General features: G+C 40.6%; 1 protein-coding gene across 2 annotated transcripts; it reads right to left on the bottom strand.

The window, feature by feature from the left end:
• Positions 1-12,416: 12,416 nt before the first annotated feature.
• Positions 12,417-64,809, bottom strand: RDX (radixin). 2 transcript variants are annotated; one of them, XM_086621653.1, is made up of 15 exons: positions 64,767-64,809; positions 56,801-56,871; positions 44,309-44,392; positions 38,922-39,017; positions 36,448-36,722; positions 32,441-32,524; positions 31,830-31,976; positions 30,314-30,410; positions 29,502-29,665; positions 28,721-28,851; positions 26,440-26,600; positions 23,972-24,064; positions 22,888-23,130; positions 21,853-22,013; positions 12,417-12,475 (listed from the first exon to the last, which is right to left on the bottom strand). In XM_086621653.1, the coding sequence occupies exons 2-15, from the start codon at positions 56,810-56,812 to the stop codon at positions 12,439-12,441; spliced, it is 1,785 nt and encodes a 594-aa protein (XP_086477779.1). In that variant the 5' UTR covers positions 56,813-56,871; positions 64,767-64,809; the 3' UTR covers positions 12,417-12,438. The 2 variants fall into 2 exon arrangements, with proteins under 2 accessions (XP_086477779.1, XP_086477786.1); XM_086621660.1 differs by lacking the exon at positions 12,417-12,475 and having other exon boundaries at positions 19,653-22,013.
• Positions 64,810-71,795: the final 6,986 nt, after the last annotated feature.

Genomic DNA, 71,795 nt, shown 5'->3' with positions numbered 1-71,795 from the left:
TAAGGCCCTGAAGAACCAGAAAGTACCTTTTACTGTTGATACAAATTGTATCTTTTTAACTGAGAAATATTTTGATTTGTAGATTTAGTAGAAACACAAATGTATAATTATAACTAGTCTTTTGGGCAACATTTTATCCCTTATTTCAAAATTAGAGATTTCGGGCATAGAATAGACTTAGTCAAGTAAAAGTAGATATTTATTTAGGTGTCTGTCTCAATTTCACATATTAAAAAGAAAGAAAGAAACTATTGGCATCTTCTTCCTTCTAAAATCTTTGTAGTGGGAACTTGCTAAAATAAAGGTAAAATGCTGCCTGAAAATTACGTCCAAGCACCTTTGAATACGAAGACGTTTTCACTACTCGCGTGACACCGTGTGTCGCAGCGAGTAGGGTTTGGGTATATGGTAAATGCTTCTGAAGAGCATTGTGCTAATAGACATATCCAATAATCTGAACCGTGTTCAGCAAACCCATTCAGGGCGTAGCGCTCACGCGGCTTCCACTGCTGATGTGCTGCGGGATCTGCCGTCGCCTGTCCCCGCGGCGGTACCGGAGGGGCTCTACGCCGTCTGTCCTGCCTTGTCCATTTAGGGAGAGGACCTCTTCACCTGTGGCAACAGTTTTTTCCCTGGATTGAGTTGGTCGCCATCCGTAGAGCATGTTTTAATGTAGAGATCGATGCAGCGCTGATGCTGAGGTTTGGACTGGGAAATGGGTCTCATCTTAGTTGTACACTAAGATTTTTTAAAACTGAATTACACTGAAGTACTACACCATAGTGTAGATGCAGCTGTTTTAATAATGCAATTATTATATTTGTGTTTTAATGAGTTTCTACATTTATGTTTTATGTAGGAATTTACCTCTGCCAAAAGAATTCCTTTACGCGTGAACAGAAACGTGTGTATGACATATGTAATAGAGGCGCTTTGTCTTTCTCCCTGTCACATGAGCATCAGAATGCTTCCTACTACCTACACGTAGCAGTCTGGCCCAGCGTATTGGATCAGCCGGCTCAGCCACGTCGTTAAAACGGTGTGAGGAGACGCGTGGGACTGTGCCACAGCGCCCAGAGCCAGGTTGTCGGTATCGATGGCCTCCGCGTACGTTTAATGCAGTATTGAATCCCTGAAAGTGCGTTGATTGCTGGAGAATTCTTGTAATAGGTTCTGTGCTTTGTACTCAAGCACTGGAAATGCTTTAAAAGTATAAGAACAGGAGTAGTTTGGTGGTTTTAATGTTGTGCAATGTTGTGCTAGTTCCCCTTAGGCTCTCTTATGTTGGGTAAAGCAAACTTACTGTGGGCAAAACATTGGCCTTGATACTTCCTTTGGTTTTGCTGTGATAATAGAATGAGGAGTTGCATGCGAAGCCCTCTCTGACAAAGAGATCAGTCTAAATATTTAACAGCCTAAAGAGAGGACACCAGTAATAAACATGAAAGCAATGATACTGGCCAAATACTACGTTTGTCACTGTAATTACGTTGATGCAAATAACTGAACTCTAGCACCCCGTGTTTCTTAAACAGTAAAAGGTAGTTCAGTGATACTGTCTTTGCCCAGTTGAGCGCTAGAATTGCAGCGAAGAATAGATACCTTCAAGTATCTCCACTAAGGAGAGGGCAGTGCTTTTCTTTGTCTTCAATAGCTGAGAATTGTTTTAATACTTACCAGAAACTCCATATTTTTAGATACAGTCCTAAGCTATTATAGCTACATCAGTAATAGTATAGAGATACACAGTATTTTGAATGCACATTTACATTAGGCATCTGCCCACAACTGCTTTGTATACAACAATGTGTTGCCAATATTTATAGAGTTTTTAAATATGTTCCATGGATACTTAACTTTGAGCTAAATATTCCCAGGCTATGACAGTATTAATTGCTTTGTTGTCTTTTTTTTTTTTAAACATGTATGTGTGTGCATATACACGCGTATACACACCCCACCCCCTCTCCCATACTTGGCAAGTGAGTTTAAAACTACTGCTAATAGTCTGAGGTAAGATCGTATCTTTTCAGGTGTCCTATTTTCTTTGGTATGATTGAATTGTAGCTCGCTCCTCCACTGCAAAATAGCTCTGCAGAGAGCCAAAAGCCTGATGTGTTCGTGTGACACCCCAAAAAAGGCAGCTTACCAGTGTGGTGAAGCTCTTGAAGGGGACTTTTGCAGCTTTGGAGTACCTGGACTGTTGTTGAGCTGTTGATGATCTTCTGCTGTGAAAGTTGTAGCTAACAGTGAACGCTTTTCAAAAAATGTCAAAGCTATCGGTGTAAACCAGAGTACCTCACGGGGATCGCAGAGCGGGGGGGCATTGGCCCCAGCAAGGTGAGCACCAGAGGACTGAACGCCTTGGGTGAGAGATGCCGCAGTCAGAGACTACCAAAACATTTATCAGTTGATGGTTTGACCGAGGTATTTTTGATGTGTAAAGCTTGAAAAATGAGACACAGCACTCTCATACTGTCTGGAGCATTTAGAAAAATACCCAACTGACTTTGCATTGCTACTGAAAATTGAAAATACTGTGCAATTAAAGAGACCATTTTTTTTAAATAAAAATAATTTAGAAATTATTTATTTTGATTTACAGTGTGACTCTTGCTAATTTATTCCTTGCATTGTAAGGCCATAGTGGAGTGCCATTTATATTTTTTATTTATCGTAGGAACTAAAACTGCTGAGAAGAAAAAACAATAGACTTAAAATAAAACAAAACTCTATGGCCTGGTTTTGTTTTTTTTATAAAAGGGCTAAGGTTTTATAAATGTCAAATCATGCGTTTTATATACTCTGTAAATTTTAGAGAAGCGTGGTTTAAGAATTTTGTTCCAATTAAATATGTACGTGCACATTGTTCAGACTAACCGTGTAACTAATCCTAAAATCATCTGTGTTAAATGATTGTTCCAGCTAACCTTTTGCTGTGTAACATGAGAGGTGTTCAGGCTTCATCTGTAGATGTTCTAGAATACATTTCATGTCTGTTAAGGTTTCATCAGAAACTGGTGATCTGGTCACCTAATCAGACACAAAATGCCTGTTGGCATGTGGTGATATCACCCTACCGTCTGCGGCCTTTTCCTTGCAGTGCGTTACACGTAATACGCTGGTACACCTGGAGCAGACGTTTATCCAGGCACTGTCACATGCAGCGTGTTCGTTCATAGTGACGGATATGCTTTAAAGAATTTTCCAGCTTCCGTTTTCAGGTCTTGAAGGGTTGTCATAACTTGTGCTTGAAGTGTTTATTACTCTGTCTACCCTTTCACCTAAAAGATTGCAATAGTCCTCATCCCATCTTAGACTTAATAGCTGTTTGAGAGCCTGGTCTCCTGAACGCTTACACATACGCCCAACTTGAGCACAAGTACTCGCCTGGGCCAATTTTAGTGCTATTAGAGAAGACCTGAGTAAAACTGGCATAAGTGTGGGAGGACTGGGGCCTTGAGGAGCATAGCTGGAGCACAGCTGGGGAGCTGCCTGCTCCCAGGAAGAGGTGGGATCTCACTGGTGGTGGTGCATCTTCTGGCCAGGTTTGCGCTACAAACCAAATCGACGTGGATGTTTAAGCACATCCATCCTCAGTGTTTCAAAGCTCTAACAATCTGCCCTTCACCTTGCAAAACAAAACCTCTCTGCTTCTTGTAAGCCAACTTTTTATTTTGGTCTCAGATGAAGTCTAATTTACCAAGTGAGGTTGGCTAGTTGGTTACTTTTAATTTATCTGAATGACATTTTTAATGAAACTGATATTTAAAAACTGGTTTACCAGCATATTACAGAACATCCTGCAAGGAAACAAAAATGCAGATACAGCAGCAATAATTGTGTTTTGTAGTTGTTCTTCTCCTCATTATTTCTGTACTTGTGTTGAGTAGGTGAGATTTTAATATTGTCCTGGAGTGCACTGAAGTGAAAACATGAGTTAAAAATAACATTTGGACTACTCGATAAAGGAATTACCTAACTGGCTCTTTGCTCCTTCACTGGTTGTTCTGTATTATTTATGTGATGTGACTATTCACATCTTAAAACCAACTTCCAAACCATAAAAAAACCACCATGTACATGGATTCTGCTTCTAGAGAAAAAAATAAAGATTAATTTTCCTCATTGATGGGCTGTTTTTGTTTCGTAAAAAAAATAATAAATAAAAAATAGAGAGCAGCATAGATGGTAACAGTGAGTTATAGTCTGCTTTCTGTTCCTGCCTGCACAGCAAAACTGTCACTCTTGAGTAAATTTAAACAGTTTCAAACATAAAAAACATTGTAATATTTTTAAAGTAGTAATTCATATTTAATAGGTGCTTTCCCCTCATTTTGCATACTGAAAAGACTGAAGCTCTGGGGTTAAATAGCAATGCCAGTCATTTAGTAGCAGAATTTGCATGGAGACTTTGTGCCAGTGGATCTGGTCTGCTTTTTGGTACTGCTGAACATCTAGTCATCTTTCATTGCATAATTATTAGTGGCTTAGCTCAGAATGGTATGGGGTGAATAGAACAGAATTTAGCACAGAATTGTGATTAATGCAAAGATAAAGCAGAAGCTGCTACAAGCTGTGATAAAAATGACTCTTCGAAGTACATGGAGCTGTCAAATTGGGTTTTTTTGCCAAATTGCATTGCCTGGTAGGGCCCACATTCCAGATGTACTGGGACCCCTTTCCCTTCCCTCTCCAGCCCTACGCGTGGGCACATCAGCACCCAGCCAACCCTGAAACAAGGAGCAAAGCAGGGTGGTACGAATGTGAAGGGTATGAGCAGTTGGCCTTAAAAAAAAAACAAAAAAAAAAAACCAACTCAAAAATCACAATGTTGCCCTTCATCAGTTTTGACCGCTGGTAATTTGCTTAACGCAAATGTTTTGCGCAGCTGTGAACATCTGCTGTTCTGCTGCATCCAGCCTGAGCGTGGGACACGACTGCGCCTCTGTTCAGGGCAAACAGAGGCACCGGAGTGAAACATAAAGGTCCCTCCTCGGCATCTGGGTGGAAATACTGCAGCAACGTACCTCCGGGGATGCTGATCTCCAAACTCATGGTCATGTGCACGAACCGTGACCGATTGCATTGGCAGCAGAACGGAGGGGCGATGGGAAGCTGCGCGTGCGTAACCCAAGGGGTGGGAAGCGCTTCCCTGACTTGCAGGGCCAGGTGGTCCCGTCCCAGGAACCACCCGTGCTGCCCACACCACTGCTGACATGGTTTGGCTTTAGGTGGTGGTTCCTTTGCAAGCTTTGGCCTGGGACTGCTTGGCCTCTGACCAAGAGCAACATTTTGTGCTCGCATTGCCTTTTTCTGATCTCCTGCTGACTCTGGGCACCTCTGTTGCCTCATCAGACGCCAGGCTGGGGTGTACTGGGGCATCGCTGGCCCTGTTCACCCAGCGCCTTCAGCTCAGCTGAGCCTTTGCACTCACCCCACGGAACTACATTGGTTTTTTCGGAAGTGCTGTTTGACTTGTCATCACTACTTTTCAGTAAACCAATGCTTGGAGCTTGAGCGAGGAGCTTGTATGTAAACAGAGAGCGGGTCGGGGTGAAGGATCGGGTCTCCAGCAAGAACAGATGGACCAATGGCCTGAGGTGAAGTGTTCTTGGCTGCTGATCAGTTGTGTTGGTCAGCTGCTTAAAGTTTCTCTCTAAAGCATTTGCGTTGTGTCTCAAAGTGATAGATCCAGAAGTCTTCTATGTGCAGAAGATTTGTGTAGCTCAGCCAGCAGCTAAACTACCACAGGGCCTCCTCCCCCTCAGTGGGGTGGAGAGAACAGAAATGTAACAAAAGGCCTGAGGGTTGAGATAGGAACAGGGAGGGATCACCCACCACCATGGCCACAGGCAAAACAGACTCCACTTGGGGACAAATCATTTGTTACCAGTTACTTCAGAGATGATCTTGAGAAACAAAGCCAGATCTTAAAAACAACTTCCCCCACCCCTCGCTTCTTCCCAGCTCTACGTCCTCCTCTCCAGCAGTGCAGGGGGACAAGGAATGGGGGTTGCAGGTCAGTTCATCACAGTACGTTTCTGCCACTCCATCCTCAGAGGGGAGGACTCCTTACACTCTTCTCCTGCTCCAGTGTGGGATCCCTTCCCACAGGAGACAGCTCTCCACAAACTTCCCCAACGTGAGTCCTTCCCACAGGATGCAATCCGTATCCATCAGATTGCTCCAGCGCGGGCTTTTCCCAGGTAGTCACAGCTTCTTAGGGGCAGCCACCTGCTCTGGTGTGGAGTCCCTTCCCACAGACTGCAGTTGCATCTCTGCTCCACCATCAGTCTCCAGCAGTGTGTAGGGTCCTTTCCCAAGGGAGACAGTCCTCTACAAACTCCTTCAGGAACAAGCATCTCTGCTCCAGCATGGACTTCTCCATGGGCTGCAGGTGGATCTCTGTGCCACCGTTTTCTCTCATGGCTGCAGGGGGGCCGCTGCCATCTCACCACGGGCTGCAGGGGAACCTCAGCTCTGGCACACCTCCTCCTGCTCCGTTTTCACTGACCTGGTGTCTGCGTAGTTGTTTCTCTCAGATCTCAGTCCCCTCTCTGCTGCAGCCGTGCTGGACCTGACGAACCTTGGCAGTCTCAGCAGGATGAACCCTGCTCCGTGGGTGTTTTGGAGCTCTCCAAGTAACCCAGCACAGGCAACAGCCGCCCACATGGGAGGCCAGGGTCCAGCCCCCTGCTTGGGTTCCTTTGTCCCCTTCTTAAATAAGTCATTTGTAGAGGTGCTGACTGGCTCAGCCCTGGCCAGAGACCAGTCTGACCGGTTTTGGAGCTAGGGAAGCTTCTCCCATCTCCTTACAGGGGCTATCCCTGCAGCAGCCCCTCCCCCACTACCAAAACCCCACCACATAAACTCAGCAACAGCAGTAGATGAGGAAATTAGCAGCCTTTGCACACTTTCCCTTATGTTTTTTTAAGTAATCACCTGGCAAGAAAATGCAATTTTGTAGGGCAGAGGCTCCATCCCCAAAGCACAAGTAAAGGACAGACCCACTTTATGGCCTCAGAAGTGCAAATCGCTTCCACCGTATTTATCAGCCAGACCAGAGGTGTCTGAAGACCCCACACATGTCTCAAAAGGTCCTGTCCCACTCTGCTTGACCTGCAGCCTCCACCCAGGTGAGTTAAGGAGAAAATGGGTTGCTTTTCCTGCAAGTCATTGTTCCCTCGGAGATGTTGCTTATGGTGAGGGAAGAGGAAAACCCCCTTCAGATGCAGAAACCAGCTGCAGGTGGGAGATATGTTGAAGCCAAACTACTCCAAAGCTGAGTGCTGTAAGTCCAGAGAGCTGAGGAACAAAAGGTTGGGTTGAGTGGGTGGCCACAGCCCAACCATGACCATTGGCTTCTTGGCCCTGAAAAGAGCAAGAAGTAACAAAGCCTAGAGCATGTCCTGACCTGTCACCAGGCCTGGGTCATAAGCCCAGCACAAGATCTAATGGGCAGGTTATAACTTTTCTGTTACGTAGTTGTTTAAGCACACTGAAGTTATTTATTTTCTATAAAATACTTGCCCCTTCCCTGGCCACACTGCCCACTTCCCTGTTGGTCTCTCACCCTAGGATGCTCCAGCTCTTGCGCTGCGGGATGCTACCTGGTGGGGGATGCTGGGTGAGCGGCACAGTCTTCTCTGAGGGAGTCAAGCACCCCCAGATCACAGCTTCCAGCCACGAGTGCCCTAAAAATTGCTAAATTACTGATCTCATTGCTTATGTTTACAGTTGTGATGCTGCATTCGGCCCACCGCAGCACGCAGAGGATCCACCCACTCTGTTCCATACAGTATGTCCATCAGTGGCCATGTTAAAACACTGAGGGAAGGGCAGCAGAAGTGCTGCAGCCGATCTTGACCAAGGGATTGCTTTCAACATCAGTATTCCCAGCCGTAACTCTTCTCTTCAATGAGACCTGACAGTCACCAACGGAGTCATGCTCATTCCTTGTTCTTTGAGGAATCCGGTACAGTGGATAATTCAGAGTTGCAAAGCTGTGTCATTTGGGATGACATTTGTCCCTGGACACGTTGATTTCTCCATAGATGGTTTGCTGGCATAGGCTGGATTTTGTTTTACGGGATTGCTTCAAGAATGCCAAGTCCAGTCTTTTTTTTTTGCTCAAGACACTGAGCTGCCCGTGCTTGTAACCCAGTTTGGTCTCCTTAGATGGCAGTCACACCACTGCTTGAGGTCTCTCCTCCATAGCTCTGATTCCTCCCTTGGGCTGACCAAAGAAAGGGAGTTTCCCTAATTCAGTCGAGTCTTTAAGAAGTCCCATGAGGCTCTGCTCACCTGCATCACACCAGGCAGGCTTGGAGAGCCTGTTACAAGGTTACAAATTTCCCTTGCAATGGCTTTGGCAAGAGCCCATGTGAGCCTGACAGGCATCCACAGCAGCTCCTGATGCAGGTTGAAGCATTGTTACGTTGGAGATGAAGGACATCTGTCAGTCATCCTGGAGCTGAAACCTGAGCTAGACAACCTGTATGACCTTGTCCAGAGGAGCTACAGGGGAGGCTGTTGTACAACCACTCAGGGATGCTCCTCCCAAGGCCGTTTCCAAGCAGGAGAAAGCGGCACTCGGGCTGCTCCAGGCAGTGTCCTCCAGCCTCGTTGGATCTTTGAGCTCATTCTGTGATGAAGAGACATATGAGAGGTTTTCTGCTCCAGTGAACAGTGTCCCCATTGCTCCAAAGGTTTGCTGCGACTGTAGAGAAAAGCTGGCAAGGAACGGGGCACGCATTAGGAGTGCATGCGTTGAATGCCACCCTCATCCTCCTCTTCAGCACAATGGCAGCTGGCCTGCGTTCAGCAGCCCCAGGGCCCACTCCTGAGACCCCCAGCCTGGCAGCAGCAGCAATGTGTTGAAAATTATTGAAATATCCTCCACCGACCAGGTTTGTTCCGCGCTCTGTTTTGCTGCACCTTCCCACTCGCATGGTGGGCTCCCAGCGTCCTGCAGCCACCAGGAAGGAGCTGCTGCCCTGTTTCTCTGCCCATCCCTGGGGATATATCCAACGTCAGAAGCCCCTCTGTGGAGGGCTTGGGAAAAGCTCCAGGCTGAGGAGGACCTGCCTAAAACCAGCTTATAGGAGACTAGCCCTCACTGGAGCCCCTCAAGGCAGGACCAGGGGGTGGGTTGAGGAACAGGGGTGCCCCTCTCCCACCACAGCCAACAGCCCTGTGCTGGGACACGCAGGTAAGCATCCCATGGCAGTTGTGCAGAAGATGTTCCCAGTGTCTCTCTGATTAATGGCCTCCATTGAAAGGGTTGGACTTTTTTCTTCTCCTCCCTCCCCGTCTTTGCAGCTGAACTTTCCAAGAGCAGCCAGTAGGTACAACGGGAGTTTGTAAATTAATACAAACACTGCTATTAATTTACATTTACAGCATTCAGAGGCTGAGGCTCTGCCGGGGTCTTGTCACGGTCCCCATGGCTGAGGAGAGGCAGATGCTCCAGGAACCGCAGAGAGGGATGATGTTATGTTTGTTTATCGATTTATTTTATATAAGAAGAAACGAGTTTCCCTTGGCTCCTTCTGTGATGAAGGGATTTAATTAATGCTGAAACCCCCCACGCACACCAGATGCAGCAGAGCTGCTCGTAGTTGGCATGGGCTACCTCGATAGAATTATTCCAGAGAAAGGAAAATGTCAGCATGATGAAAACAGAAGGTGTTAGTGTGCCACGTGCTGCCAGGAAACGGGGCCGCTGCCCTACTCTGAACCTGGATCAAACTTGTAATGAAATTTAACTTGTTCACCCCACCCCCTTCTCTTTTGACATTTAGAACTGATTTAGCAGGATAACACCTGCCCCTGCCGAGGGCCAGCGAGCGCGGCTGCAGGAGGCTGCCGGGACTGGGCAGCTGTGCAGGCTTCCATGCAACTATGGAAAGCAAAGTGGCAGCAGAGCTTCAGTCACACCATCGCAGAGAACTGGGGAAAAACCCCAAAATATGTGTAGATTTACGACGTTACATCGTAAAACTGCAACCACAATACGTCAGACAGACCTTTACCTACAGGTAAACACCAATCTGCCATTTCAATGTCATCATCCTTACTGGGGCAAAACCCTGAACCCCTGGGGTGGCTGAGAAACCTCCTGTGGTCTTCTCACAAGCACGACTGTCACCCTGTGTGGAAGACTGTGACAATTTTCAGCCATCAAGGCTTACACAAAGGGGCTGCTGCAACAGAGAAAGCAATGTCCCCAGGCTGAGTCCTCCAGCAGCTGCCGGTGGGAGCTGCCACCCCTTCCCAGATCAGCTCCTTCTCGCCACCAACAGTGGGTGTGAACCTGCAGGTTCCAGCTAACAAGTAGCTGAGCTACATCAGAACAGCTGACTTTTGAACAAAGCTACCATCAGCACTCAGAAAGAGCCCAAAGCTTTCATTACATCAAAACCTCTTTCCTTCAGGTTTCTATTTTGAAAGCTGTCAGCTAAGGTACATCACTCTTCATCTTGCACAACTCCCCCTCTGCAGGACATCCACCAGAGTACTTCAACACTGACCACAGAAGCTAAAAAGCATCGCAGGCAGACATCAGCAAAGACAGCACAACAGTAAATAAAATCCTCGGGAACGTTTTGCAGTTGTCCTGAAGATGTATCTGTGTGAAAGGGTCTTACAACCTTTGTCAGAAACCTGAAGTAAACATCTTGGAGAAGGCTGCTTCAAGTTGCAGTTACTGCAGAAACACTTTAAAATCTGGCTAGAGAAAATTCATGGAGGCCACCATGCCTTGGTTCCTCTGAGCACCAGGAACATCTCTAAGCCCCCATATGGGTCATGCAAGGAGAGAGAAGCTGCAGAAACAATTCTAAAATAATTGAGAGCTGAGCAAGCCAGTCCCAAGGCACGGGTGCTGGTCTAGATGTGCAAAGCAGCCCCTGAAATCCCACAGCTCTGGATTTTATGTTCCTCTCGAGGTCCTGAACCTAAGCCTTGCCCTCCAAGAGCTGAGCCAGGATCTTCCTTCAACTGATGGTGCCCTGGTGTAACCCACCACCAGTTAGTGGTGGGAGGAGGCTTCCTTCTGCGACCCCCAGCTCAGCAGGGGTTTTAGCAGGAGGCTGGCGGTGACCCACAGCCCACCCTGCCCACCCACAGCCCTGAGGGGTGCAGACGTGGTCCCAAACCGTGCCAGGATGGAGAGCCCACTGCACACAGTTCCCTGCTGTTGGCCAAGACAAAGGGCTCCTCCTCGCAGGCAGTGGTAGCTGCCTGCAGGAGGCACAGCCGCCAGCACCCAGGGCAGCACCCCGGTTCAGCGGGAGGCTTGCAGAGCACTGAGGCAGTTCCCAGCCAAAAAATTCGGATGCCTGCTGTGGGGCTTTCACAGCCACCGTTGCTGGTCCCAAGTCCTCCCGTGGTTCTACCTGCACAGTTCCCAATACAAGAGGCTGTTGTGCAGGAAGGCACTGTGGGGAGCACAAATGTTTCCAAGGTTTGGTATATTCCCAGGGGATGCAATCTGAATTTAGGAATAATTCAAGTGTCCATCTACTCAATTATCAGCTGCCTTAGTTACCAGCTCCCACCTTTTCCGTCAAGAGCAATCCTTTCTTCTCAAATCCAGCCTCCCGTGGCTTATCTGATCACAGCACAAGACGTATACCCGGAAACTCCACTTGGGACTGGTGCCACAAAATGAACTAAACTTCTCAGAGAAACGAAGAAAAATGGCACGGTCTAGCAATACGCAACACTGATCACCAAATGAACAGTGATTCTTTGGATTAACATTAAAACCCATTTATTCAGGCTGTTGTGCCGGGTGCACAATTCCACGAGGTTACGTATACACAGTATGCACGTCCTAATAGCGTACAAAAAGGCAAGTAGCAACAGGTGCTTACACTGGAAACATATGTACAGACATAGTAAATCGGAAGTTTTACATTAGAAAATTATCTGACTCTATTCCTGTATCATCGAGGCTATTAGAAATCGTGTAGAAAACCAATAAAACTTGGAAAGTATCTACTCTTATTTCACTTAACCCAGGCTGGATATAGAGTCAGGTTTCCCACACTACATCATCTTGTGGGCAAAGCCTACAAGATCCCCAAGCACTTTGAAGGGTCACATCACCGTTTGCTCTAACACTTCCCATTACATGTTAAAGATTAACATATTAGTCTTATCTCCTGTTTTTCTTGGAAGAACAACAGCTTAAATAATTCAAAAAGCTAATTTTTCTCTCGGGAAAAGACAACAAAGGAGAGATTTAGTGAGACCATGAGAGAACCAAACATTAATGAAACGTCGTAACAGCACTCCCTGGTCCTTCCAGAAAACTCTTCACGGACCAGGCAGCACCTAATTTAAAGCGCTGTGAACTGTCCAGATTTACAGAAGTGCAATGGCAGGCCTTGGCAGACCCCAGGTCTTCTGCTGATCTTTACCTTGTTCCTATCCTAAGGGCTGCAAGAGATCGTACTTTTGTAACCTGCACAAAAAGACACAGAGAGATCAAGTAGATTTAGCAAAAGGATACTAAACAAAAATAATAAATAGAATTACGCAGCAACAGCATAAGAGCCATACTTCACTCTGCAACTATTCTGAAAAATATCAAACTCCTGAATTTAATTTCCAACTGAATTTTGTTCAATATGTCATCAGAATGAGAGAGCATCAGAAAAGATGTAAGAAACCACAAGATGTGGTTCTTGTGGCCAAAGCCCCCAAGGACACCCAGAACCCATCTTCATTGAGTTTCAGCTTCAAGAGCGAGTCCAACTCTTTTTAACTACTTTTCTAAGCCAGAGTCAAATTCTTGCGCATACCAGTACAGTTTTCATGACAAATTACATCATTATAAAGAACCTGACCTAAAATCCACCCAGGGAGTAATTTTAAAGGACTAATTTGCTAACGCAGATGACACGAACCACAGCTGAGCGTGACGTAGGCAAGACAGCGTTAAAACTGCTCCCAAAGGTGGCTGAAATAAGATGCCTTGTACATAAACACTCGAAATATAGGACGTATCTGTAGAACCTTCAATCACAGGCAGTATGATTTCAGACGTCTCTTCCTTTTAGCACAGCACACGTGCCATTCGCTGTACAAGCTCTGGGGTTTGGTTTATTCAGTTCGTTGCCTTACGTGAGCCTTTTGGAGAAAAGGTGTGGACAGCATAAAGAATCTCTCTTGAATTTATTTCTTTCCTAAAATTTAAAGTTCTCTGGTGAAAATCTTTACAATGAGTCAAAATTTACTTGAGTGAAGATACGTTCCAAAAATGTATATTTTCCACGTTGATTTTCATGAAATTTCATTGTTGAAGTGGCTTGAAAAATGTTTTGCTTTTAGTGAATGACTTCCTTAAATATATTATATTATGAATAGGCAAAGAATAGTCAGTATTTTACATTCAGCCTTCCTATACTGCAAACCTCTCATTCTGATTGTTTTAGAGAAATACTTCAGCTGTAAGTATTAATAAATTAGAATTTTCTTCAAAAGGCATCAGGAAAAAAACTTAATTACCAGATTGTCATTCAATAAGCACAGGAAATGAGTTGCTATTTGAAAGTAAGAAGCCTTCAATAGCACTTCTTTACCTTTATGAGCGCTGCTACAGTGTGTAACGCGTAGGAACGTCACCTCAAATTTTATACCACAGCCTGTTTCCCACACAAATTGTTTTCTGGCACAGAAAGTCAGGGGGAAGTTCCAGGGCTTGAGCATAAGCAAGTAAGGCGTGTGGTTAAGTTTTAGAAGTACTAAAACCACTCCAGTGTTTTAAAAGTCGGACAGTAATTCCTGGCCAGGGGTGGGGAAGAGAAACAGGCTTCTGGCAGGGAGTGAAACTGTACACTGGGAAGATACCACTGAAACCAGTGAAATGTTTCCTGGTACTAAGAGATCCCCAGAAACAACTGGCTTTTGCAGAAGAAAAAAAACAAACATGAGGGTAAATAGATCCGACTGATATCAAGGGCGAGACTGAGCCGCACTTACTCTGTATGCTGTAATATTTTAAAAATATTTTTTTAAACACAGTCAGCTTTGAAAAGCTTGATTTCTAAAACTATTCAAGATCAAAGTTTATATAAAAATAAGTAGCAACTTGTGTATTTCACTTTAATACAGCAATTAAAATGGCTCTGTATTAGAAATCTCCAGTTTAATCATATTTTTATACATATCTGTGTGTGTGTATATATATGTATAAGCTACCAAGCTCAATTAAATACTAAGCAAATTATACTGCCCTTTCCCTCAGAAAATAATTTCATCCATTAAGCTCCAGATTGCAAAGCTAGTTGCAGTATCACAGGCAAAACACAATTTTACAAAATCACTGAGGAGGAAAAAGGCATTTTTACTCTTAAATTGATAGAACAAGCCACAACAGAAGTAATTAAGGGAAATATGACTGAAGAGAGAAATATACGGTATTCTCTTCTCCAGTGGTGCCGAAAGAACCCAGCAAATGTCAATTAAAAAATAAATAAAAAGCCTGTTAAATTTTACCAGAGTACTTTGCCACCATAATTTAGTTTGAGAAAATGTCTGCCTTGCTGTACGTAGCTGCCTGCCTCTCGTTTCCACCCTGTAGTCTAAGTAATCAACTAACACAATGTATTTCTTTCAGTATGTCTTAGAGCTTAAACTTCTTTTCCCCACAATGTTTTTAAGCTAATAATGATGCAACATCTTCCTTCCCTGTCTTAATTTACATTCTCATGCTGAAACAAAGTCATTTAATTGCATTAAAGCTCTCAATGATCTAAACTGAAATCTATTCCTCAGATTAAATAAACAGCATAATGCTAGCCAGGACAAAAAAAAAAAAAAAAAAAGTAATACCACAACAGCAAAGCACAGTGAGAAGCAAGAACCAGTGCAAAGATTGGGAGAAACATGTATGAAAAGGGCCACCCAAAGCATATAGAAGCCACTGCTAGAAAGGTTCTCCAGAGTTTATTTTCATGGCCCCATATAAAAATGGGCAGATACAGATAAGAGATCTTTTTCCCCCACATCTGCCACTGCTTCTTAAAGTCAGTGCAGATGGATGAATAACTCCTCAAAGATATCTGTGCTTATGCTATAGAGAACTTCAACTTCTACCAGGGTGACCTGCAGACGAGGTTTGAAGCCAGGCAGGCATATAACCATAACTCTTTTAAATAAGGATCCACAGGAAAAGCTCAACTATTTCATGTTCTTTTCTTTTTAGTATTTTTTACACCCTGGACAACTGTTGTGCAGAAAAGCAAAGTCACGGCACCATGCAGCTGGGCCCGACTGCTCTGCTGTCTGAGCAGGCATAACCATTCCGTTCCAGGGCTTTCCCTTGCATTCAGCCAGACAGATAAGCTACACAAGGAAAGCACTGAATTTCTCCCCCACGTGCTCCCTTGCGTGCATGACTAGGGCTAGGCTCAAAGTTGAACCTCGTGGGTATAAACGCTGTGATTCAGATCTGCCCTGATTTCCTGCCTGCATTCACATACTTGTTTTCCAACAATTTCTGTTCTCCAGAACGCTACTAGCAACTATTAACTAGTCAATACAGTTATTTCTTCTATAATATGCACGCCTGATAAGAGAACGTGTAGCCAAAATTAACCCAGAGATTGTTCCAAGAGTAGTAGTAATGGCGGTAAATTTAAATCTGATGAGTTCGTTGGCTTGGTTGAAAACAACACTATAATGCAAAAGAAGAAGAGGAAGAGCTGTGTTTTCAAATGGTACAGAGAAGAACAGCAACTGGCACTGGGCAGCAAGATGGATGCCTGAAACACTGTTCACAAGAGAAGAGATCCAAGAATTCAAATTGTGAATTAAACTGAAGAAGAATTATCAAGGACAGGCAACATACAGAAGTGTAGATTAATAATACGAAAATTCTTCACATGTGTGAAGAAGCTCGCTGTCCTACCCTAAACCCCGAAACACTGAATCTGCTCACTGAAACAGGAACAAATTTGTTCCCAGGAATAAAGGCAGCAGCAGGATAGACTGGTCCATGTGTTCTGGATGTTACCTACGCGTTCTCAACTTACTTGGTTGTAGATCGAAGCGCACTTGGCAGAAACGTTTTCAGCTTCAGCCCCAATGCAAACGGATCGCTTTCTGGCAATACAACTGCAATTACCATATTCATAGAGATTATTAATTAATCAGAAGTGCTGCTTAAATAAGAGAAAAGCTAGACTAGTTCAACACATCAGTATAACATATTTTAAGAAAACATTTGACACAGTAGTCAACCCCTTTAGAAGCTCAGTTTAGCAGAATATTATTGAAGCTATAGATTAGGAAGTTAAATACTGTATCAAGTTTAATGATGAAATCAAGGGTGAATAAGAAGCATGAAAGCTGAGGCCACAGGGAGTCGTCGGCTTGATATGAGATCCCACAGAGTTCAGCCTACGCGGTCACGGAGCCCGTCATGCGATTACCGTTTCGCATGGGTACGCGTGGGTTTCGCGTTGCTGGAACGAGCAGTGGGGCAGCCAGAACCCAACTCTTATCTGGTCAAGGCAGACATGCTCTAAGGCAAAACTATCAGACAGGATGTCTTCTGCTGAAATTTAGCCAAGCTGTAACACAGAGGCCAGGCTGGGAACAAATGGCCTTAAGAACTCCAAGACCTTTTAGTGCTGGGCAGGAGGCTTTCTAAAAGCCTTCAGCTAAACATTCGGATAATAGCAACTCCTCTCATGTAAATAAAGTAGTTTAAAAGCAAACAAAAAACCAAACCAAACCGAAAAACAAGGAAAAAAAAAAGGCAAAAAAGCAATGCAAGTAGTCCTACCTCTGAGCTTGATCTCTTTTCACCTGATCCACTTATCCAGAGCACAGGGAGCATTAAGGCTTACACACACACATGCATTAGGAATATTTGCACCAGCCAGGCCGCCTCCTTTGATGTGTGTTTCCATCTCCCCTCATTTCTTCCGCAGCCTAAAGCCTACTGCTGCGAACAGAAACACTCTGACACATTATTTACAGAAGCCAATATAAATACCTAATGGAATCCCAGCAATTCAAAAGGCTCCATTTCCCATTGCTGACTTTGTCCTTCCCTGCGCTACGAGCAGTGGGGGCATAACCTATCTCTTCCTGAATATCTAGAATACTGCAGGCATCGCTGCCAATATTGTGGTCTCTTCTTGTGAAGACAGTTGATAGTTCGAGATTGGAGTTTTCAGGGGAGATTTTTTGGGCTTTGGTGAATCCGTTCACATTAAATGGAACATACACATTTGATATGTCAGCAAGCTCTTCGTCACAGGGAAGGGAGAAAAAACAAAACAAGTTGAAGTTTCTCTAACTGCACTCCACAGGAGCAATTTATCAACTCAGAATCTGCAAGCAGTGAAGTCAACACAAGGGACAGACCCCATGAATCAGAACAAAATCAGTAACTGGCCTATGCCTACGGAGCTGGGCTCAGCTCTCTGAAATGAGAACTGGCTCAAACAAATTGGCTGCTGAATTTGCTAAACAAATTATTGGTCACACATAATGAATTTATGGATGCTGCAACAGTACACTGGAAAGGAGTCCTAAACTCCAACGAATAAACGGGTCAGTTAAGGATTCTAGCTCATGTTTGTGTTTGAGGCTGTTTTGTTTTGTTTTTTCCTTAGTCTTCTACCACTACACTTCACCGTTATGCCATCCCTTCCGGCCCTGAGCTGCTCCTTGCTGCTGACTGGGTCCCCAAACTGCGACAAGGACCAGGCATGTAGAACTCACATACTTGCAGACCAATTGGTTGGGGAGGAAAGGTGCTGCATGGCCTGCTCAGGAGCAGAGCAGAGGGACACACCACCAGGCCAGCACCCACAGCAGCCAGCCAGAACCATCTCCTGGCCACTCACCCAGCTGACCAGCCAGCACGGCATTTTGTTTGGGAGGCAGGTACTCCCCATCTCTAAGCACAAACAACAGAATATGCTCTGAGGGGGTCAAAGAAATTACCACAGTCTGTAGGCTGATATTACGTTTTCCGAGAAAATGTTATCACCCAGTCAAGATATATTACGTGTATGAGACAATTTCTATTAATAAGTGAACTTTGCTCTTTTTAAGGCAGCTTTCAATTTTCTTACCCAGAAAGTAGGTTTATGAATGCTAGCATCAACCACCTCATCCCACTGGGACACATCTTTGTTAGAATCCTAAATTCTTGAAACTAATCTGCTGTCTTGGGGAGAACAAGACTTTTTAGATGATCCACACTTGAACAGACATGGAAAATGTTTGCATAAAAATTCCTTTTTGAAAGCAAAAGGTTTTAACTCATCCTTTTAATCTCTATTCTTTCTTTAAAACAATAAAAAAAATATACTTGAGGTACTTTCTCCTCAGAAGTTTGAAATATTTCATTTACAACAAACCTCCTTTTTCCTCAGAAGTGCTTAAGTACATAACTTGAACAGCCCTAGAGAACACATTTTAAGAAAGAGGCAACAGCACAATAACACTTTATAAAACAGGTTTAAAAAAAACAGACGTGAATTTTGTTCAGTTTTGGACAAAATAAACAGAGTATACAAGAAACATGTACTTGAAGAGTACAACCAACAGAAAAATGTAGGTTTTGATGTGTAGAGGGGACTACTTCAAGAAGACAAAATATCTTCTTTCACATCAAGGCATTCTAGGTGACTGTGTTAGTCTGGCCTGTAAATAGTGGCATTATTTTGTATCCATTCCTCTCTACCTCAAGAGCATATTTAAAAAAAAAAAACACACCAACAAACCAAAACAAACACCTTTCAATGCACTTACCTCCCCTTTCAAGCACAATATTCTGAAGTTACATACCTATGCAGAAGCACTCTTAACAAATGAGAGACCTCAAACCTAACTCTTTGGCAGGAGGGGCTCCAAGAAGAGAGAAGTATAAAACTAGAAATATGCACTGTTTGAATCAGGTACACGTGTTTTAATTCATGATAGGAATTCTGCCACATGGAGTAACAAAAGGGTCACGTGCTTGTACTGAGTGCAAGGCCAAATAAATACAAGATAGAATGGAACGTCACCTAAGAGGACGTCTAATTTATGAGAGCTGCTTAGCAGATTCATTTGTGTACCTATTTATACGGGACTGTTCCTGGCTTCTCCAAGTGTATTGGATAGGTGAAAACGCCCATAAACTTGCCATTATCTAAAAACATATGGCCATGCATATATTTGACAGCACTGTCCACTATGATGTGCAGTATCTAAAAAACTACATCAAGGTTTCTCAATGCTTAAGACATTGACCTACTAAACTAAATTTCACTTAACCTGAGGCTAAGCAATATGTAGGCAGTGACTGAAAGTTCTTACATTAGCCACAGAGCTCTTACGTGGCCAAATTATCCTCTGTTCAAGAAAGCCAATTTGCTCTGATGATTCACATCCTGTTTTGAATTGACAATCACCAGTGCTTCCTCCCAACTGTATGCGGTAATTTCTTAAGTGGAGTACTATACTCTAGGGATACAATTTGAAATATTTTTTTTTTTAAATTTCATTTTGACCAGAATGTGAAACAAAAGATGACCGAAATTTGTGCACTGCTCTGGAAAAGGCTATTACAGTGCATTTAGCAAAGCTGTCAGAAAAAAAGTACATTAAATAACAACAATGGACCTCAGAAATTAACTGTATCTCTTTATTGTTAACCAATGAATGTTATCCAAAATAGTAGATGTAATTGTAGCTTAATTGTACAACACAAAACATGATGCTAAAGGAAAAAGCATGTGGAAAATTACTTCACCAAGTAATCATTAAATGTATTCTTAGTATTTCCGCACCTGTAAGTGTTCCCAACTGCTGATGACAGCAGCTATATTACCACTTTGTTCATTGTGAAAATCCATATTACAAATGGTTGTTCCTGGTTGTTTAAGAACAGAAAAAAAAAAAAAATCACACAGCTTTATAAATGGATCTAATCCATTTAGCCCTACTCTCTATACTGTAGATTTATGAACAGCAAACTTTACCAGTATTTTTTCCCAACACTGAAACTGATGTATCAGTGTTAGTGCACACTTTCCAGGGAAAAATGAAACTCACTGGAAGCACAGTATTTCACGTGCTATGGCAAACTGTTGGAATATTTCAGAAATTTGCTTAAGGTGTATGAAGCCTGTGAAACAAAAACTGTTCTTACAATGCACTGCAAGTAGAAATACCAACTTCCACCAAGCAGCATTTTGAAGCATGTGTGCACCATCTGCACATCAGTCTTCAAGGTCAATCAGATATGTTCAGCCCCACAAACCAAAAATATATTAATGTATCTTTATTTTATTTTCATGATGTCACCCCACATAGCCAACCTTTAACTCCGCAAAATAAAAAAAAAACAACTTAGTTGGACTGTTCATAAGAAATTTAAACCTATGGTGCACGAAAATATGTTTAATAAAATGGCAAATTTTAATAGATAAGTGTAAATTTATGAGTGCATAATATCAAACAGAAAAGAGCTGAACCATCCTCAGAGAAAGCAGGGTTCTTCCACTGCAGATATTTACTAGGGTACTATAACAGAAGGAATAACTGCAGTCCGCATTAACTGAAAAGTTACTTCTGAAGCTCAATTTATAAGCAAATTTCTCAAAAAAGCAGGTCTCCTTTTCAAGAGGGAAGGACTCAGTAACAATGAGCTGACATCAGATATGATAAGTACAATACTAACTTCACTGAAAACCGAAGCTATAAACACTTTTACTTCAATTCTGGGAACTTTCATTTTGTATTTGGAAACCCAAACCCCAACTAACTCACACACACATTCTACACCCCTCCCAGGAGATGATAGTATACCAGTGACAGGTTACAGCTTTAAAACACAAGATGCTTTTACAATTAAACTCAACAAAAGGCAGTTAGACAGTATTTAGCACTAAAAATCCTTCGTAAAGTGAAAGGGCTCCTAGTATTCTATAATATCACTGTGTAATGACAGTGAATTTGAACAGTTTTTTTCATGGTGTTTGAAGGACCAGTCATCATGTATATAGTAGTGAGGTAGGATACTGTCCCCTCCCTGGGACTGATGTTTTCATATGCTCCCTTGCCAGAAAGGTCCAGGTCTCCTCTATTGCAAATAAAATAATTACAAGCAAACAGCACATGAAGCTTTGTATTTTTTTTTCCTTTTGCTGCACAAGGACATTTTGCGCACCTAAAACAATCGCCTAGGAAAAGCAATACTTATTCAAGCCTATCAGCAGCCATGTGCTGCCCACAGGTAGTGTTCCATTTAAAAATATTTCTTGGAACTACCACCTGCCATCCAGACCTTTGTGAACAGGTAGGCAAAGAAAACCATCAATGATGACAGGACATGAAACACCAAAGAATTTCACTTGGGAGGAAAAAAAAAAAGGAAACAGAAAGTCAGCAATATCGAACTCTTCAAGGTGTAGCTACACTGGAAAACCTAATTTCCAACTTCATACTGAGATAATACCTTTCCAGTTTAGGTTCAGTTCCATTCTTCTTTCTATCTCTGAATATTTAAGCAATACATACACTTGTCAGTCATTACGCACTTCACATCAGTTTTCAAAGAAAAAAAATATGAAACAATGAAACTGAAAACATGTTGGGGAAAAAACTGCTATGCTTCTCCACACCCTCCCCTCCAAAAAGCTAGAGAATACAGACTGCCCTACTGTTGAATAGCTTCCCCTAAATTTGTCTTCTAGCCACTGTCGTCAAACTGGTATTAAGTGCTTTGGCAAAGTGGGGTGCAATCCATCAAATCTGCAAAGGCCTGCTTTTTTCTCTGTTGGTGGTTCAGCTTTACGAGGAACATATATGCAAAGTAACAGCTCTCACATTGCTTCAAACTCATCAATACGCTGCTTTGTATTGCCTTGTCGGATTTGTCGAAGAGTCTTGTACTTATCACGGCCTGCTTTAACATTCTCAGCATGAAGGACATCATTTTGTGTTTTCTTGGTTTCATCTCTGGCTTGAGCCAACTCAGAACTTAAAGCCTGTTGAATAAAATATTTGCATTTAAGTGCTTTGACTAATCTTTTAATGACTCTGGAATTTCTGATAACAACTATTTTGCAACTTGGATAAGGATTTCTCAAAGTCAACTTATGAAATGTTTGTTGTGCTGTTCAATAACTCAAGTTATCAGGTCTATCAGAAAGACAGCAGAGGGAAGGAGAACAAGAGCATAGGATTCTTTCCTTACATAAGTGTGGGCAAACAAACAAACAAAAAAAAAGACAAAGGCTTCATACTGTAACATCTCAGAAGAAAGAGACCAGCAGGATAAAGCAGGAAAATTACCTTATTTTTTCAATTTCTGCTTGACTAAAGACAGCTTGTTTATCTCCCTGACCCTGCTCAGTGATTGGCCAAGCAGAAAGGATATTACACATACACCATACGAAAATATTGCTGCCAGAAAAAGAAGCAGCAACTTTCCATTTCTTTTATTTCCTTCCCAAATACACTTTTCATAACAAGGCAAAGGGTTACCACTAACACAGATCATTATACTTTCAGGGGTAAGACTAGTCTAGGAGGAAATGCTCCGTTTCAGGGAAATAAGATTAATCCAAAATGGGCATAATTCAGTTTTTATATTTACAACTGAACATTTACTGGAATGTTTACTGGCCAATGCGACAACATACTAATACTTTTAAGCTATAAAACACAATCTTACATCCAATCTTTCTATCTATTCTACTTCTAGAACACTATGAATTATATTGGTTGGTAGATTAGTAATAAACCTAGTAAATGAAAAAAGGCTGTTTCCTTGCCACACCATAATTTCAACGAGAGTTTCAACAGAGAATGAAAACCCAAAGCCTGAATTATTTTAATAAAACTACGAGTCTTCATTACCTGGAGTTGTTTCTTAACACGTTCATTTTTCTGTGTTTCTGTTACCCGTTCTTCCTCACTCCTGTGATTCATGACACCATCAGAAGACAATTCTGCACTGGCTTCAGCATTGTTCTCATCATGTTCATCGTGCTCATTTTCTGTCGGAGGAATAACTGGTGGGGGAGGAGGTGGAGGAGGAGCAGACATCACAGATTTCAGTTCTTCTTTGGTCTTTTCCAAGTCCTCTTGGGCTGCAAAAGCCTAAATATAGTAAGCAGTACTCAGCATCTTTTAAAATGATTTATGAATAGTCAGAAAATTAAAAATAAATATTTGAGATGTTTCCATGTGTCTGGAAACTTCTCCCTTATAAATGATATGACCAGATTACACACTGAAAATTGTCAAATAGGACCACAGGGTAAAAAAAAGATATGACTCAAAATCAGCTGTACTGAGTCCAGCTATTTCCAGCAGTAGACAAGAGAAGAATGAGGGAATAGGGCAGTCATGCTTTCCAGCTTTCCTAGCCTCGTGAAATTTGAGGCTCAGGGACTTCCTAAATCAAAAGTGATGCTTTAAATTTCTTATCTAACCAGAATTTATAAGAACTTGTTCAACCACTTTTTGAACCTGTGCATAAAATTAGTATTCACATCTCATAGCTAATTACAGATCTTGTGAATAAATACTATTGCGCTTTAAACTACTGTCCATTTGCATTTGATGTAGCTTTGTTATTGTTCTGGTTTATCTTTTCACCACTACTCGTGATTTTATACACCTGTCTCCTGAGGTGTTTTCTTTTCCAACACGAAGCTTCAATCTATTTCATCACCATACATAAGGAAGCCATTTCAAATCTTTGACCATACCTTTGTGATGAGAATCTCCCCCCCCTTCATGACTATTTAATATTAAGAAACGAGTTAGAGAAGCATAGGCTGGCTTCAGCAGACTGGAGAAAAAAAATCTTTAAGAAAGGCTTCGCTGAAGCCTAAGGGAAAGAGAGATTCAACCCCATGGACTTCCAGTGGGATTTTCGCACTCATCTCCCTCAGTTTCTTTGAAGTCCTGACTTCACACGGCATGAGCTTATTACTTTATGCTGCCATTCTGAGGCTTCCTCTTCTTTCTTTTTCTTGGCCTCCTCTAGAAGTGCAATCTTGGCAGTGAATTCAGCAAGTTCTGCTGCCTGAAACAAACAAAAGAAATGAAGCAGAAGTTTTAATTTGGTATCATTTTTGCTCTGCAGTGGAAGAATGCAGAGCCTTTGCAGCGATACAGCTGAAAAGAGTTAGTTACCATCCATCACTTCTCTGCTAAGCGTAGGAATTTTAAGCATACATGACAGAGGGAGGAATCAGTACTCTGGCCTGATGGAAATAAGTCCAGAAAAAATTTACTTATCTTCTGCACTTCCAAAGCTTGCTGGGAAAGAGTGAGCTGTAGTTACAAATTAGCATTTGGGGTTGTTTCAGCTTAATACAACTTTAATGGTTCCATCAACACTATTACAATTCTGGATCATAATCTCAGGACTATTAAGCTAAATCTTGCCTTCAGAATTGTGTGCTAAGTTTACAGAAGATCAAAAGCTGGTTTATAGATGAGAAATCATTTATTCTACTATTTTCATGCCTTTCTCAGTTATTATGATGGCATCTACCTGGACTTGTGCAAAGCGTTTGACACTGTCCTGTACAAATCCTTGTCTATAAATTGGAGAGATATGGATTTGATGGACGGACCACTCAGTGGATACGGAATTGGCTGGATGGTCGCACTCAAAGAGTTGCGATCAATGGCTGGATGTTCAAGTGGAGGCCAGTGACGAGTGCTGTTCCTCAGGGATCAGTACTGGGGCCAGTGCTATTTAACATCTTTGTTGGCAACATGGACAGTGAGATCGAGTGCACCCTCAGCAAGTTTCCTGACGACATCAAGCTGTGTGGCGTGGCTGATACGCTGGAGGGAAGGGATACCATCCAGAGGGACCTTGACAGGCTGTAGTGGTAGGCCCATAAGTTCAACAAGGCCAAGTGCAAGGTCCCACACATGGGTCGGAGCAATCCCAAGCACAAGTACAGGCTGGGTGGAGAATGGAATGAGAGCAGCCCTGAGGAAAAGGACTTGGGGGTGTTGGAGGCAATAAGAAGCTCAACATGAGCCAGCAATGTGTGCCGGCAGCCAAGAAAGCCAACCATATCCTCGGCTGCATTCAAAGAAGTGTGGCCAGCAGGTTGAGGGAGGTGATTCTGCGCCTATACTCTGCTCTTGTGAGACCCCATCTGCAGTACTGCGTTCAGTTCTGGAGCCCCCAACAGAAAGACAGGCATCTGTTGGAGTAGGTCCAGAGAAGTGCCACAAAGATGATCCGAGGGCAGGAGCATCTCTCCTATGAAGACAGGCTGAGGGAGTTGGGCTTGTTCAGCCTGGAGAAGAGAAGGCTCTGGAGAGACCTTCCAGCAGCCTTCTAGTACTTAAAGGGGGCCTACAAGAAAGCTGGAGAGGGACTTCAGGAGGGCCAGTTGTGATAGGACAAGGGGTAATGGTTTTAAAATAGAGGGAGGTAGATTCAGGTTGGATATTAGGAAAAAAATTTTTTACCATGAGAGTTGTAGAACACTGGAACAGGTTGCCCAGAGAGGTGGTGGATGCTCCATCCCTGGAGACGTTCAAGGCCAGGTTGGATGAGGCCCTGAGCAACCTGATCTAGTTGGAGATATCCCTGTTCCTTGCAGGGGGGTTGGACTAGATGACCTTTGAAGGTCCCTTCCAGCCCTAACAATTCTATGATTCTATGACTTTGTAGAAAGGCATGTAGGGATAGGACAAAGGCTAAAGGCTTTAAACTGAAAGAGGGTAGATTTCGATTAGATCTAAGGAAGAATTTCTTCACTCTGAGGGTGGTGAGGCACAGGAACAAGTTGCCCGGAGGAGCTGTGGATGTCCCAGCCCTGGAGATGTTCAAGGCCAGGCTAGATGAGGCTTTGAGCAACCTCCTCCCATGGCAGGGAGGTTGGAACTAGATGATCTTTAAAGTCCCTTCCAACCAAAACGATGCTACGATTGTGTGAAAATCTTGAACTAGTAGTAGTCTAGCACAGAATGTGAGAAGATACTGTTAATGCCGGAAACAGAGGAGAAGGAACAAAACAAAAAACAAAGGAAAACCCCAAACCACAGTGCCACCAGCTCCCCACCACCACCACCAAGCTTCAGAGAACAGGGTTCCCATCAGAGTGCAGAAGGAAGCTACTCTTGCTCTCAGCTGGATAAGCCTGACACTATAGAAAGAGAATGCAGTGAGTATTGTCAGTCTGAAATGTCTGCTTCATCATTTAATTTCCTACAGCTCCAGAGTTTAATTTTTTTCTTGCAAGTAGTGGCAAATCTAATGTAGTTTTCTAAAAAAGCTCCCACAACATTCTGTAACAGTATTTCACATACTTTTATCTGTGTTTAAATGTAGTTGACCGTTTAACAAAATAGATATAACCAAGATTAAAGGCTAAATTTTCAACTATTTTTTTCAATTTGCTTCAAAATAGAGTTAAAGCTTCTTACTAGCTGCTCCTGGTTCTTCATTTGATCAGCTGCCTGCTTGGCTAGAGCAGCTTTAGCTTCTTCGGCTGCTCGACGCTCTTTTTCTAGGCGCTCCGCTTCCTCTTTTGCACGCTTTCGTTCCTGATCCAGTTCTAGAGCTCTTCTAGTCTGTTCCTCTAGCTCTGCCAAAAGGAAAGTTTGCAGACAAGACATCACTACTCAGCTCTTCCTCATACATAACACAGATAACAGCTGTAAAACGCTCAAAATAAGTAACCTAGAAAGTTGATAAAGATTTACAAGGCTGCCTCAAGTTAAGAGGAGTTGTTGAACGTGTTACCTGAAGCTATGCTCCATGACTGATTTTTCCCCCCACTCTAAGACATACTTTGCATATACTTCATCTCCCCTGACAACTCTCACAGCCCAGTGTTTCAGAAAACTGTCACTTCACTGATAAAGCTCAACACTCAAACATACGTACACATATATGCAAGGCCTCTTCCAACCTAAACAATTCTATGATTCTATACACTCTCACTACTGGGATTTTATATACATTAAATCATCCTCTCTTATAGTAAAAAAGCAAAAGACTCTTCTACACTATGGAAACGTCTGACAAAGATTCCTCAACTGCACCAGACAATTTAGGTGTGTGCCTCCAGCAAAGTGACCAAAGACCCACTAGAAGGATCAGAAAAATTCTCCATAGAACAGAGCCAAAAAGGTGCAAATAGGAAAATTTTAGATCAAGGGAGGGATAATAGTTGTCTAGCTGCCTGATTAGGAAAATACTGCAATCTAAAGGGTAGAACCCCGAGTGAAATAAGAAGTAATAATCTACCAGTACTGCAAGACAAGATTTGCACAGGCAAAATACACTCCTCCGATGTGCAAAATGAAGTGACTATCAAAAAAGTCTTTCTGCAGCTCCTTGCTGATTCTAATGATAAATTTTCCACTAGGTTTTTGTCTAGGCATAGCTGCCACAGATTCCTTCAACAGGAACAACTGCCCAGTTACTGGAATGTTTCATTTGCCCATCACCACATGTTTTAATACTAAAAAAGTATCTTCCCAGGTATGCTGACACATGTAGTTTTAAGTAGGTCTCATGCAATTAATATTCTTCAGTTGGTTTCCCAGACCCACTACTTCAGTTATAAAATTAAATGAAGAGCATTACAAGTATGTGAAGCTGTACAAATGCACTACTTAAATATTTATGTATTTTATTTAATTTTCTGAAAACACTGCTCAAATAAAATCTTCCCACGAATATGGAGAACAATTAACTACCAACTACAGAACGTAGAAACCATTGATGTAAACACTTTTCCATATGTGAATAGAAGGCTAAAAAGACCAGCAACACATGAACATGGTGTATTGCATCAGAAGTCAGTCTATATTGCTTACAAAAGGTATGAGAAAATGTACATTGTTAAACCTTTAGAATGTGCCTGACTGTTTTGTCCTGGGCTAAACAGCTCTCTCAAACAATTCCTAGGCACAGTTTGTGTGTTACATCCAACCTGTTCTGCATTGAAAGACGGAAAAATACGAGGGTAGAGCCAGAGAATGGTGCCAAGCATATGTGGTTTATTTGGTTTAGTCAGTGATTCTCTCTATCATGTCTGAAGCCAAAAGTTATGAACAGAAGAGAGGAACAGAACTTTCATGAATGTGAACCAAACCTGAAGTGAAAAAAATGAACATGGAGAGGAAAGACCGGGAAATAGCAGAGGCAGGGACTCTACAGGGTGGTTCAACACAAAGAACTGTGATTGGCGAAACTACGTTTGTTCACTAAAATCTGACAAAATTTTAATTTTAAAATTCTCAACTCTTACAAGGGAATAGGAAAATGAAGGAATAAGGAATTTCCAGATGAAAAGCTAAATTCAACAAAATCCTAGAGAAAGTACTTTGAGTCTTCCTCTCTAATTTCCCTGCTCCCTCCAACTCCAGGTTTTCACCACTTTAAGCATTTAATAATTCTGAGTTGAACTGTGAATTTTCTTTAATAAAAAAGAAATTAAACTTTTGTTATTAGGAATTGGTTTTACATTATAAGTATATACACATATGCGCACACACCATTTTTTAACTCTTAACACTGAAAAATAATCTCTCCTCTTCAATTAAATACATCACTAAATTCTTGTTATTAGTAGAAAAATAAATTAAAACAAAACAAAAAATTCCACACATATGAAGAGAACTGTGGAACTGAACTACCCAACTGAACTAAACATTGTCATCAGACATAAGAAATCCAGGACCAGTAAAAGCTCACCTTTCTGAGCCTTCATTGTTTGTTCCTCAATTTGTCTTAAGCGTTCCATTAATTCTTCCTTTTCACGCTCTATTCTTTCCTTTTCCTTTTCTGCTATCTCCCTTTTCTTCTTCTCATTTTCTAATTGTGCCCTGAAAAAAATAATAAGAGGGTTTTTTAACCTCAAACAGATTAAATTCTACTCTAAGGATGCTAGTAGTCTATTTTTCAGTTTACTCAGCTAGTAGAGAAGCACGTACTTTAAAATGTTTCAAATTCAGTTTACAATGCAAGAAGTAGCAAGTTTCTGTTTCAAAATACTGTATAGAAAAACAATTTACGAACAGAACTGATTAGCAACCTCGGTTATGGTTCAACCAGGTAAATCCACAATTATACCTGCATTTTAGACATGGCTGATATTTCATCTGGGCTAGAAACGTCAACAGTATTTTCGAAATATAAAAAAGGTAAGTCATTACATTCTTCACTGACCTTGCTTTAAAGGTTCACCTGTAGAGTATAAAAGTCCCTAAGAATCCAACAGCAGACAGTGAAGACTGTTACACAAAAACATAACGAGAAACAACAGTATAGCCACTATTACTATGCTGAAAGCTCAAAAAAGATACGGCTTTCTAGTAAGACAGGTCAGCCATGCCAATCCACAAACCTGCTTACATATTACAGCAAGAAAAGCAGCTCTCTTTTCTAAAATGCTAAGATGTCTGATATTCTATGACTTAGTTTTCTTAAAAGAGTAGAGGAATTTTCTTCTGTTTCATCAAAGTTTGTTAATTACCTTTCCAATTGTTTCTGATGTTTCTCCTCTCTAGCCTGGGCCTTCATCTGTTGCACTTCAATTGTATCAGGTTTCCTCCTCCTCATGTACAATTCATGATTTCCCATACACAGTGCCAAAATTCGCTTGTTAATTCTCAGACGGGGTGCATAAAAAACAAAATCCTAGCAAAAATAATTGCAGCATATCCATTAATCTAAAAATACAGTTGTGACAAGACTGAAAGTACTATTGCATGCTTGCATTTACTAAATTTAAACTTAGAAATACTTCGACATTCATCCTCTGAGCAATCCAACACCATAATCCATAAATCTAGTTACTGTAAGGAACTTGCAAAATAAATCGAAAATTACACCTTGATTCTTCCATGCAGAGGTTTGCTACTTCACACAAAATTATTTATTTAAACTTCTAAAAGAGTAAGACTATTCACTACTCTATTTCTGACGAGTTTTGACTAGAAAGTCTCACGAAACGTGCTGCTCTAATACCAAAAAAGAAAAACAGAGGTGAGGGGGCCAAGGAATTCAGCATCTTACACTGCAGCTTTTCAACACATCACAAAATACTAGTTGACTAAAACTAAAAAAAAAAAAAAAAAGAAAAAAAAAGAAATCTTAAAAGAGTATCAACCAGAACGAAAACAGAGAAAATAAATATTCCATTCTTCAAAATCAAAGTTTCCTTTTGATTAGTAATTATTCCACCCGTAAGAATAATAAATGTCACAAAATTTTTACTCATGCCATATGCCCTGCAGGCTTAAATCTCTTCAAATACAAAGGCATACTATTCTGCACACTACTTACAGGGGCCTTTTTGTCAATTGGCTTTATGACAAATTTTTTGTCGTTAAAAGAGATGTTTCTTATTTCACTCCAAGGAAAACCAATCTTGGGTGTCAGCCTTCAAAGAGGAAAAAGTTCTCATTAGAAGCAGCAAAGATGTGCATTTTATTTATGCCCGCTAAGTCTTAACTCCATACTATTTTCAATATCACACTTAGTTACATTTACAAAACAACAGTTCAAGCATATTTTGGCAGACTTTTTTTAAAACACACATTACTCCATCAGATGACTAAATTACATGACACTATAACAGAAGGAATTCAGAAATTTCAGTTTGTGACTTATTCTACTATCATTAAATAGATGCTAAACATCACAATCATGTACTTATACTTTATCAGCTAGTATTTTTTCAGTGAAAAGAATAACTATTTAAATTTGAAACAAGTCTGACGTTTCAAATACCAAAATTAAATTAGCCTTTAGCAATGTTGTACTTCAGTTTAACTCAGAAGTAAAACATATGTTGTTACATTTCCAAAGTTCAAGTTAAATTTCCCTTGCATCTTCAGTAAAATAAATTCAGTTCAGAGACTGTTGCGATGTTATGCACCAACTGCATAACTATAAATATTTTTCTCTATGAGCACAGAAAGTTTTTTCAATTTATAATATCTTAATTACAAGCATTAGAAAAGTACTTGATTGCTAACTATTGGGAGTTAAAGCATAGCAAAAACTGCCTGATCATGTAATTTTCTGAATATTTCCTTCTTTCAGGAGTTATATTGCCATCTAATGGCAATTAAGGCTTGCAGAGTTTTGTTACAGCGTACATACACACTGAAGACATTACGTTTCAGCTCGGTTGACAGTAGCTACCTAGTGTTTGACATATGCTTAACTTCAAATCACTGAAAGGACTGCTGACATCAGATACTACTAACAAGTGTTTGGAAAGAAACAAAAGAATAAGTCTGTTCTTCAGATTTTGTACATTTCAGCTTTATCCCTTTTCAAGTAGGGCAGAATCTCTGATCTCTTTATCAGAAGAAAAGATTCTTGTCTTTTCTTTGATGTCTAAAAGGTTTCACTCTCAGATATCAAAGTTTTTCATGCTCTAACAGCTACAATCCTCATCACTGCTCTTACGAAATGTTTCTCATTAAATACGTTGCTCAGCTTCTCAATGTCCTTTTCATCTTGACTGAAGAGGAAGTCTTGAGGGAGTGAAAAAGTAAACAAAGAAACCATATAAAGATGGTCTAGCTATCATATATTCCTATTAAGCAACGTAAACTTAAGTTTCCACAGAACTACTCTTCCTTTCCCTTCTTTTGCAGCCCTATCTAATCTTTACAATTCAAATATTCCAGCAGTTAACATCTATCTCTTTTTTTCTTTTCCATAGATAGACAGTCTTTGAGAGCCTGTTTTGCTAGATGTTATTGAACACGTAATGAAGTGATTTTTTTGCATAATCTCAGATAGGATCTCCCAGGACAGAACTGCAAAATAAGTATTAGCCACTTACTTATCATCATGCTCATAAATATTCAGACCCAAAGCATCAACTCCTAGCCACAATTCAGTTCCTTTTTTATTCTTTATTTCAAAATAATTGACTCCATACATTTCCAAGTCTTGTGCTATCTTAAGGTATTCCATCATAGAATCTTCCCTGATGAAAGAAGAAAAAAAATGGCACAGTATAGACAAATCAAAAGTACATTGTAAGAATAAGGAAACTGTGGAATAACTGCTTAGTGTAAAATTTAGTTAGGAATTAAATCTCTTTTTGAAATTCATGGGTACATTGACTCAGATACCCTAACACCCAAGTACGGTCCAATCATCGCACTTTGTCTTTTCACCCCATGAGCTAAGGAAATACTAAACATATTTTAGAGGCAGGCAACTGTGGACAAAGGCAGTTGACACCTTAACCAGAAATCATGTAGGTAAGACAATAACCTAACTGGAAACTCAACCCTCGCTGAAGCTTTCATGGAAGTTTTTGATAACTATCTATCCCGGTCAGAATAAAAGAAAGCAGTTTCCAAACAAATATGTCACCTCCGAAAACACATCCTAATAATAAGAAAAAAATCTTAAAGACCTTGGAATTTTTTATTACGTGATTACCTTAACATTCCCCTGTGCTCTTCATGCCAGTTCTGTATTCTTTCTTCCCACTGTTCTTTTGTCAGTTTGTGCTGTTCTAACACACTGGAATAGAATTTGTTGCTATTAAATGACACTGACAACCAATTTAACCTCTTAAAGTTATAAAAATGATTTTGGTTACGCAGCATAACTATGCTTCAATTCAACAAACTTCAACATTACTTCCTATACACTGTTCATCTTTTTCACCCAAACAGACACAGAAACTCTGTATTTCAACAAATACACTTTTAAAATAGAGTGAAATCACTTTTTTAAATGGTTCTATACTCTTTGTAATATAAAAGTCACACCATGGCATACCTCGACTTTCAGTAAAGTCATAAGATGTAATGTTTGGAATGCCTGAAAATACAGACCTATAAAATCCTCATATAACAATGCTGGAAATTAATCTCTAGGTATGCACAGATGCACTCAAGCTTTCATTCTGCTGTCGTTTGAAAGAAAAACCAATACATTAAGACAAGTTAGCAGACTAGTTTGTTTGAGAGGTTTGGGCGGGGGGGGAGGGGAGTGCGTTGGTGTTGTTTTTTATTTTTAATAAATAAAATCAATGGTGAAGCACCTTCAGAAAACTATTTGAGGTCTATCTACAGCAGGCTGCAATGATGGAATTATTTTGACCTACTAGAACTTTCAATGCCGGACTGCAGTAAGAAATCAAATGCATATGATAACTTTATGATGCTTTTATTCCATGCATCTAGCATTTCAAGCATTCCTAGAGAAATCATTTTAAAGGACAACTTAAAAAAAAGAGAAACTGCAAGATAATCTTAAAGTACTCAGAATAGTTGTTCACCTTCCTTTCTCTTTACTCAGAAAAGTAAGAATTTACTCTTTTTCCCTAGATTTATAACAACATCTAATAAGGAATAGACTGAGTGATGCAGAAGATACTAATACAGTGTTTCCTCTGTTATAGGTTCTCTGTTGCTCGATTTGCTGCTCTGCCCCATATTTAGCGAAGCACACTTTTCAGTGGCAGCCACACCACATTTTGATTTGCTTACTGTGCATCCCTGTCAACAGGCTTTCCGACTCAAAAACAAGGCAGAGGTTCTACTTTTTGCACCTGCACAAAGCTGATGTGTTCACAGCTAAACAATACAAAACATGTAATGACAAGATATCCTTTTTGTTTTTTTCTTTTCTTATCTTTAGCCTTGAATATAAGCCCTGAATATAATATTTACAGAAGCCTGTTAAAGAACACACAAAGTAGAACAACCTGCTTTGGCTGTAACTATCTAAAACATCCTCGTGATCATTTACAAATTTTTATTACATAAAAAATTAATTTCAAGTCTTCTAGGACAACACTAATTTGTTAAAGAAGTTCTATAATAAAATTAGGCCTGATTTTTACATTGTGATATTTACATTGTGAGCTGCTTCCATCATTATTTCTTCTACTCCTCCAGTAGAAATTCAAAAAACATTCAAAAGCTTTTACAGCAGTGTAACATAAAGCTAACAATCAAAAAAATCAAGGACAAACTAGGATATTTTAAAATACACTATCCCAGGATTATGTCACACAAGTGCTCACCTGAAAATAAAAGCCCTGCTCCCAAGCCCTCCTTCACAGAATTACAAAATGGTTAAGGCTGGAAGTGACCTCTGGAGGTCATCTTGTCCACCCCTCTGCTCAAGCAGGGTCACCTACACCCAGTTGCCCAAGACCATGTCAAGACAGCTTTTGAATATCTCTAATGAGGCAGTCTCCACAATCTCTCTAGGCAACCTGTGCCAGTACTCCATCACCCTAATGGTGACTTGTGCTTTCTTGGGCTTTCCAAATGAAGTTAAACTTGCACTTCTACTTCTACAGAAATTCTTTGCACTTAAGGACATGGTTTAGTGGGCATGGTGGTGTTGGTTGGCTGATGGTTGGACCTGATGATCTTAGAGGTCCTTTCCAAACTTAATGATAACTATGGTTCCTCTTTTTGAATTTAATTTGAGTTGAAAGACACGAGGCAACAGGCACAAGTGAAATACACTTGAATACAATTTTTATTATATTTCTTTACTGGAAAGTTGGTCAAATACTAGAACAGGTTGTCCAGAAAGGTTGCAGAGTGTCCACCCTTGGAAATACTCAAAACCCGACTAGAAATCGCCTTGAACAACCTGCTATAATCAGAGTAGAATATTTCAGTTAGGAAGGACCTACAACGATTATCTAGTCCAAGCACCTGACCATGCCAGGGCTGACCAAAAGTTAAAGCACATTATTAAGGGTAACCTCTCTAGGTGACTCTACTTTGAGTATGGAGACTGGACTAGATCTTCAGAGCTGCCCTTCCAACCTCCAATGATTCTGTGTTTCTATGATATCCTCAAAGCTGGCACTGTCTTTGGCAACAGTCATCTCATCATTTGGTTCACTCCATTCTCTCTTCACATGCTCCTTATGAAACACTGCTAGCAGATGTGCAAGGACTATTGCACCAGAGTAGCTCAGCAAGGACTTGATGCCTTGCTGCTACCCAGCTCATAGTTTCAAGCTAAGAAATATGCAGTAGTTTTGACAGGCAAACATTAAGACTCTATAATTAATGGGAACTGCAAATCTTTTCTCACCTTTTTCAGTAAAATTTTGCAAAACCAGTCTACTTTGGGAAACAAGTAAGTATTTCTGACGTTATATTGTTCTGAAGTGCTTTTATGATGTATTTGTTAGTTTTCTGGCAAATCTCCTGGCGACAGGAGGCAAAACAGGAATAACTGTCAGAATGAATATAAAAGCTATGTGCTCACTCAGTGCCGACTGGCACGACTGGTTGAAAGCATATGCTGGGAAATGATCTGAACATTTGTCTACTGAAAAGGAGCATCTTAAGTATTTGAATTTGTGTCACACACAAGCACTCCTGTGTTCACAGGCTGTTGTCAGAACTGAGCGAAACCCAAGGTTCCTGAACTAACATATTCAGTAATGACAGTTTTACCAGTTCTACATCTCTATGCCTTCCTAGCAGAGGGTACTTTTCTAGAACGAGGTACAGACTTTGTCACAAGAAAGAAGTAAACAGCCAAAACCAAACTCCTAGCTAGGATTTTTAAAAATTTGAAACATTTTCAGAAATACTTCTTTCAGTACTTCACCACAATCCTTTGAAATGCTTTTTTGCTTGCTAGAAAGCTCTCAACCTTAGTTACACGAATAAGTTTTCACTTTTAGTGTTCAAACCAAAGAGACAAAGCATATGACTTTTAAAGAAAGCTCAAATTATTCCATGGCTCATTTCTTTGAAGACACATTAATGTTATATATTCAGTAAGCACACATTTGTCCACAATACATCACTACGGATTCATCTATGCTAAGAAAATTGTCTAAGTTTGTACATCTGTGTTGCAATGATTCTCTTGCTGCCAAACCATGCCAGGAGCATGGTTTCAGTTGTGTAAAGAAACAGAACTATCATCTGGGTGCTTACTTTTCCTAACCACTCAGATGAGTGACTGATACAAAAGAGTTTATATTCAACAGCAATTTAGCTTCTAAATTTTCTGTCCAGGCTATCATTTTTCTGCAGTATGTTTTATTTGTAATACACTTTATAATTATTTTCAGGAAATTGTCACCACCTAAGTGTACAAAAACATCAAGAACTGAGTATCAAATTACTCTTAGTAACCTCTATATTTTGATTTTAATTTAGCAGAAGCAAGCGTCCAGGAACATTAGATCATTTTGGAGTACTTTAGAAATTTAACTAAATTTGTGCAGATGGTTGTGGATGGGACAGGAAACAGGTCTCAAGGAACCCATGGTTGTGACGTTTCTTTGCTATTTGGAGTCTAAATTAGGATCTCTAAATTCTACGAGCAAAACATGCACTCTTAAGAAAGCTACCATTAAATGCACATTATCACTTAATATCTTAATTATAAAAAACATGCTGTAATCAAGTTTATATGCAGCAGATGATGCAAAAAGTCTCACTCACCGCTGCGGGAGAAGTCTGTCATTGGCTAGGTAGCCTAGTTTATGTATCTCCTTACTGTAATCTCCATACTTGGACTGGACAGCATAAGAAGCCAGAAGAACTGCAGTTTCTGGTGGGCAATATATTTCATCATTTAAGATCGCTTCTTTGACTTGCAGGAAGAAAAGTCTCTGAGTTATTTCTTGAATTAATTCTTCAGATACATCCTCTGGAAAAAACTTGGCCCTGAACTTAAACTGCAAAGGATTTTCTTTCCTTACATCTTGCTGTGTTACCTGAGGGAGGGGAATAAACAAAAAAAAAAAATACAAAGAGCACTAAATGGCACATTAAATATCATTAACTCAGCAGTAATGAATTCTTTAGTTCCTCTATACTGAAATCCAGTGCTTCCTACAAGCTCACTGTAGAACTCTCTAAAGGTTCATATGGCACTGAATCAAGTACACCAATTTGGATCAATCAGACAATTTTGAAATACTACTTTAAGGCTGTTTAAGAAGGTTTTTTGTGTGAATTTGTATTTATCACAATAAAGATCTGCAGGAAAAAAAAGTTGTAATACATACTAAACAAAACCATATCCAAGGATGAATGGCAGGAAGTAACAAATTAAGATCTAACAAGGTTTCTTTAGCAAGAACTAGAGTACGTTTTTTTCAATGTAAGTGTAAAGTTGGATTCTTCTAAAAGCCTTTGAACTATTTAAGTAAATACATGTGCTTTCTTCCTGTGCAAAAAATATAATTCCATTAAACACATTATTTTTCTACAATGGATAAGCCTTATCATCATGATTTCTGTGAAGAGATCAGATGTGGTCATCTTAAGTAAGTGTCCACTTCAAATTTCAACAAAAGCTCATTTTTATGTAGAATTTTTTATTTCATATGGTTCAGCCTTCAGCACTGATTATGACTAAAGCAAAAACATTCTTAGTTATAATAATTTTCACATCAAATAATACAGTGACTGTTAAAAGATACATTCATAATAAAATAAATATCGTACATCCCAATTCCCTGAGCACTTTATTACACGTTTAGTTTTACATGCACTAGTAGTCCCTCTAGAACTTCTTCACTACGCATGAAATGATGCGTCTGTTTTCTTGACTTGTAGGAAGTATCAAAAATTGTAAATATAATGCAACTATTTAATCATGTACCTAAGGCAGCATAAGTACTATATTTAATATTTCAGACGTCAATTTTAAAAGTTTTGCTCACTTTTCATTATTATCCACCTGCTTCTGATTTACATACACAGTATTTCACTTTAATCTCACCAGTGAACGATTAGTTGTGCTCTTGCCATAATAAAACCTTATTTGCACATCTATTCTGTCATTTATCAGATTGTACCTGTATTTACTAAAAATATTGAAAAGCTAAAGCCAGTTTACGATGAGGCATTTAAGAATCAAATGTTACAAGCTTTTTTAAAAAAGCTAGATAACTGCCTTAGTCAAAGTTAAAGAAATTAGCACACCCTTGCTGCTCCTGAACTGCACCAGCAACTTAACTTGCTAAAGACTTTCATAGAGCAATGTCTTCTGTATTTTTGCAAATGATACACCAAATCCTGTAGTCTCCAACCGCTGGAGGCAAGGCATTAGGGCTAACAAAATATTTGTAACACTGCAATATTTATCACATATGAAACAAGACACATTAAATTCTAGGAGACAACATTGGTAGCTAGCAGGTTTAACTTGCTGGATTTACCACAGAGGAGAAGAAAAAATTATATAAATGCAGACAGTGGGACTCGCTCCTAAACACATCCCAATTTACCTTCTAATACTGAAGATTAAAAAAAAAAGGTATTCCTGATTAATTTGAAACAACAAAAAAAATCTCTTTATTCCAAACAGTGCCATTAATAACCTGATGGTCAATATTAAAATAAAAACTGGCCATTCAAATTAATAAATAAAATTTAAAGTAAAATCACCTGGTTACCAATAACTGGGAGATAAAAGGTGCTCAGTGCTGTTTGGGAAAAATCAACCCAAAACTTATCCTACAATCTGCCTATTAGATACCTAAACAGAACTTTAGGAGCCAATTATTAGTGCCTTGTTTAAAGATCTGTAGCTGTATACACACAAATTCCTGAAGCTCGAATACTTTGCACACGCACCCCTCAACTGTAAAACATTTATTCAATTATATTTTGCTACATGAAAATAGGACAGTCATATGAATTTAAGTTTTCCGATGCATGCATCACCATGGTACTGGAAATACGGGAAACAGTATCTCCTTCTCAAATCAAATGTTGATGCAGCTTCGCATATTCTTTTATAACTAACCAAGCTTAACACTGTATTTTGTCATTTAAAGCAAACGAAAAACAATTTTTCAACTAAATTTGAAGCCAGCTATATCTCACCTACAACATTAAAGCAGAGAGTCTTATAAAAGTACATTTCAAACTGTATACTTGCCTAAACACTTGGGAATAGTTACCTTTTTATTTAGCTTCAGCCAGGTTGAGTAGCCTTTGCTGTCCACATACTGTAGCCCAAAAAACCAGACTTCACGAAGACCAACAGTTTTTACCACCTAAAGATAAATGATTCATAATCATCAGTAATCACTACAACAGGATTTTTTTAACAGTAAGCAAGCTACAGAAACCGTCTCAAACTGAAATACAATCAAGTTTTAAAATACCACCAGTAAAAAATCAGGTTCAGGGAAGCATTCACCTCAGAGTTCTAAATAAACTCAAACACTGCGTTGCCAAACTACCAACTGGAGTGTGCAGCTTACTGCGTACATCAAACTCGGCACCTGAGCACTACAAGGTAGCAAACAGGACCCTGATATTCGAAAGCATGTCTGGGAAGTGAGCTGCAGACCTACAGACAAGAAAGTTCACTTCAACAGAAGACAACTGGTGAAACTATAAGAAAGAATAATACTTGTGGACAAGTATGAGGTAATGAGGATGAATCATCTCCTTCAAATATTTTTGAGATCTTCTAAGAGTTAATGATACAAGGGATAAGGATGATCTAGCTGATAAACCATACATTGATTTCCTGTAAGATTTCTGATGTCTATCACCAAAGGCTATTAAAGAAACAAAATTGTCCCTGAATAGAAGGAAGGTCTTTTTACGGATATACTAGTTAAAAAGAAAGAAAAAAAAATAAAGAAACTGTTTTCACAACAGACTTGTAGTGTAGCCAGTAAGGAAGTCCCCCAGGACTTCATGCGTGATCTGAAAAAAGGATGAAACTGATGTGACAAAATCTACTGTAGAAAACCTTCCATAAAGATCTATGAATGAATAGTAAAAAGGAAGATGAATCTCAATAAAAGATGATATTTAATAAAAAACAAAATACTGTTCATAAAAGACAACAATTTTAATTATTTGAACAAAGTCCTCATTGAAAAGGGGAAAAACAAACAAAGCTGTTTGTTTATAGCTATTACTATACACATCTATGGTGTGCCCAAATCTCTAATAATACACACAACTGGTCACATCAACTTAAAGGATGCTGCAGCACTGGAAATGTTTCAGAAAGGTTGAAAATAATGATCAGTGACATAGAATATTTTCTGTATAGCTAAGATGAGAACTAAGGCTACTGACAGAGAAATGAGGAAAGGAAAAATATGATATAGGTCTATAAAACTTTCATGGCATGTAGAAGGAAAATAGAGAATGATTATTCACTATTTCTCATAATGTAAGAATTAAGAGAATCAACAGAAATCATTAGATAGCAGGTTCAAAGCAAACAAAAAGAAGCACTTTTACTACACAGAGTATAATGAAACTGTAGAACTACCTTACAAGTCTTTCGCATAGTAAAAGTACACGTGGATTCAATAAGCGATTAATCAGAAAAGTTCAGAAAAGATTATTAATAAACTGTAAACTCTGGCTCCAAAAGATCCAGTATGGCAATACTTACGTATGTTCTCAGGTTGGACCATGCTGGCAAGCTGGTTTACTGAAGGCTGTTTTACGGAAGCATTCAGATGCATGTGAAGTAAATAGAATTTTACACATAGATCCTCCTCCATTTTAAAGTAGTACTATCGGGTTGCAAAATTAAGATTTTGAAAATTAGAAAATGTCACAAGATAGCTGTGCAAACTTACTTCCGATGCCTTGCATATTTGTATTACTACTTAACAATCATTCAAGTGTGCACCTTCTTTCTTCCTCTACCCTTTCACCTTCAAGCTCCAAAGCACAGAATGGACAATGTTCACGGATCCAACCTGATTCCTTTAGTGAGCTCAGTTATCTTCTCTAGAATTCCTACATTATTTACTTCAGAACATAAGAAACCTTAAGAACAAGTTTATGTTACTTGTACGGTCCTGAGTAACATTAAATTTGGTGTCCCAACAGAAGTTTCAGACCTGCTGCTTGTTTTGGCACAGATCTCTCATACAACGCTGATCCAACTACTGATGGCTTTATCAGACAACTGAGAAGGCTCTTTCCTTTGTGGCTGCCCAAGTTGAGCCTTTGTACCTGACCAGCTCTGAGCTGCAAAAGAAGTCAGTAAGAACAGCAGATGCCCAACAGCTCTGCTCATAAGGCATAAGGAAACAAGTGCTTACGCTGCTCACGTCAAAACATTTTGCTCTCACCCGCTAACTAGATGAGCGCCAGCTGAGATGCACATTGCACGTTATTTAAGACACAGACGACTTGTCTACTGCAATGTGGACTTAAACATTAAAAACAGCTCACACATTAGCCTGTTTTACTTCAGACTCCACAAAAGGCATTGTCTATCACTGCCTCTTCAGCTCAAAGGAAAGAGAAGAAAAAATTTCTGAAACTTTGTACCAAGATAATACAAGCACTCATGCACTGCAGTAGCATGGTATGAAAAAGAAGTACAGAATGAGAAACTTAGGAGTTCGATTCTGGCTCAAAAGTGTCACTAAGTGGCTTCAGGCAAGTCACATCTGTAAAACAGATTTATCCACCACCACATCCTATCTTACAACTGATTGGAGAAGAAAAGTAAGCAGCACAATAGACATGTTTTGACAAATCAAAACATACACATAAAGACAACCTAGCAAGAATTTCATCGAGTCAGCAGCCGAAAGACTGTAAGGGAGGCTTCTAAGTTATCTGGAAAGGACAGTGAGGCATAACTTGGAATAAAGGAGACAACCCTCCTACTCTTTCTGAATGGCATCTACAGTAAACCAGAGGAACTGATGCTCAGTGCTAACATCTTATTGACTTGGGCCACAACAACCCCCTGCAGCATTACAGGCTTGGGGAAGTGTGGCTGGAAAGCTGCACAGCAGAGAAGGACCTGGGGGTGCTGGTCGACAGCTGATTGAACATGAGCCAGCAGTGTGCCCAAGCAGCCAAGAAAGCCAATGGAATCCTGGCACGTATCAAAAACAGTGTGGCCAGCAGGAGCAGGGAAGCGATTGTGCCTCTATACTCAGCACTGGTGAGGCCACACCTTGAGTACTGTGTCCAGTTTTGGGCCCCTCACTTCAAGAAGGACTTTGAGGTGCTGGAGCGGGTTCAGAGAAGGGCAACAAAACTAGTGAAGGGTTTAGAGAACTTGTCCTATGACGAGTGGCTGAGGGAGATGGGACTGTCTAGTCTGGAGAAGAGGAGGCTACAATTACCTGAAATGAAGTTGTAGGGAGATGGGGGTCGGTCTCTTCTCCCACGTTATGAATGACAGGACAAGAGGGAATGGCCTCAAGTTGTGACAGGGAAATTTAGGTTAGATATCAGGAAAAATCTCTTTACAGAGAGGGTTGTGAAGTATTGGAACAGGCTGCCCAGGGAGGTGGTGGAGTCCCCATCCCTGGAGGTGTTTAAAAACCGTGTAGATTTGGTGTTGAGCAATATGGTTTAGGGACCCTGACAGTGCAGGGTGAATAGTTGCACTTGATGATCTTGAAGGTCTCTTCCAACCAGACGATTCTATGATTCTATGAAAATAACAAAACAAAATAACCCCCACCATTATCACCCGTGTGTGGAAACATACCCAGCACAGGGTTGTTGTTCTCCTAGGAAAGTTACAGTTTTACTTTTGTTGACTAAAGGAGGACAGATCCCCTCTTGCCCATTCTGACCAGTGAGAGGATAGGCAGGACTAACGATAACTAAGTTAAGACATCTTCTGAAATAAGAGTAATTTTTTAAAATTGGGTTTGTGCAATAAACAAACACTTCCCTGAGTTTCACAATGGAAGAGAAAAGAGACAGCTATAGACATCAAATGCTGAATTCTTGTCTGCTAGCAGATGAAGATGATGAACACACACACGGAACGGGAAACAAATCAACAGCTCAAGAAAACACCAATTAAAAGCTTAAAAGAACCACTGATGGAAAAAAAGGACAAGTTGTGCACCAAAAACACAGAGGAGCACTAGACAACAGCTAAATTCATGGAGAGCTTATTTTCTGCAAGCAATAACTAAAAAGTCTACTGTCATGTCCACCATTTCTGCATAAACCTTGAAGACCAGTCCTCTCAATCACAGTGCTACTTAATTCTCTTTCTATAGAGAAACACCATAACTTTTGTCAAAAAATTTCCTGCTGGTTTTGCAATACAGTTCAGCTCTCAATGTTACTTTGTGGAACTCGCATATGAATTTAAGATCAGGCAGAAAATGCTTCTCTCCTCACACACAACTATGCTGGTTGATTTCACTTGACCTAATAGTTTTTCAATTTAAACCTCCAGGAGTTAGTTAATTTTAAGAGCTGATGAGATGTCAAACATCATCCAGTGAATCAAGGAACAAAGTTGAAGAGAGCATGAAATAATTCAGAGCTGTATCTTTGTTCCCTGTCCATGAATGCCCCAATTTGGATGAACCTGATTACCTGGGCACAAGACGTTACATAGCAGAATGTCACCCCACCCAATACTGCACAGCAGAAGATAGCAAAGGTCAGCAAAAGACTTTAAGCATCTATAGTGGAGTGAAGAGAAACGACAGTTCTACTAGACATAATTACTGATATAGTTGAAGTGCTTTTGAAGAGTAATTTTGAAAATTTCTGCATTTTTAACTAAATGCATGTATCTTGGATTTAGATAATACAACATATTTATTGGTCTCTCGAGGAAAAACAAAATGACACATTGATAAGCTTCTATTCTTCACATTTTCTAGAACACTCCACAACCTAGATCAAAAATTTTCTTCAAGGTTCTGAAGGCTAACATCACATGAAATGAATGTGAGAACAATCTTTTTTAAGAAATCATTCACTTAGTCTATTTGACTGGTCTACATTAGAGACACTATCAAGTGAGAATGTGTAGTTCTGATGGATCTGCAATCCATAAGCACATTAAAGCCATCAGTTCACTTTTCCACTTAGTCTTTTTTTTCTTTTAAACTTAAATTTCAAACTGGATCACAGGACAACATTACTTTTCTAATGTTCAGGAAGTGAAAAACTATCTACAGCTTCCATTCGTGGGGAAAAAAAAAGGTTACCTTTCCTTAATGAATTTTTGTTACATTCATTATAAAACAGTGAAGGATATACACATAATTCTAACAATTATATTGCAGTTGCAACTATAATGCAATTAGATATAAAAATACCATTAATTTCAAAGCAGTTCTATAGGCATGATTCAAATGAAGTCTCACTGTTAACCTATTTACACAGAGTTCTTCGAATCTAACACATTCTATGAGAAGTACTGAGGAAGGTCAAACTAACTGAGAGAATAACTTACATGATGTAAGGAAAAACATAATCTATACATGAGAACGCTTCTGCCTTCTCAAACTATGCTTTAATATCCACAATAGTTTTACATGTTTGTACACATACATACACAGAGACACATATCAGTTACCTGATCAAACAGCTGCTTGCCTGTTGTATTGGGCTGGATGGCAAATTCCAACTCTGCATCCATTGTGGTTACTCTGACATTGATCTACAGAAAATAAAGAAATATTGAAATCGTACTGTAACAGCATAATGCTTCTATATGCTGTGATTAGCCGGTAAGAAACAATATATGGTAAGTAAATTCAATAATTCTAATGGTCTTGTATACACACAGAACACAGCAGATATAAAAATGGAAAACCTGAATCTGCAAAAAAATCTCATCTTTTAATTTAACACTAGGTTTGAAGGTCAAACCAGGGAACAGAGTTCAAATTCAATGTACTGGGATAGCTGACGTGACTAGTGACCACTCAAAGAACACTGGAACATTCAGCTACCAGGTACTATCTTTCAGTGGGCTTCCCAAACGTCCACAAAAGAAAAAGTTCCTAGTCATATACATTATCATTTTAAGGTATTTATACTTGGCAATATAAAAAGACAGGTAGCCTCCTGCCCTGCCATTTCCAAAATTAAGAGATTCAGTGGTCTTAAAGTGTATGGAACTAGAGCTTGTACTCCTCAGGACAGAATAATAGCATATTTTTCATCAATGGAAGGAGGAACTATAGAAGTTAGCTCCCCTTAATACTGATCCCATTCAATTCCCTTACTACAAGACTGAAGAAACACCACTATCTAAGGAACTTACTTCTCCTGAAATAGGAGACCATTTTCCAGATGACTTCTGATAGTCACTGTTTTTATTTGTTCTAAAACAAGCAATCAAATATCCCAGGAGATATATCCCAAATATCCCTGGAAGCCTACATTACTTGGAAGTACAACAGTCTGTTCCAATTTCTCTTCAACTGGTATACACAGAAGTAAGAAATTTCATGAAACAGAACAAAGTACTAAATGCACAGTACTGTCTTCTCACTCTTAGAACAGTCCTCCATTCCAACTGCCAGGGTATCACTTTTTATTTATCTTTAGTGAATATGAACATAAATTATTAAAGGTCAAATCTATTTTGCTATAAATGCAATAATCAAAACCATGAAACTTACTTAAGGCACAAACATATTCTAATTTCTCTCTATATAAATACAGAACTATACTATCCTATAAATATGGAACAAGAATAAATTAGGATTTGTATTACAGGTTCTTACACTACTTGATCTATGCCTGTGTAAACCATTTCCATTAACTATTTCCCTAATTTTGCCACCAGGTGGAATACTTTGAGAAGTGAGAGTCGGGAAAAGTCTCTGCAAGACAAAACAGAAGGGAAATCTAAGGTGCAAAAGAGAAAAGTGGACAGAATTCTGTCCCTGTGCAACAGATTAAGCTTGTTCACTCTTTTCTTAGCATCAACGTAAACAACTTTGGGCATGAGCTGGATACACAAGACACGAGTAGCAGGAGTCTGAGAACCTCTAGGTTATAGACCTGCAAACAAGGAAGATAGCAGGGGGTTAGCAAAGTTTTTGGTGTGCAAACACTGATAAAGAACAAGAGTTGAAGGCTCTGGAGTAAAAGGTAGTAAACTTTTATTGCAAAAATAAAAAAAAAAAAAAAACAAAACAGAGGGTGTGCATCAGGAAGAGGGAAAGAGGTGTTGTCTGTAGATTCTCTCACTGTTCATTTCAAGAGGAAAAAGAGTTGCTTATTCTCTAACAGAACAACCCATTTAAAACGGTAGGTCTAACTCACTCCCAGTTGCACTGGTTTAAGTGTGAGGGGTTGCCCCTTAATTACAAGAAGTTACTTTTTTAAAAGCAGATTTTAAATTTTAAAAACAAAGCCTGCTTTAAGGCAGCTAAAAGCAAGCAAGTTACAAAGGATAAGGCTAAAATGTAAGTTTATTAAATGCCAAAGCACTCTGTTATGTAACACCACCACTGCCAAAACAAGAAGCATCACAGAAGATCTACAAAGCACCGCAAGTTCAATTAATTGCAGCAGACTTTTGAAGAGTTACAGGAGAAACTTCTTACATAAATATCCTTACAGCAAACGTCAACTTCTACAAATGCAAGAATAACTACCTGAAAGTCTATCATCTTTCATAAAAACTAAAATACTCAAATAGTAAAATAATAGATGTAATAGAGAAGCAAACTCATCACAGCCTGCAGATTCATTCTGGCTTCTGAATGTCACTGCCTCAAATAAAAGCTGAGCGCTGTAGGAGCGCACAGCTACCACCTCTGCGGCAGATACAGACACACATTAGCAGAACCTGGTCGCTCACATGCATCACAGTAACTGCTTATGTCTTCAGCAGTTTTCTTTTTCTTTGAACTTCCGAATGACAGATCACCCAAGTGCTAATTAAAATTTACACTTTCAGTTCTACTAAGAAAGTTGGAAATTAAATGATAGCAATATTAAAATGTTACCTTTTATGACAAAAATGATTTAAGAAAATACATACAAAGTTAACACTACACTTGATCATATTCCTTCTGAAGACACCTGGGCCAACTTAGATCTTTGGCCTACAAATACTGAGCTTTTACAACCTTTTAACATTGTTTCAGTTTCAGTTATTTCTAGGCATGGAAAATAAGGAGGTTACTTTTGGTAAAACCCGAGACTGAACCCAAAGGGTTTACTTATCTAACCCAAACCTCAAGCACACAGCACGCTCTCAACAAAATCGAACCTCTGGTGTCAGTTGTGTTGCCTGTAAAATAAAGCTAAGCAACTACATTAAGAAGAGCCATTGGGCAAGTTTCCACATTATAAAAACGGCAGGGAATTGAGAAAACACAGGCAGAGAAAGAAGGCCCAGTAAATTCAGCAATGGACTGCCACTCATGTAATCTGCCCTGGGGTATGCTGCTACTTTGCAGCAATGCTCCTAGTGTTACATCAGTGACAAGGGGAAACTATCTGACCCACAAATTATGAAGACAGTAATCTGAACATGATTACTCTGAACCAACTTGACCACATGAACACGAAACAGGAAGGGGCTCTCACACTGGTGGCAAGAGAAACGCACGAAGGTTTCCTGTAGCAAGTGCTGGAAGGCTGCCTGTACTCATAGCACAAGACCCATCTCATGCCTTCTTTTCAATCTTTCACCCCCCAGGATCACACATCTTCCACCAAACTTCAGAAGCTATGACAAAGCACTAGACAAGACTTCAGCTGCTCGGTCGTGAGGCAAATCCCATTCTGCTGTGCGCAGGCTCAGGGTAAGAGCTGCGACAAGTCTCATTTGGCATATTCATATCTAATTTTGACTGAACTCTGAGTAGAGGCCTTCTAAGGATGCTACTCTGGTAAGCTAATCAAGAAACTCTCTAGGCGGTTCTGCAATTCACAGGAGTATGCCTGAGCAGATAACCCCCCCCCTTTTTTTTTGAGGTTAAAAAGTGGCTATACGCAAACATTATTTTTGGTGCCACAATTTAAATACAATTTAAATACAAATACTACAATATCATTGAGGTCATGTCTGGGAAATACTTAAAAATGCTATTGTAGGCTTAGTAACTGACTAAGACTCCATGAATCCTCTGACAAGGTCCACGCAGTGAGAGTTCCTCCCCTCCTCCTCCACAGATCAGGCAATGTCATACCTGAATGGCAGCTCTGTGATGCCTGACAGAATTCACATCTAGCAATACAGTACTCCCAACCAGCCCTCTTACATCCAGTACCAGAAATCAAAGATCTAGGCCACTGTGACATACACAGTAAAAAAAAGAATTTCCAATGCTTCCAACACCCATCCCATGGAGCTATACACACTTTTAATGCAGAGGGTATAAGACAGCTTCTCAGCTCCCACTTTAGACATACGACTATACCAATGTCCACCAGTAAAGCTAGGACAAGTGCACTCTTGTGCTGGGAAGAAGATGGCATTTAAAAAAGAAAAAAAAAAAACCAAACCAAAAAACCACACACACAAAAACCCACAGCAACTCACAACCCGTAAACAAAATATAAGCACTGTAGGGTTTGCCTCTTTCTGGAAGAACTTCATCCTGAACACATTGCCTTTATGCGATTAACATTAAAAACATACACCAAGCATCTAGCAAGCACAAGGTATATTTAAAAGGCCATAATGGAAAAGATAAAAGGGCAAGTTAATGAGATATTTTATTTTTAAAAAAAAAAATTCTAAGAGGAAGAAAATGCTTAGCACTTTTCTTAGCTGGTTAGTTTTAAGAGGACATTTTATAAAAAAAGCTGATGTAAGAGGGTATAAGGAACACAGTAAAGTTTAGCATAGCACAGAAAAAAGTCTGCTGGACATCTAGGAAAACGCTACTGCAAACCTCTATTTCAGAGCACCAAATCTCTATTTAGAATACCAACACCTACCTTACAGCTTTTGAAGTGGCTATTTAGCTTGGCTCATTTGCCTATACTGAGCAACATACGCAAGTGGCCAGGGATGGAGACCTTGCACCATAAAAGGATCACCAAACATTTCGAAAAAATTGCTGTAAGTAGTACAGTTTTTCCTTGTTTCTGATAAAATGGCTTTGTCCCAATATCTGGGTACACATATAGGTTTTTTTAACCTATTTGTAATAAGCTTTTCCCAAACAATAAGGCTTTAAACTCTTGCATTGTGGCAGTTATCTTCTTCACCTTGGCATCCGAACTAGCAGTCTGAGTTTATCTGTATTTCACCAGACTTTTTTCAGATCGATTAAACAGAGTCAAGGGAAAGGGAAGAACACATACATACATATTCATTATTCTTTGTGAAGGGAGAAACTGATGTTTTCATAACAAATGTTGCTAATGAGTTATGAGGCTCTTTGACACAGCTCACAGAATAGTATTTTGTAAAAAAACATTCTAAAGCAATTTATCTATGACAGAACTTATGCAAAGCAATAAAGAGTACAGTCAGTGAACACACTTGGAACAACAAACATCCATGTGCATATACTAAAAGCACACATTTCATACGGGAATTACATATTTGTTGTATTACAGCTTTAAGGACTTGAAAAAAATATTTCTACAGTTCCTTGTAGTATCTAACTTCAACCCTTCACAGTTTAATGGGATATTACACCGTCACCACATTAACCTTTGGATCTCTTCTCAAACACAGATAGACTCCATAGAATATGCACAAAAATTGATTGTTGGCTTAATAGCCTAATACTTCCTGCCACTGTACTTCAGCCATCATTCGCAGAGATTAGTCACAGCACTTCAGCTTTCATCAGGAAGTCCAAAACTGAGTAGGTACCAATATTTAGTACAAAAGCAATGTAAAATCACATTATAAAGGCTTCCAATGGTTTTGCTCTGTTTTAATAAATGCAGTATGAATCAGTCATATCTAAAAGCCACAGAAAACAGTCCAATTCTTATTTAGAAGAAAATTGCGAAAAAAGTTCTTCCAAGACTTTCTTCACATTAGTTCAGCCGACTACTGTATCAAGATCGCATATTAAAATTATTTGTGTTAAGGAGTAGCAGCACATTGGTCCCACTGCTTTTCTCACTGTACAAATATACACAGCACGCTCTCCTCATCAATCTCAAAGGAGATATAGGAAGAGATGTAAGAGAAAAAATTATGAAGTAGATAAGGTAAAAAGGTAAGGATTAAACAGCATTAGGAACAGAAGACTATAGAATAATGGCAATAGATTTTACTAATAGACAAAGCAAAAGAAAGCAGTCCTCCAAACTGGCATCAGTTGTCTATTTATGCTGCAGAAATAAATCGTATATTCAAGATATAATTCAAGTACTGCATTACATATCTCAAAGATTTCCTGTAAAACAACACTCTAGTAAAAAATAAACTTATACACTATGTCAATTCAACAACTTCACAGAAATTAACTTGATCTTGTAAGTATTAATTCAAATTTTAAACATCCATATTATTTCACAATCCAATATCTACTCCTGCCGAATACATATCATGAAATGTTGAAGTCTAAAAAAATATGTTCTTTTTAAATCTCAGTAACTTTGACATCTACCCATTACTACCCAGCGTAATGCTCTCTTTCACGCCTTGCAGTTTTGTACAAAAATGCTGCAAACTATCAGCAAAAAACAGTTGACAATTTAACTCCTCTTATACCCTACAAATGCAACTAATATTTCAATCAATTAAACCTAATCTTCTTAGCCTATGAAATGATTAACAGTTATGTAACTAATGATGTCTAATTTTAGTTTCTACGCTTCTATTTTTGGTGAAGATCTGTGAGAATAGCATACAGCTGAGAAACATTTTGTATCTGGTCTTTTAGGAAGAAAGCACTGAAAATAAGATTCAACAAATATTCTATTCTTCGGTAAGCAGAGAACTAAGCACTGAAAACAGCCCTATTAACAGCTCCAATTTTGATTACAGCAGCAAAGTCCTAATTAAACAAAGAAGTCCCCAATTTTCATAGAATCATAGAATGGTTAGGGCTGGAAGGGACCTTCAAAGGTCATCTAGTCCAACCCCGCTGCAAGGAACAGGGATATCTCCAACTAGATCAGGTTGCTCAGGGCCTCATCCAACCTGGCCTTGAACGTCTCCAGGGATGGAGCATCCACCACCTCTCTGGGCAACCTGTTCCAGTGTTCTACAACTCTCATGGTAAAAAATTTTTTCCTAATATCCAACCTGAATCTACCTCCCTCTATTTTAAAACCATTACCCCTTGTCCTATCACAACAGGCCCTCCTGAACAGCCTCTCCCCATCTTTCCTGTAGGCCCCCTTGAGGTACTGGAAGACCGCTATAAGGTCACCCCGGAGCCTCCTCTTCTCCAGGCTGAACAGCCCCAACTCTTTCAGCCTGTCCTCATAGGAAAGGCGCTCCAGCCCTCTTATCATCTTCGTGGCCCTCCTCTGGACCCTCTCCAACTGGTCCATGTCCTTCTTATGTTGGGGGCTCCAGAACTGGACGCAGTACTCCAGGTGAGGTCTCACGAGGGCAGAGTAGAGGGGAAGAATCACCTCTCTCGACCTGCTGGCCACACTCCTCTTGATGCAGCCCAGGACGCGGTTGGCCTTCTGGGCCGCAAGAGCACATTGCCGGCTCATATTGAGCTTCTCGTCCACCAGTACTCCCAAGTCCTTCTCCTCAGGGCTGCTCTCGATCCATTCACCACCCAGCCTGTATTTGTGCCTGGGATTGCCACGACCCAGATGTAGGACCTTGCATTTGGCCTGGTTAAACTTCATGAGGTTGACACGGGCCCACCTCTCCAGCCTGTCGAGGTCCCTCTGGATGGCATCCCTCCCTTCCAGCGTGTCGACAGCACCACACAGCTTGGTGTCATCGGCGAACTTGCTGAGGGTGCACTCCATGCCACTGTCCACGTCACCAACAAAGATGTTGAAGAGGGCCGGGCCCAACACGGACCCCTGAGGGACACCACTCGTGACCGGTCTCCACTTGGACATCGAGCCGTTGACCACTACTCTCTGAGTGCGGCCATTGAGCCAATTCCTTATCCACCGAGTGGTCCATCCATTAAACCCATGCCTCTCTAGTTTAGAGAGAAGAATGTCGTGCGGGACAGTATCAAAAGCTTTGCACAAGTCCAGGTAGATGATATCCATTGGTCGACCCTTGTCCACCGATGCTGTCACCCCATCCTAAAAGGCCACCAAGTTGGTCAGGCACGATCTGCCTTTGGTGAAGCCATGTTGGCTGTCACCCACCACCTCCTTGCTCTCCATGTGCCTTAGCATGGTTCCCAGGAGAATCTGCTCCATGACCTTGCCAGGCACAGAGGTGAGGCTGACCGGCCTGTAGTTGCCCGGGTCCTCCTTGTTCCCCTTTTTAAAAATGGGGGTTATGTTCCCTCTCTTCCAGTCATCAGGGACCTCGCCAGACCGCCACAACTTCTAAAATTTTTTTTTAGATAGATCACAACAGAAGCTAAATGAAATTTAATTCTGCACTGCTAGACAGAACGGAGAATATTAAGCCTCAGAACTATTTTGTTTTAAAAGTAGAGGAGATACTGAGTGAACTGCTTGAAAGAACAGAAAGCCACTTTGTCTCAAATACAGCCAAAGTAAACAAACAGTCTTTTGTACTGAAGCAATCAAAGAAGAAAATGTTTCAATAATATATACTTTTCAAACACAGATTACATTAATATCTCAGGACAGTCTATAAACTTGCTTTTACCCTTTCAAAACAGCCTTTTCACTCAAGCTATTAAACCCAGTAGCCTCTAAGACAGAAAACCCCAAACACGTAAGAACAATGATCTTTTACTATCATGTATAAGAAGATCATTCACAGTGGCATGAACCTTATTTCAGACTGAGACTTCAGGAAAAAATGAAAGATCTTTGCTTTAAAACTCAACTATGTCAAGATCCTTCACTAGTCTTCATTTACTTAATTTTGACTGGAATACTACATAACTGTTCAACATGAAAGCAAAAAAGCAAAACTGAAATATTTTCCACTGTTTTATCTGTGATTTAGTGCTTATTGATTCATTTAAATCTATATATAGCTTAACAATTCTTTATCATAGAATATCTCAACTTGGAAGGGACTCATAAGGATCATCAAGTCCAACTCCCAGTATTTCATTATGCATACCAAAAAAAAAATAATTTCATTCCCAAACATGGAGAGAATTTACTAATAGTTGTACTGCACAGGTTTACATATTTACAGGATGAACAGATTTTCTGAAAACTATCAACTGGATCATTATAGCAGAATCTGGAGGAAAAAAAAAGAAAAAAAGAAATATATATACACACCTAAATAGGTCCCAGCAATACAGACAAGAGAGCTATTAAATAACTGTCAAAATTCTCATCAGTTACGATAACTGGGTTTTCTTAGTTCAATACAATCTTATTCACAATTATTTCATTAGTTTTCAGGTTAAAAGACCTGCAGTAATAAAACTACTGAACACTGACAGTCTTATTGCAACAGCTGTCAAAAATAAAGAACAAGGGGTTGAAGCACGGACAGTTTCCGGACTAGAAGTACCTTTGGTTATTGTGGATTGTCTTTAAAGACAACTGGTAAGAGCTACAGTGAATGTCCAGGGCAAGAGACCTTCTACAGTCCAGTACTATCAAACCCTAGCAGAATAGCAAGGCACTTCAAAGAACAATGCTGGATTCATTAAACATATCCAATGACTAGACTCTGTACAGACTCCAAAGAAAAGAAAAAAAAAAAAATAAAAAAGGGGAAAAGCTCCAAAGTGATCCACCATTTAAGAGGCAACCAGAGCAAAATCTGGATTTTATACGTAAAATTACTTAATCTTTGGCATATGTGCTATGATTCACTGATTACCAGTTAGAATTGCAGCAACCTGTAGTTTACAGGAAGAAATCCATATGACATTTTTTGAGAAACATAATCAATTTAACTTCATTTCTTAATGGCTCTTTTCACTTAGCTTCCTTCTAAGATCTCACATGTCCCTACATTGTCAGGGGCACACGAGAACATCTTAACATACGAAAACTCTTTCTACAAAGCCCCTCATAAAAGGAAAAGAAAAAATAATCTCATCTTTGGAATGAGTCCAGCTTCTTTCCTAAGATCCAGTAGCTAATTTCCATTCCTAGGGTGGATTGCGAGCTCTTCCAACACCTCTGCAATCTCAACTCTAAGAGCATTGTTTTTCTTGTTAACAACCCTGAAACTGCATTTCCTGTGATTTTCTCAGGTCCTTAAAATAGAGGGAACCCTGTCTGCCTAAGTTTCATGGTTCCAATCTCAGAATTTAAAAAGAAGTAACCTCACTCAAACTGTCTTTTTTTCTAGTCATCACTTCTGTGACTTCATTGGTCTGTAACTGTACAGAGCTGGGGGCCTCAGGAACCACATGAGCTCACAGTAACTTTCTGCCTTAGCCTTAAAATACAGTCTTCCAGTGAAGAAGCTTTATCAAATGCACTATTCGATTATCATCACCAGGACTCAAAAGGTCAGAAAACAGTACGCTGCTAATTCATTTTCCTGCCCTTAATAGTGCAGCTTTCTGTAAGAAGGAGCCAGGATATGAATAACTACTTTCAACCTCAGAAAGTGCTGATATTGCCCTCAATCCACAGGGGGGAAAAGAAGAAATCATAAAAACAACATGGTATATGACCAGTTGGTCAGTGGACCAACAGCAAAGCTCAGAACAGAACTTCTACCCTGTGGACAGTCCCATGCTCACATTATTCACTGAGCTGTACCAGCTCCAAATAGGCGCATGCAAAACAGACTGCTTACACCGGTAATTTCTGATTAATAGCAAAGACCTTTTATATGCATATGTATAGGGGTGTATATATGTACATACATACACACAAGACATTTATTAATAATTGATCTGCCCTGCTCCTAATCTACTGCCTTAATGAAAGTCATGGAACAGGTTATCTTGAGTGCTATTAATGAGCACGTACAGGTTAACCGGGTGATCAGGCCCAGTCAACATGGGTTTATGAAAGGCAGGTCTTGCCAATCAAACCTGATCACCTTCTATGACAGGGTGACCCGCCTGGTTGACGAGGGAAGGGCTGTGGATGTAGTTTTCCTAGACCTCAGTAAAGCCTTTGATACAGTTTCTCATAGTGTTCTGGTTGAGAAACTGACAACTGCTGACCTGGATAGGCACACCCTCCTTTGGGTTAAAAACTGGCTGGATGGCCGGGCCCAAAGAGTGGTGGTAAATGGGGCTAAATCCGGCTGGAGGCCGGTCACCAGTGGGGTTCCCCAGGGCTCAGTGCTGGGTCCAGTTCTGTTTAACATCTTAATCAATGACCTGGATTCAGGGGATTGAATGTACCCTCAGTAAATTTGCGGACGACACCAAGCTGGGAGGCTGTGTCGATCTGCTCGAGGGAAGGGAGGCCCTTCAGAGGGATTTGAACAGACTGGATCGTTGGGCTGAGGCCAATGGCATGAGCTTTAATAAGGCCAAGTGCAGAGTCCTTCACTTGGGGTATAAAAACCCCAAGCATCGCTATAGGCTCGGGGAAGAGTGGCTGGAGAGCTGCCTGGCGGAGAAGGACCTGGGGGTGTTGGTTGACTACCGGCTTGATATGAGCCAGCAGTGTGCCCAGGTGGCCAAAAAGGCCAATGGGATACTGGCATGTATCAAGAATAGTGTAACCAGCAGGAACAGGGAAGTGATCCTGCCCCTGTACTCGGCACTGGTGAGGCCGCACCTGGAATATTGTGTCCAGTTTTGGGCCCCTCGCTTTAAGAGAGATATTGAGCTCCTGGAGCGAGTCCAAAGAAGGGCGACTAAACTGGTCAAGGGGCTGGAAAATAAAACTTATGAGGAGCGGCTGAGGGAGTTGGGGCTGTTTAGCCTGGAGAAGAGGAGGCTGAGGGGAGACCTGATTATGGCCTATAAATACTTGAGAAAAGATGGTGGGGAGGTAGGGGAAGGGCTCTTTACATTAGTGATGGGTGATAGAACAAGAGGAAATGGGCATAAGCTTAGTCAGGGGAGATTCAGGTTGGATGTTAGGAAGTATTTCTTCTCTGAAAGGGTTGTCAGCCACTGGAATAGGCTGCCCAGGGAGGTGGTTGAGTCCCCATCCCTGGATGTGTTTAAGAATAGGGTGGATGATCTACTTGAGGATATGGTTTAATGGGGATTAGGGATGGTTGGACTCGATGATCTTTAAGGTCTTTTCCAACCTAGAAATCTATGAAATCTATGAAATCTATGAAACACCAGTAAACAAAGCAAGCCTGAAGGCTATTACATAAACAAATGGAGTTGAATAGAAACAATCTCCCCTCACAATTCGGTTCCCTTTCCGAATGCTTTGCTCACTGGATACAATGGGAAGAGACAACCAACAGTCATTTAACGCATGGCAAATGAAATCCTAAGAAACCAGTATCACATCGACAGCAAAAGAATCAAGCTGCTGAATAATTATCTCTATAGAATTCTAATACTATTATTGAAACAAAAGTTGAAGGCTTTTTTTCCCCCTGGATAGGAACTCTTATCTCAGCTGAAGTGAGGTGAATAGGAGACCACAAACACTGCTTATTTCCTCCCTTCTATGCTTACCTTCTGCCATGGCAAAACTACCATCTAACTTAGTGCTGCTGCTGTCACAGACTCTTTACACATGTTCTGTCTTCCCTTGCCAAATCCTACAGCAAATCCTTCCACTGATTCTCACAGACGTTGAGTCAGGCTCAAGTTATGCCTCCATTAACCACTGTATGTCATCTCAAAGTCAACAATTCCTGAAAAGTCATTCCCCCTGCCAGTCAAATGGGCTCTAAGTTCACTATGGTTTATAAGTGGTGCCCCCAACTCCAAGTGTGCTCCATGCAACTTGCAGTACCAAGCTTTCTCGATATTTTTTCACATGTTGGTATGAAACTATCTCAACTCCAATTGTACATTATCAGATCTTATGAAATCTAGAGAGGGCAGAGTTAAAACAACTAGAGCTGTTGCAAGATCATCGTTCTAAAACGTGAAAACCTTGTGTAGAGATCTTCTAAAGTAAGATGGGAACAGCTACTTACTGGTTTCGGCATTTTCTTGTTTTCTTTAGTCTCTTGTCCACTTCAGTCTTCCACAAACTCTTTGCCCCCTTCTGTCAAAAACAAAACAGCAGAGTTCATTTACATCACAGTAAATAGTACAAATTCCAAAGCAGGTAAACAAGTGCTCTACATGTACAAAATACACTTTTCAGTAGATAACATAAATAAAAAGCAACTAAGTTAGCCAGTAGCAGGTCTCTAAGTAGTAACCTCCCTTCTAGTTTTGGTAGAATAATAATCCACTAGTGTTAAAATAAAGAGACAACAGTTTCCCAAGTGCCACAAATTCTTTTTAAAACTTCTGATATCAGACATCTTCTAGTATTAAAAACCTTTAATATTGTTTATTAGAAAGTAAAATTTGTACAAGGAGCTCCAAAGTTGCAATTTAATCTGCCAACTCTAGTCAAACTTGAAACATCATGAAAACAAGGAAACAAGAAAAAACCTAACATAATTTTAAAGCATCAAAAATGTATTTCATGTCTATAAAAGCATTCGTTTCTGTCAGTGAAGGAATGTTATGGTCATTTTTCCCAAATGGAGAGATGCAAGTACACCATCACAGTAAAAAAAAAAAACACAAAAAAACACAGGAAGAAAAATCTGCTCTGCTTAAAATAGAGCTTTTTTATTTCTTTTTTAAGCAGAAAGGCTATATAGGCTATAAGCTATGTCTAAGTGGTAATGAAAGTATTCACTATTGTGTTCTGCTCAAAAAAAGTATTTATGAAATAAACATGCTTGCAATGTTATTGGTAGATAGCATCCTGCCTCCTTTTCAATTCATTCTAACTCAGAGAGAATAAGCAGCTAGTCACCTTCTGCCACACTTTTAAAGTAATGACTTCAACAAATCAGTCCTGCTGCTGGTCTGCAAAGAGTACCAAAGACGGCATTGCCTTCAAAAATAATATTAACTAGAATTACATATATAAGAAGAAAAATTAAATCGACATACTACTCAGAAAAATCCAAGATTTCAGTATTATAACTCCATGACTGCATCAGATGAATAAAATTTTCAGAAGTGCTTAGGAAAAAGATATAAGGAGAAAAATCAAACGTTTAGAGTAATTCATTTATCAAAAGTAAACTTTCGTATAAATGATTTCTCATTCATAAAGAAAAATGAAGACAAAGTATTGCTACACATATGTACAAAAGAAGTTATTTTTTCCTTTCTTCTTGGCAATAAAAAATACAGCAAATATTAGAAACGTTTGCACAGCAACCTAAGGTGCATTAGCATTTCATTTTTATTTCTTTTTCTAACCTGTAGAGATACGTTTGAAAAGGACTGGAAAAAAAGAGATAAAGTATGAAAACAGAATTTAAGAAGCATCAATGTTGTTGGCTGGTAAAGAAAAATGAATGTTAAGACTAAAGATAACAGAAAGAGAGGTCTAATGGTACAATGCAGATACGGAAAAAACTTGGTTTATTTTTTTTTTTTTAATCAGCCTGAAAAATTTAAAACTATACCTTTAAGTTATACTCATTATAATCTAACTAATGTAGCACAACTATAAAGGTACAATACTACTTTTGCCTAGCATAAAGACAATTACATTCCAGTAGATTTTTTTTTTTTAATTATAGAAGATATTCTAAAGTACCTGACAGGATCAGTAATACTACTATTCTAAGACATTGTTCAATATTCTTGAAAAATATGAATACACTTTTCTGCAATTTCTTTCTCCCCTTCCCCTCCTTTTTTTTTTTTCTCTAACCAAAAAGGCTTTTGGGAGCAGGGGAAGGTTTTTTGGGGTCCTTACAACACAGCCTTAAAATTCAACAGCATATTTCCAGTTCACAGAAAATACTGCTGCCTCTTCTCACCTCTTTCCCTAATGCACTCGTCAGAAAAATTCAAGAGAGTAGTAAAAAGCAAAACAAGCTTAGCTCTAATATCTGCTAAGAATAAGCAGGATTCTGAGCTCTAGTAATCCCTGTGTTCACCTTTTTGACAGCAGAGGCTCATTACTTGCAAAACTGCAGGCAGACTGAAGCCCTAGAGTTAAACTCAGTTAATTAACGATGCAAAAGCTAAATTAGATTCTCATCCACCATTTCATAAGCGTGACAACTCAACAGTACTAAAAGGAACAGAAAGTAGCACAACTATTTTTACGTGCCTATAGTTACATGAGCATTGAAAAGCAGGGGTATGGTAAGATGACAGATAAGTCCAGCTTCCAGGAGACAAACGAGAGCATATGGCACAAGGCCGAGATCTGTGTTATCAATCGATTACTTTTCAAGTTGTTTTTTTTTTTAAGAGAGACCACGTCTGTCGCTTTCTAAAATGACTGTCATACCCTCAATACATTTTATCATTGCAAATTCTTCCATAAATATATCCTAACTTTTTGCTTTGGGTTTTTACCCAAACATTTTGTTAAAATATCAACCAACCCTAAATTACTTATTTGGAAACACCTTTAAAACCTTAAGGTAATTTTAAAAATCAGAAACATAACAGTTTTATAGCATAATTCTGTGTTATCAAATCACAACTGGTAGACATGTAATTTAAATAAGTTTATAGAATTAGCATTTATTGTTCACATGCAATGAAAAAAAAGCTATCAGCTAAGAGTAAGAATCCTTTTGTGGAAAAGAATAAAAATGAAGTGTCACTGTCAGTCTCACATTATCATAGTACACAAGCAACAGAAAAAAAAAATCTTTGCAAAACAAATAATAGCCCAGGTATTTTTTGTTGAAGTGTCTGCTGTAATATCCTTTACCGGAGTCAAAAAAACCCAAATCTATCATTTCTTATAAAAAAAACAACCCTAAAAAATTTAGAGCCAATTATGCTGATTCGGTTTCTATTTCAGATCATAAAGACCTTGTGCCATATTAAAAGGAAAAACAAAATAATCAAACTCAATTGATGAGGGTCTACAACTTAAATTCATGGGCTATTGTTTCCATTTTACATATAACGCAAAAAACAGCCTATGACTATATGCTTTCACACTCATTGCAAAACATTATGCAATTTCAAAAGAGTATATTCACACAAAAGCACTGCAACTAATTATATGTATACAAAAATCAAGTTCACAGACCTTAAAATTGTGCAAAAAATTTAAATCAAATAAGCACTGAATAGAAAAATAACACTGTGTCTTTCCCAACTATTGGCATTCGCTAATGTTAAAAACAAAACAAATATAAGGAAAATATTTGGCCAAAAGAAACCAAAAATCACTGCCAGGCAAAACATTGTGCATCTCCACTATTATTACTGGAGTGGGAGTTCACTTCTGCTACTTAGATGCTTCCAACAAATTTATATTTAGTGGATGCAACCACATCATTTTTACTAAGTTTTTGCCTTTGAAACAATTAATTACTTATACTTACTTTTAGCTTAACACTCATGTGAAATGGCATTGCAAACAGAGGGAAAAAAAAAAAAAAAATAAACAGCCAACCAGGATTGGGAACGATATCTCTGTTGCTTCCTGCATTCTGAAACCAGCTTGTGACCTACTAGACATAAAGGCTCACCACTTTGGCATTTCAATTCCCAAGGGTGCCTCTTCCAAGTCAGGATTAGCAGGGTTGTAACTGCAGAGTTCCTACAGCTACAATACCCCAGCCCTCAAGATCTTCACAACATATGCGGTAATCTGGACTCTGGACTAAATACCACAATATCCACATCACAAACAAACAACACATCATCCAGAACTTCAAGAATTCTCTTGAAATGAAGAACTGTGATTTCAATTCCTTCACTCCAAGGCAGTTAGGATTTTAAATCAGTATCATCCATGTTCCAGTTATGCCACAGAAGCCAACAAATAAAGCAATTGTTGAAAGGCAACAAAGAAAGCTTTCTTCAGTAAATGATGGTGCATAAAATGCTTGATGCCAAAATTCTATCAAATAATTTATGCCGCAGCTGTTTTCAAAAGAAACATTCATACACACAGCCATGGGTCTGAGGTCAGGTGAGGATGGAATAGGAGGCAGAAGACTCGATCAGGACGCCTGGCTGGCGGAGAACCAACCCTCAAAAGTGGGATCACTATCTGACAGCTTAGGACCTTCTCTCAGAAGCGGTCACTTCAGCAGTGTGCCTGCTAGGCTTCATCATCTATTGCTCTGCACACAGATGGCAGGGACCACGGAGCTTTAGCCACAGCAACATAACTCACTCATTCATTTACAGGAACTCACTTAAAATTAATATACATCTTTTCAAAGCCTTATACCATTTCATTTTTTGTGTTACCTAAAATTTTTGCATCTCTGGGGAGGCAGCAATAAGCAAGTTCCAGGCCACTGTACCTGACTAACTGGTCTCAGCTTTCTACAAAAACAACTCTCTACTCCAAAGCGGCCTGTGAATGCCTGCAGGGCAATCATCTTTTACACTAACAGCTCCCTAATAACACACTTGCCACAGTCCAATAAAGGAGTTCACTTGCCACAGACTTTGCTTCCACACACATCTTTTTCAGACGGACAGAGAAGTTCTCTACACAATTGTCAGGGATGTAAGCAAACCAAGGGGGGTAACCAAAATAAGCCATCTATCTCAAAAAAAAAGAAAAAAAGGAAAAAAAGAAAAATAAAGAGATGAATTCTATAGCTAACACATAATAATTGAGATTTGACCACTGCTAGATATCACATGCAGAGTTTTACATACCAACGTGGGTTGTGTGGTTTTGTTTTGGTTTGTTGTTTTTTTTTTTTTGGGGGGGGGAGGGTAGTACCGTATCTTACCTTCTTAAAATCGCCATTTCCCCAAATCCTCCCTTCCCTGAAATACTTGAGACAGGCTTGCTATCTCTATGAAAAATAATTGCACTATAATCAGTACATTAAATGTATTTATAGTTAAATATATTTTGAAGGGTGAAGTGTTTCTTCCAAACTGGAGTTCCCGAGAACTTCAGAAGTACAAATGAAAACTTGGCAGTTGCCAACAGAGCAGTTAAACAAAAAGCAACACAGACCAGCCAAAGAATATTTGTGCAACACTTGTAGTTTTACCAGTTAATAAACTGGTATGCTATGGATGTGCTATACAATTTACATACAGCTCATATTTATTAAGTTTAGTAACCTTACTGCAAATTTTAGCTTCAAAGTACCCACAACTGCACTATGTGAACTCTAAGATTTTGAGGAGACCCATAATGACAGGATGGCCAATCTTCCCATGTACATCTGATATACAGGCAAAAATGGAAATTAAGAAGTGTGACTGATGCAGGTGCTCTGCTGTCTCAAGGCGAAATAAACCTTCACCTAAAAATACAGTTAGCAAAGAACTATGACATAACCGAAGTTCTGGATATATCCGATTTCAAAACCAGATATTATATTTTCTGAAGAATGCTGTCAAGTCTCTCAGAACTACTTCCATAATACAAAGGAAACTTATGAACATGAACTGGCCACTTGGATCAGTCTCCATATACACTAGCTAGATTTCTTAAATCAAAATGTTCTAGGGTAAAGATTATTAACTCTCTCTTTGGGCCAATGTAATACTTGTTTTGCCTTATACTATATGACTCGAAGGTTTCACTTCACAGAGTGATTAATAAACACCTGAAGCAGAAAGGAAAAACAAGTTTTTAAATTCGAAGCACAGCTAAGAATTACCCTACTGATAAAAGCTCACAGATGCAGCCCTTCACTGTCAAAAGGAAGGAGTTTACCTGGGCCCCTTCGGCTCTGGAGTAAACTTGCTGAGCATGCAAGATGCACTGAGCACACGTATCAGTATCTTTCGACAATCAGGACTTTCTTCAGAAGTTTGTGTAAAGCTTTGTTTATATCTACAGACTTGAAAATCCTCCCTTTCCTCTACTCCCACAGACTCCTAATGCAATACAAAGTGACAGGACAGCTTTGATGTATTTAACACATCCAACAGAGAGAAGTAATACCTTAAACAACTTCCCCCTTCACCTCTGTCAACAGAAGCACCCCTTCTCAAAAAACTGAGCAAGATTGCTGAAGAAAGGCCGTATACCTATCCTGGCAGTGGCTAAAGCAAGCTTCTTTACCAGGAACTGCCTTCTACATAATAATCTCTACTTCATAATCTCTACACTTCCTACCCTCCCAAATTTTGCATTTTGTAGATGGATCCACATTCTCACTCTCTTTATGGCTTTACCTAATTTTCTGTGAAACAACTTTTTTTGGCAGCTCTATAATCATTAAGCCCTGCAATGCTCTTTACTGCAGTAGCAGAAACAGTCAGACCAGAACTCTCTTTGTCATCTCTACAAACACTTTCACACTGTTTCTTTCAGTCAGCATGCAAGGAAAACTCTCTGGACAGCTCCTGACATGTCACACCATGTCATTTTCTGTGTGTTTTCTAAACCTGTTTGTTGTACTTTTGCTCTCTAGTCTCCCAACCTGATGGAAGAGCTGTGTCACTTCAGCACGAAGCTTGGAAATATGCCACTGCCTTGCAATTGCCATTTGCTGGGAGGCTGCTTATCTGGGAACATTGCACTGACTTGCAGTTTATTTTTCTCACAGCCTCTCTTATGCTAAATCAATAGATCAACACGGGCAAGTCTTATAATTCAATAAGCCGTTAGTACTTGCCTCTTATCTTTATTGGTCACAGAACTACCTCATCACAGTAGCCACAACGTTATTGTACGCCAACTCCATGTCTTCCCTCCCAACACACGCTGCCCAGCAGCACTGTGCCAAGGCACTATATACGAGCTGACAGCAACAATGGTATTTCTACAGTCTTCCGAATATGTGAAGCACTGTGCAGGCAGATGCATCCTCAAAGCATTTCTGCGATATAAACACGATGACAAGCACCTCTAATGACAAAAAAACAGAGTAAGACTCAGGGACACATCTGAGGCCTGACACAAACCAGTCACAAAGACAGAATTAATTAAAACTCAGAATTGCAACTCCCATAACTCAGTTAAAAAAAAAAACAAAAAACAACAAACAAAACAAAACAGAATCTTTTTAAAAGTCTGTACCAGAAAGAGAAACACGAAATACTTGTCTAGGGTGTTACATAGACTGGAAAAGACAGCTTAATAGCACCTTACAACTGATGTGATTAGCTGTGTTGGCATGAAGTCCAAAGAGTTATTTTTTCACGTTGGAATTAAGAAAACTGACAAAAGATAAATGAATTCCACAAAGTTGAAACTAAACCCCTTATCCGCGCTAGACTTTAAGCAGCAAGGTTAATTACAAATGCCCACGACTTGTGCAAAACATTAATCCATTCAAAAAAACACAATGCACAAAGGCTCATTCAGGGCCGCTGTGCCCATTACGTCGGTCAGTATTTAAGGACTCTAAAAATGTTCGTTTGTTGAAAACAATAGACAGCAACAGATGCTTCACAGCACTTGTTTATGAAGTAATTCCTTATTATTCTTCCACACCGCCACAGTCAGCTGCCCGACCCGACTGCCACATGTCTACGGTAACCTCCAGAGCCACCACGCTCGGGGACATGAATAATGCAGAGGGGGCTGCGCGGCACGGGCACGCCAAGGGCGCGCTCCCGGGGCTTCCCCGACAAAGCGCCCGCCCGCCGCCCCCTCGGCGGCGGCGGGATCACCGAGCCGGGTGCCGTCGCCCGCCCCCAACCTCGCCGACGGGAGCTGCGCCCCGGACACGAGCAGCGCGTTGCAACGCCGCGTCCCCGCCGCAACAAGTCGCCCCGCAGCGCGCCGGTGCCCTCCCGCGCCCCCCGGGGGCGACGGGCGGGCTGCGGCCAGCGCGGCGGGGGAGTGGGCCGCCACGGCCACGGCCCGCCGCCGCCGCGCTGCCCTCCGCGGCAGGGGAGACCCCGCCCCCGCGCCCGCTGACAGCCGCCCGCGCCCCCCTCGCCTCAGCGCCCCGCGGGGCCAGCGCGGCCTGGGCGGCTGCGCCGCCGCTCCCCGCGCCCCCACCTCACCTAGGGCTCCGCTCCCCCGCGAGCGGGGCGGGCGCTCCGCGGCGTCAGGCGGAGGAGGGGGGGACGAGACCCCGGGGTAGGGTGCTGGGCGCGGCGCTCTCCGTGCCTTGTGGGGCAGGGCAGGGCAGGGCGGTGTCCGTCCCCCGCCCCGCCGCGCAGCTCCCACCTCGCAGCGGGGCAGGAGGCGCTGCGGGGCCGCCCCGTGCTGCTCGCGGCGCCGCCGGGGACGAGGCGCCAAGCGCAGCCGCCGCTGACAGCTCCGCAATATGGCGGCAGCCGCCGCCGTTCAGATTTTCCCCCCTATCAGATGTTGTTCCTGCGCCAGCACTGGGCATGCGCCCGCGCGTCCACGCATGCGCGTCAGGCGCCCCGAAGCCGCTGCCCGGAGTGCCGGAGGGGCGTGGGGGCTGGCGGCCCGCGGGCGCGGGAGGAGCGCGGTCGAGCGGTGGTGCTACGGCCGTGAGGGGCCGAGGCTCCCCTTGGGGAGCACGGAACGTGAGGGACGGAGCTCCCGTGGGCGGAACGGTGGCGAGCACCCACTGCGAGGCAGAGACCGGGGTACGGCGGCCCCGAGGCCAGCCAGAGCCGGTACCGCGCGGCGGCCCCTCTGCATGGAGCTTCGCAGCGTCCTGCGCGCTCGGGCTGAGCCGGCGCCCCGCGGAAACGGCCAGAGGCCGGCTCTGCCCGCGCGTGTTTGCCCCGATAGCTGCTCGGCGGTAAAGCTGCCCTCGAAGCGCTCTTTGCTCGGCACATGGCGAGGAGGAGAGGAGGAGGGAGAGCCGGGCTCCTCCGTTACACTGCCGGGCAGCGGGGTCTGGGGCGGGCGGGAAAAGGAAGCGTCAGTGAAGCCCGAGCCAGGGAGGGGGCGGTTGGCAGCGCGCGTGTTTTCCATTCAAAGCCCCGCGAGGAAATAGCGTGCCCGCGGTTTTGGCTGGGAGGAAAAGAAGGCAGGCGGGTGTTTCAGGGGGCCCCGTGGGTGTGGGTGCGGTGGGCGCGGCGGGAGCCCGGGTGTTTGGGCAGATAGGGTGGCACGGAGCAGGCCGTGCCACCGGCCGGGGGGACGCGGCGGGCAGGAACGGGGCTCGGGGCATGTTGAGCGAGGGGCTGGGAAGGCCCAAGCTGTGGTGGCTCTTGAGAAGAGGGAAGCCTGCAGAGAAGGGGTGGAGAGCGCTGACCCTGGTCCCCTCTTCCATCTCATCGCAGTGATGGGACCCTCGCTCTTCTTTCATTGCTCAGACGGGGGAAAGAGTCACACTGGGGGATGAGATCACGCATTTTTTATATATATATACACTTTTTCATATACAATCCCAATGGAGATGGAGAAGAAAACAACAGTAAGAAGACTGCTTCTGAAGGACACAGGTTGAGGCAGTCCCAGCCCCCTCTGTGCTTTTGCAGTTTATTTTTGTTTGCAAGAAAGTGAAGGTGCTCCTTGAGCTCGGTGGCAACGTAGCCAGGGAGGCCAAACAGCACAGCTCAGTGCAAAGGGATCCACTTGAGCTACCAACTCTGAGTCATGCAGCTGCTATTAATACACCTCACCCTCCGGCTGCCTGATAAAGAAAAGTTGGGGGAAGAACTAAGAGGAATTTTCAATTAAAGCTGCTTCAGAAAGAATAATAAGAACATTTTGGGATGAATCGGAGGTGGGGAGAAGGGGAAGAAGAGGAGAGCAGCCTGGCAAACAACAAGGAATAACACTCCTAGATAATCTGTGGGAGCCTCACTGACTAAACTTTTTTTAATTTGTTTGGACAAAATTTAAAGAACATTCCGATAAACCAGATGACTACATAATACAAACTATGATGAAATTAAATTTAATGATATAAGCTTGAGTTTAATTGCTTCTTCTAGTGGCATTTAATGAGTTTAATCTGTGATTATTTTATGCATTTTATTGTATATTTCAAACAGGCATTTCTCTCGCAGTCATCACCATAGAACCTGAACATCTCAGTCTATTAAAGGTATATTAGTTCCTCCCATGGGCTAAAACTTGAATTCCAGCTTCGTTTATACCATTTTGCTCCAAGGAAAAAGTGACAGTGGCTAATTCCTCCTTCTCTCTGTTGTTCTTCCTCGTGAAGAACATCCTGGCTTCAATCAGAATATTTTGCAGTACATTAAACTTCTGAAGCGTCTTGCAGCCTCTGCAGATACACAGTTCCACTCACCAGCTGCCATTAGTATGCAACGTACTCTTCTCTGTTCAGACAGTCTTTTCCTGCAGGTCAGAGTAAGATCTAAGGGATATAAAAAAACCCCACTTTTTCATTCCGTCACCTAAAGAAATTGTCAGTGATTCAATGCAGTGCACATATAAAATCTATTTACTTTAGTTGACTGAGTTAGAGGCTCGCTTTTCTTCCAAAATAGTCCGTTGTGAGTTGGCTCAAATACAAGATTATGGCACCGGGGCACGGTTTCTTTACTAGTGTTGATAGCGTGTGGAAGAAAGTTCCTTTCAATTTGTGCATTATCACCGTAGGATATGCGTTATCTCTTATCCTGTTACATGGAGAATATTATTGCTCAAAAATGTCAAGGTAAATAATAGTCTTATCTTCCTTGTCAACAGTACAGTGTGGTTTTCTTCTCACCTTGCTTGCTTAACAAGGTGTAAAATTGCAGTTTGTCTGATAAAACAGGGCAGTAAAAACAAAAGCGCAGTTAGAGATCATATTCTTTGTAGCCGTGAAACTGAAACTACAGAAAGAACTACGGGCAATAAAGAGAGCTTTCAGATACCCATATCAACTTAAATGACACAGTTCTTCAAGGTTATGAAGATGAAGTTAATGATAAGAATGCCAGAACTGTAAGATATAAACGTTTGTCTTCCAGCAGTAATGCCAAAATACAGCTCTTCATTAAAAAACATTTTAAACTTCCATTGCCCTATCTGCGAAATCAACCCTTGAATCGCTTTTGAAAGTAAAGATTTCTGGGCCAACACTTCTCTTCTTTTTCAGTGCACCTGCAAAGGCATAAAGCATTAGTCAGTGAAGACCCCATTGTGTGTTAGAATCTACTTTAATTAAAGCAAAATGTACAATCCAAGGGGCATTTACTGGACAAGACATTTTGGAAAGGAGAACTAAGAGGAAAAAGAATCACCTTGAGGAATGTCTGCATTTTTTGGCATCTTAAATGGTATGCAACACACCTTTACTTTATCCTCCAATTAAATTAAGATTTATGCCATCAGCTGGGATAGAAGTGTAGTTCTGCCCATACCATGCCCTTAACATGAAAAGTTATACGAGGACTTAGTCTACAAGCCTGGAAGCTCGCCACTCTGCCTGGGAATATTTATGCATATGACTCAACACACACATACTCATCTATTAATATGTTTACAGAGGCAGCCCTTACATAGTCTAAAATTATTGCAGGGTAATTTTACGATTACTAATTGTATGGTCAAAACCCGAATTGTTTATTCTTGTGTTAGTATTTGAATAGCAGTAATAGGATATGTTACCTTCATGGACATTAACAGTATTTATTTTTCCAACAAGTATGTTAGATTGCCTTTTAAAGTCTTTGCTAGAAACAAATGGAATTGAAAGAATTTTGTGGTCGTTAGATGAATCCAATTCACAGATATTTAAAATATTTGGTGAAATTACAATAAATGTCTAAAGTAATAGTTTTTATGTCTGTTGTTAAATTTGTCTGTCATTTAAAATTAAAGGTATCTTTTTCCAAAAAGTATTTTTCATGCATTATTAAAATACCAGATGTCAATAAAAATATACGGGTTCCAGTAGCAACACTGAGCATTCCAAATTGCCTTTAGTGCATGCATATATATTGCCTCAGCTTTGATCAAGTTCAGAAGGCAAAATATGGCATGACTCTGGAGGGATTTGTCCTTTTCCTTTCTCAATTACCATAGCTGCATGAAGCTTGCTTAGGTGGCCTTCAAAGCCGTGATCCTGCGGTTGGCAGCACCTCCACAAGCCTCAGCTCTGGGGGAGATGTCAGGGTGTCCAGGACCAGGACTCTTCAGCTGGGTATTCCCCTGAATGAGTGCTGCAATGAGGAAGGACAGACCCGGCGTGCAAAAATCTATATGGAAGGGGGATTCTCCCTCCTCTTCAGGGACACGCAGGAAACAAACAGAATAAACCAGCACCCGAAAGCCCGATGGAAACATCTGAAAAACAGCAGTCAGGATGATCTACTAATGAACTGCTGTGTTGGCAGCTGGCTGAGTGTCAGGCTGTTCTACCCCTTTGACATTGAAACTGGCTGGCCAGCAGTCACCTTCATTAAATGTTGAAAATCTGTAAGGTTTTTCCTTTCCTATTCCTTCCTTTTCCTTTCCTTTCACCACCTTTCCTGCTGGTGAAAGACTTAAGGATAACACCGCTTCTCTTAGTGACTGTGCCCACCAGAAGCGGACATGTTACGCTGGCTTGGGGCTGGGTGAGTGAGAAGCCCAGAGGCTTTGCCACTGACCGTCTCTCACACATGGTGACCTCTTCCGATGGCATGTTCTTGCTTCCCTCTTAGGTATTTAGTCTCTGGTACTACAGCAAAGATACCACAGTGGTGTCAGCCTATCTCGGGGCCAAATTTTAATACCTTTCCTGCTCAAGACTGGAAGTAGTAAAATCACGTGTAGAGGAGTGTGTTTATTTAACAGCATCAAATTTGCATCTTAACAATTCATTCCAAGCGAATCAATATTTTCATCTCTGTGGTAATGATTTGCTAATTTAATTTTTGCACACAAAGTATGTATTACACAGTCCTTATGTTCCATCTATTATTTCAACCACCATTATAATTTTATGATTTGTTTTTGTAACGGTTGGTAATTGCACAAGAGACAAATTAACAAATTAAGCTGCCTTGCAAGTAAGGTTGGGGCAAGCTGTCTGATTTCCTATATCCCAGATGGGACACATCTGCTCATGTCACTGCTCTTGTGCCATGTCACCCAAACATGCCTTCACTGACACATAAGGTTGTCATCTAACAGCTCACACTTAGCTGCAGTTCCTGCTTCTGGCCACTTAATGTTTTTATCTCGTTCATAGTTATAATTATTATGACAAGTGCAAGTTGTTCCACAGTGACAGCGCTGGTTTTTTAGTGACAGTGTTTATTTTAGTTATAATGTGGCTGTAGCTGGGTCATGTCCATAGCACTGGAAATCAACGTCATTGAGAATCATGGAGGTATTCACTTCATTGAAATAGTGTTAAGTAATTACAATGAAATAAAATAGGAGGTAAGGTACTAGGCAGAGTTAAAGGCACCGATCCAGACAACAATTTTTTTGATTAAACTGTTTCTGTCAAAAAAAAACGTTACCAAGGAGTTGGATGTAAGTGTTTGAAAGCTTGAAAATATATACAACTGTTAGAGGCAAAGCAAATGCTTTTGGGTTGTTGGTTTTGTTGTTGTTGTTGTTTCGTTTTTTTTTTATTTATTTTGTTGTTTTGTTCTGGTTGTTTTCCCTGAGGCACATGTACACTGTTCTGAGATACAGCCATACAACTCTGTGAATAAACAAAACTGTATTAAAAAGTAGAGCTTTCTACTAGGAATCAGTCACTGAAGCATTTTTAGGTCCTGACCCCTTCTAATTTTACTGCATTTTCTTGCTTCCTTATCAAGAAGCAGAAATAAGCAAGACTGTGGAAGGAGTGTCACAACTTTTCAAGCAAAATATGTTCTCAAGACTTTGTGTCATCTCCCTGTTCTACCAAATGGACATGTCAAAACCTCAAAATAGAAGTCCACCTTTCTCCTCAACAGTTTCCAAACAGAGTGGCTAAGGCTCCTTTTTTAAGATGGGAATTTCCTGGAATATTTTTATATATTTAGAAGAAAAGGAGTGAAAATTGAAGTAGACTGTTCAGTTTTATGTTTTCCAGACATGGGACATTTCTGATAGCATGCCAATAGCATCACAAAAGATGAGAAAATGCCTGCAGAACCATAGGAAACACCTCATCACCTCTGTAAAGGGGATATTCCACAACAGTCTCCCCAACCCACTTTTATTAAGAAAATGTTTTAGCTATAAGAAAGCAGATGGCATTTTTTGCCAAAGTCCTTTTTGGCTAAAGCCTGTGCAGGCCTTAATCATGAAACCCTGCTGAAAAAAAGCAATATTAAAAAAAAAAAAGTCCCAGTATGAACATTATGCAAAGAAGTAAAGACTGAATACAATTCCTCTCATTTTAAATGTTATGCCTCCACTGAAATCACTGGCTTATTTCAGAGTTAATCTGCTAGTACTGAATACAAGGTTTTAAGTCCACAGAGATTCTGGGCTCCTGAAGGAATTTAGGAACAAAAAGGCTGAGCTGATATTAGCAAAAGCACGTGTAATTAAAACCAGCTACAGCTCTATTGCTGAAGTGGCTACCAACATAGATACTCTTTTTTTTCACCTCACAAGCATAGCAAGTGAGGAACGTATCAGGGCACTTAATTTGCAGAACTAGATTAATCTCGAGGCTGTATCATCAGCATACCTACAAAGATGCAATTTTGAGTCTGGAAGGTAATTTAGATTTAAGAGGGCACCTGCTCCCGCAGCAGCTATTATGTTGCAATATAACCTTATCAGAACAAATCACCCCAGTTAAAGTTGAGCAAAGAGAAATATAAGGCAGGCAAAGGAGAAAGACAAGGCAATTCCAGGTAGCTAAGAACTTCAGTGTGCTATGTCTCCAAGTATATTTTTCAAGGCTGCTCCTTTTTCACTTCACTGTGTATGGAGAAGGTCTGAAAGATTAAAGAGTATTTATTTGCCTTTATAAAAAATATTAAAAGGCAAAGTCTTTGGCTATCCTTCAGGGAACTTCAAAGGCAGTTGAAGAATCAGGTAGACTAGAGTTTTACAAGAGTACCAAAGCAATGAAATATCATCAAATTGAAATGGGAAATTAGTTTGACTTAGTCCCCTTAAGGATCCGAATTCATAGAATCATAGAATGGTTAGGGTTGGAAGGGACCTCAAAGATCATCTAGTTCCAACCCCCCTGCCACAGGCAG

The sequence above is a fragment of the Tauraco erythrolophus genome, chromosome 1 (genome assembly GCF_009769465.1).
Source record: "Tauraco erythrolophus isolate bTauEry1 chromosome 1, bTauEry1.pri, whole genome shotgun sequence".
NCBI lineage: Eukaryota > Metazoa > Chordata > Aves > Musophagiformes > Musophagidae > Tauraco > Tauraco erythrolophus.
The sequence above is the reverse complement of the archived record's forward strand: the minus strand, read 5'-3'. Positions and strand labels throughout refer to the sequence as shown.

Excerpts from the sequence above, each read along its gene's own strand:
- RDX (XM_086621653.1), bottom strand. Across the intron at positions 39,018-44,308 it reads GCAAGCAGCTGTTTGATCAG|GTGGTAAAAACTGTTGGTCT; the intron begins GTAACTGATATG and ends ATTTATCTTTAG. Across the intron at positions 31,977-32,440 it reads GAGCACAGGGGAATGTTAAG|GGAAGATTCTATGATGGAAT; the intron begins GTAATCACGTAA and ends TTCTTTCATCAG.